The sequence below is a fragment of the Cenococcum geophilum genome, assembly GCF_001692895.1.
Source record: "Cenococcum geophilum 1.58 unplaced genomic scaffold K441scaffold_64, whole genome shotgun sequence".
Taxonomy (NCBI): Eukaryota; Fungi; Ascomycota; class Dothideomycetes; order Gloniales; family Gloniaceae; genus Cenococcum; species Cenococcum geophilum.
The window spans coordinates 74484-134108 of record NW_027137622.1 but is presented as its reverse complement, the minus strand read 5'-3'; the positions used below and the strand labels follow the sequence as shown (position 1 = coordinate 134108).

At 44.0% G+C, this 59625-nt stretch overlaps 14 protein-coding genes across 14 annotated transcripts; 8 read left to right on the top strand and 6 right to left on the bottom strand.

Moving 5' to 3' along the window:
- Positions 1-8296: 8296 nt before the first annotated feature.
- K441DRAFT_587091 (uncharacterized protein) lies at positions 8297-9720 on the top strand (the record flags this gene model as incomplete). Its single annotated transcript, XM_067644660.1, has 3 exons — positions 8297-8458; positions 8713-9009; positions 9091-9720. 3 exons carry the CDS (start codon positions 8297-8299, stop codon positions 9718-9720), a joined length of 1089 nt encoding a protein of 362 aa, XP_067498240.1.
- Positions 9721-9756: 36 nt separating this feature from the next.
- On the bottom strand, positions 9757-12115 carry K441DRAFT_668557 (uncharacterized protein). The gene has a single exon (XM_067650016.1). The coding sequence runs from the start codon at positions 11758-11760 to the stop codon at positions 10006-10008; it is 1755 nt and encodes a 584-aa protein (XP_067498239.1). The 5' UTR covers positions 11761-12115; the 3' UTR covers positions 9757-10005.
- Positions 12116-12256: 141 nt separating this feature from the next.
- Positions 12257-14010, top strand: K441DRAFT_708630 (class II aaRS and biotin synthetase; the record flags this gene model as incomplete). Its single annotated transcript, XM_067653790.1, has 6 exons — positions 12257-12349; positions 12573-12760; positions 12811-12915; positions 12947-12998; positions 13080-13533; positions 13602-14010. 6 exons carry the CDS (start codon positions 12257-12259, stop codon positions 13859-13861), a joined length of 1152 nt encoding a protein of 383 aa, XP_067498238.1. The 3' UTR covers positions 13862-14010.
- Positions 14011-14244: 234 nt separating this feature from the next.
- On the bottom strand, positions 14245-17618 carry K441DRAFT_681568 (glycoside hydrolase family 31 protein; the record flags this gene model as incomplete). The annotated part of the gene is made up of 7 exons (XM_067651488.1): positions 14245-14962; positions 15020-15403; positions 15459-15893; positions 15940-16243; positions 16303-16363; positions 16414-17118; positions 17199-17618. The coding sequence occupies 7 exons, from the start codon at positions 17616-17618 to the stop codon at positions 14245-14247; spliced, it is 3027 nt and encodes a 1008-aa protein (XP_067498237.1).
- Positions 17619-18959: 1341 nt separating this feature from the next.
- K441DRAFT_302892 (uncharacterized protein) lies at positions 18960-20279 on the bottom strand. The gene is made up of 2 exons (XM_067641049.1): positions 20109-20279; positions 18960-20057 (listed from the first exon to the last, which is right to left on the bottom strand). Exon 2 carries the CDS (start codon positions 20004-20006, stop codon positions 19161-19163), a length of 846 nt encoding a protein of 281 aa, XP_067498236.1. The 5' UTR covers positions 20007-20057; positions 20109-20279; the 3' UTR covers positions 18960-19160.
- Positions 20280-22822: 2543 nt separating this feature from the next.
- On the bottom strand, positions 22823-23455 carry K441DRAFT_302877 (uncharacterized protein). Its single transcript, XM_067641048.1, has one exon. The coding sequence runs from the start codon at positions 23216-23218 to the stop codon at positions 22877-22879; it is 342 nt and encodes a 113-aa protein (XP_067498235.1). The 5' UTR covers positions 23219-23455; the 3' UTR covers positions 22823-22876.
- Positions 23456-25518: 2063 nt separating this feature from the next.
- K441DRAFT_668554 (uncharacterized protein) lies at positions 25519-27787 on the top strand. Its single transcript, XM_067650015.1, has 4 exons — positions 25519-25960; positions 26013-26202; positions 26264-26763; positions 26812-27787. The coding sequence occupies exons 1-4, from the start codon at positions 25741-25743 to the stop codon at positions 27546-27548; spliced, it is 1647 nt and encodes a 548-aa protein (XP_067498234.1). The 5' UTR covers positions 25519-25740; the 3' UTR covers positions 27549-27787.
- A 1744-nt stretch (positions 27788-29531) lies between these two features.
- Positions 29532-33210, top strand: K441DRAFT_681565 (Pkinase-domain-containing protein; the record flags this gene model as incomplete). Its single annotated transcript, XM_067651487.1, has 3 exons — positions 29532-31127; positions 31186-31480; positions 31556-33210. The coding sequence occupies 3 exons, from the start codon at positions 29532-29534 to the stop codon at positions 33208-33210; spliced, it is 3546 nt and encodes a 1181-aa protein (XP_067498233.1).
- Positions 33211-34448: 1238 nt separating this feature from the next.
- On the top strand, positions 34449-35895 carry K441DRAFT_302732 (uncharacterized protein). The gene is made up of 5 exons (XM_067641046.1): positions 34449-34601; positions 34655-34709; positions 34851-34956; positions 35083-35388; positions 35505-35895. The coding sequence occupies exons 1-5, from the start codon at positions 34558-34560 to the stop codon at positions 35579-35581; spliced, it is 588 nt and encodes a 195-aa protein (XP_067498232.1). The 5' UTR covers positions 34449-34557; the 3' UTR covers positions 35582-35895.
- A 506-nt stretch (positions 35896-36401) lies between these two features.
- K441DRAFT_302768 (uncharacterized protein) lies at positions 36402-38034 on the bottom strand. Its single transcript, XM_067641047.1, has 3 exons — positions 37509-38034; positions 36970-37408; positions 36402-36910 (listed from the first exon to the last, which is right to left on the bottom strand). Exons 1-3 carry the CDS (start codon positions 37589-37591, stop codon positions 36410-36412), a joined length of 1023 nt encoding a protein of 340 aa, XP_067498231.1. The 5' UTR covers positions 37592-38034; the 3' UTR covers positions 36402-36409.
- A 600-nt stretch (positions 38035-38634) lies between these two features.
- Positions 38635-40785, top strand: K441DRAFT_668545 (uncharacterized protein). The gene is made up of 4 exons (XM_067650014.1): positions 38635-38784; positions 38843-38888; positions 38974-39022; positions 39078-40785. Exons 1-4 carry the CDS (start codon positions 38775-38777, stop codon positions 40347-40349), a joined length of 1377 nt encoding a protein of 458 aa, XP_067498230.1. The 5' UTR covers positions 38635-38774; the 3' UTR covers positions 40350-40785.
- Positions 40786-41140: 355 nt separating this feature from the next.
- K441DRAFT_620583 (uncharacterized protein) lies at positions 41141-43103 on the bottom strand. Its single transcript, XM_067645936.1, has 2 exons — positions 42243-43103; positions 41141-42191 (listed from the first exon to the last, which is right to left on the bottom strand). The coding sequence occupies exons 1-2, from the start codon at positions 42671-42673 to the stop codon at positions 41453-41455; spliced, it is 1170 nt and encodes a 389-aa protein (XP_067498229.1). The 5' UTR covers positions 42674-43103; the 3' UTR covers positions 41141-41452.
- Positions 43104-44197: 1094 nt separating this feature from the next.
- K441DRAFT_302666 (uncharacterized protein) lies at positions 44198-46970 on the top strand. The gene is made up of 5 exons (XM_067641045.1): positions 44198-44272; positions 44326-44608; positions 44759-44835; positions 44900-45080; positions 45160-46970. Exons 2-5 carry the CDS (start codon positions 44449-44451, stop codon positions 46848-46850), a joined length of 2109 nt encoding a protein of 702 aa, XP_067498228.1. The 5' UTR covers positions 44198-44272; positions 44326-44448; the 3' UTR covers positions 46851-46970.
- Positions 46971-47174: 204 nt separating this feature from the next.
- On the top strand, positions 47175-49759 carry K441DRAFT_620578 (uncharacterized protein; the record flags this gene model as incomplete). The annotated part of the gene is made up of 3 exons (XM_067645935.1): positions 47175-47395; positions 47546-48783; positions 48820-49759. Exons 1-3 carry the CDS (start codon positions 47255-47257, stop codon positions 49757-49759), a joined length of 2319 nt encoding a protein of 772 aa, XP_067498227.1. The 5' UTR covers positions 47175-47254.
- Positions 49760-59625: the final 9866 nt, after the last annotated feature.

Genomic DNA, 59625 nt, shown 5'->3' with positions numbered 1-59625 from the left:
CTATAATGCGGCTTATAGCTAGTTCTTTACTAGTGTAGAACCTTACTTTATCCTTAGTTCCTCTGCTCTTTTCCTACTATAGTTCCCTATAATGCCTTTATAATAGAACTAAAATAATAATAATAAAAATTGGATGGGATTTACCTTTCTTATTATAAGAGTTTATTATAAGTTAATCTGGAGGTTGTCCTATGCAATATATCTACAAGCCACTATCCCCATTCACCTGAAATGGATTCTAATAATAACGTCTTTATTTTGATTTTCTTCTAGTTTATAAGCTGTCGCCTCTTACACGTCTTTTTATTAACAACACCATTTATCTCGTCTTTTAGTAAACTGTTTCCTCTATATCTCCACTTTTAGCTTCCGTATCTCTAGCTGTTCTTTTATAGCTACTTTATTCTCTTTTTATAACACGTCTATAAGCAACAGGATCCCCACCTTATCTTTTTATAACAATGCTGACTTTTTAGAGTATTCTCTTATAATGGCTTATGGTCCCTAAACCGGCGGCAGTGTTATTAATCTCCCGATAACGCCCTAGACAGCGTCTGTTGCTCCTACGGCAGTTTCCCTAAAATGCTATTATTACTACGTTTATGCTCTTATGTAGAATCCTTCCCACGTCTATAAGATACCTCACTCCGGCGAAAATAAATCTAAGTGCTCCTATTATTGCAGTAGGAGAAAGACCTGCGTCCTGGTATTTCCCATTCCGTCCTATTTTAGATTTCGCTAATTATACTAGATCCCCGCTATCTATACGCATAAGACTTATAGGCTCTAACGCGCTATCTAAGATTTCCGCCGATATCCTAATAGTAACAGGTAGGGACAAAAGGTGTCTTCCCTTGCTCGTAGACTCTTTAATTCTATAAGGGTTTCCACCGCTATAGAAACGCAATGTTCTCGGATATATAGTGTCTAGGAGCGCATATACGAACAGCTCGTCCTTATTAATAATAATATTTATACTCTTACGCGGGCTACTTTAGCCAGGTAAGTTTCTCTAGTGACTTACTTGGGAACTATGCTAACTTCTTTAGCCAATATCTCTCTAATCCCTGCTTGGACGCCAATTTAAAACCTAGGGATACTAAGGATAGCAACAAAGGTTAAGATAAACATTTTCCTCGCCAGTCTCCCGCCTATGCTAGTTCTTCCAGTACCCGTCGTTCTAAGAAGAATGTTAGTGGAAGTGCTAATACTTCTAGGGATAGAGGAGCTAATAATACCATTAATAATAACGTTAAGATAGAAGAGGAGGCTCCTGTTACTGCTATTAGTGTTTAAGTTATTACCTAGCTCTTTCCTTCTTATAAAATAGCTTTATATAGTGCCTCTTAGGTGCCTCTAGGATACCCTATTATTAGGAATTAACTTTATACTTTAGGGATGCCTTTATTTTAAGCTTTAGTAACAATCTATATAAACGCAGTACACTACTATAATCCCTATATGTGATAAACGGGTGGTATTCCTATAGGTGCCTTATAATTTCTTAAAATTTCTAATTTTTTATAGGCTGTCCTTTTACTCCTCTTCGTACTATTAACTCTATTGTGTATCTCCGGTGCTAGGCCAGATACTCTCCTTTTATCCCTAGGGGATCTTACTAAATCCCTAAGGCCACTTCTTATAGTGCTACTGCTCCTTCTTATATAGCGTCTTCTTTAAATAGTATCCCTGGTGGTTCTCCTATAGATCCCTATAGGCTTCCTCTTATAGGATTTTAGGATCCCTATTATAATGGCGAAACGTTTCCGTTTTTAATGCCTATACTTAATCCTATGGTTTTAATTTGCGGGGTTTTTCCTATTGCTTTACCTATGGCATATCCGGAACTATTTTTAAGTTTTTACCTTTAGTTCTTAAGAAGGTTTTAATTGTAGTATTGCATCCCGGCTAAAGGTACTCCTTAGGTTCCCAACTATTATACGCCTAAGAGTATTCTTCCTAACGAACTAAAAATTCGCGCTTCTTCTAGCGCTATCTTTGGTCTAGAATGTCTTCTACATTCCATTCTAGTTCCCCATTAATTTTGCTAGGTAGGGGCAGTTCCGTACTATCTCTTCTCTAGTATAGCTCTAGTAAGGAAATATAAAATATAGGATGTATTAGATAAGATTTCGGTAATTTTAATTCATAGGCTTGGTTTTCTTTAGTTTTCTTAACTATCTTAAAGGGTCTAAGCCACTAGTGATCCAGCTTCTTCTTAATACGTTTTATTCGGATATTTTTTATAAACAGTAAGACTTCGTCTCCTATCTTAAATTCTTTTAGTATATATTTTTTGTTATAGTACCTTTTTTACACGGCCTAGGCGTCTAGTAAGTGCTTTTTAAGTTCCTCTCTACGAATTCTTATTTGCTTAATTCTTTCGGATGCTACTGGTGCCTCTCTTTTAGAAATAATATCCTTAACGTTTTAGGGGTTATTTGCTTTTACCCTAAACAATGCTTTATAAGGGGTCATTTTTATACTACTATAGATGCTTGTGTTATACACATGCTGCGCTAAAGCTAACCACAATGTCTAATTATCCTGTTAATAATTAATATAGCAGCGGAGGTAGTGTTCTAATAACGCATTTAGACGCTCTATTTGCCCATCTGTTTATAGGTAAAAGGTAGTGCTTATCCTTCGCCGTATTTTTAACAAGAAACAGAATAAAGACTAAAATGCACTATTAAATACGGTGCCTCTATTAGACATAATTCCCCTTAGCGTGCTAAACAAGAGCTACCGTTCCAAAAATAGGTCTGCTAGTTCTGCTACTGTAATCGTTATTATAATAGTAAAGTATCCTAAAAACTTTGTATACCTATTAACGATTACTAGGATAGCATTAGTAACCTCTCCAGTTCTTATCTTAGTAGGGGGTAAGCCTATAATAAAATCTATTGTTAATTCTAATATAGGTCCCTACGGAATAGGAAGCACTAATAACTCGCTGTATAGGCGATGCCTAGATATCTATATCCTTTAGCACGTATTATACCTTAATACATAATCCTTAATCTCTTTAGATATTCCGTCCCAAAAGTATTTCCTTTAAACGGCCTTAAGGGTTCTATTAGCACCGTAGTAACCCCTAAGAGGGTTATTATAAAAGACCTTTAGAATTTCGTCTTAAATTGCTTAGTTCTTTGGGATATATACAGCACCCTTAAAGCGCAATAGACCCTTTTAGTCTTGCTGCTATAGCTTCTTAGTAACTCCGGCTAAGTTAGTCTCTACTATATCTTTCTACCTCTCCCTAGAGGCGAAGGCGTCCCTTTATTAAGCTTAAAGAAGAAGATCCAGAAAGGTTTTATACAGATTACTTGCTTCCGTTTTGCCTGCCGCTATTATAAACTTAAGGTATAGTACAAGACGTTTTAAACTATTAGTGCTAGTAGATTCTCCTGCCGTTATATAGTATGCTACGCTGCGAATAGGTATCTTGCCTATCCCCCTTAGATCTAAGAACTCGTAGCTGATACGCCATTAAGTCGAAGGTGCCGCGATACCTCTAGCATATCCTATAGAATTCTTGCTAATTCTAGGGTACGCCAACTTTATAACGTCTGCTTAGTTTATAACCTAGTTTATAACTATATCCTGCGGCTTTATAATTATGTCGCTTTGCAGCTATATCGCTAGGACCTCTACCCTACCACGAAATTCTATAGTTTTAGGGAAAGAGTCTTCTTTCTTCCTAAGTAAATTTTGCAATGTGGGGATTATTTCCCCTATACTGTTCTGGATCCTCCCTATCTTATAATCTGGACGTCTTAATAACCTATTAGTAGGATTTATCTTTCCTAGGCGGTACGTAATCTTAAAATTGTACTATAATAGTGCCTCTACCTACCTAGCTTATTAACCGCTTAATACCTTTATAGTTATAAAGTATTCTAGGTTATTATAGTCTGTAAGAACTTTAATAGGATAATTGCTTCCTATATAATAATGTCGCTAGTGCTTTATTGCTGTGATTATTATAAGCAGCTCCTAGTTGTGCGTTATATAACGCTGCTCTATAGGGGTTATTTTCCTTAACTAAAACGCTATAGGATGCCATTTTCCGTCTTTTAATTAAGATATAATTGCCCCTAGGGTAAAGCCGGATATATCCGTTTTAAGGTATATATATAGCTCCTAGCAGAAGTGTATTAGGATAGGCGCCGATATAAATAAATCCTTTAACTGGTCTATAGCCTACTTAGCAGCTTCCCTAAATATAAAGGGTCCTAACTTCCTGCTATTCTTAGATCCTTTTAGTAGATTAGTAATTAGGAGTATTATTTATAAGTAGTAAACAATAAACGTTTGGTAGAAGTTCGCCGTGCCTAAGAAAACCTATACTTCTCTAAATGTTGTGGGGTAGGGCTATTCCCTAATGGCGTCCACCCGACTTTTCTCTATTAATACTCCGTTAACGCTAACGATAAAGCCTAAAAAATTAATACTAGTAGTATAGAATATATACTTTTTTAGGTTTATATAGAGCTTGTATTCCCGCAGTCTTTCTAGTACTATTTATATGTGGTGCGTATATGCTTTGTAGTTATTAGAGTAGACTATAATGTTATTAAGGTAGACTATATATATCGTGTTTAATAGGCCTAATAATGCCTTATTAATATAGGCCTGAAATATTGCTGGTGCGTTAGTAAGCCCAAATAGCATTACTAGGTACTTAAAGTGGCCGTACCATATTTAGAACGCCGTTTTTTACTTATCGCCGGCTTTAATCCGGATTTAATAATATATATCTTTTAGATCTAATTTCGTAAATATTTTTACGCCCAATAGCCTGTTAATAAGCTCCCCTATTAAGGGTAACGGGTAGCAATTCTTTATAGTAATCTTATTTAGCGCCTAATAGTTAATATAGAGGCGAAGGGTCCCGTCCTTCTTAGGTATAAATATAATTAGTGCCCCTGCCGGGCTTATAGAGGGCCAAATCTATCCTTTTTAAAGATTGTCCACTATATATTAACGCAGTACCGCCAGCTTATTTTCTAATAGGTTATATAGCGGTCTAAAAGGAGGTTGTTTGTCCCCTATGTTTATCTTATGCTTAACTAATATAGAGTTGGGTAAAGTTTATGCAGCCTCTTTACTGGAAATATTCTTTAAGTCTGTATATTCCTATGAAATCTCTAGTTTCTTAACTACGTATAGCCGGATATCTAAAAATAAACATCCTGTGTCCCCGTTCTTGGTATTAAGAGTAGTATATATAGTATATGCCTACCCTTCTTTTTGTATATGGTTTAAGAAAGTCTCTTAATCTTCGACTATAATGCGCGGTTAAGACTTCCGATGTTAATACGAGGCTAAAGGCCAATTAATGTCCGGATTAACTTAGCGAAGCTATAGGTATCCTAAAATAAGGTTATACCCCTTGATTTTTGCGGCATAGAAGCGCATCTCCTATATGTCTTATAGACCATCGCGGTCCTAGCTGGCCACGGAAAAAGCCTATTCCCTGTAGTATGGAATCCGGTAGCCTCTAATGCTTTAAATGGTGCGCACCTACGAGCCGCTAAGGTCCAAATCTAATTCTTTTACTAGTAATTAAGAAATGAACCTTATACTCGCGCCGCTATCTATAAGGCAGTCTCGCGTTACCTATTTGTTATTAACTTAAATGGAGACAGGAATAACTATGTGGTAGTTTACTCCCTCCTTCTCTTACTGGCCTAGTGTAAGGGAGTAAAGATCTACTAGGCTGTCTCTTTTCCCAATTAGGCCGACTCTTACTTCTTTTGCCGGTAGAAGCGGCTTATATAGCCCTTCTTGCCGCAGTTATAACAGGTATGTATCTCCCAGTTCCCCTCCTACAGATTAGGTCTCTGCCTATTATTATTTTAGGGTTAACTAGCGTTGCTTTAGGGCTGCGAGGCCTACTTGCGTTGTCCTTTTATAGAGCGGTTAGGTCGGAATCTGCCCCTATTATTAAAGCTAGGTCTAGTCCTACGCTCTTTATTATTGGCGTCTCGTTCCTTTCGCTTACCTAAATAGTCTCTTTTAGTACTCTTAATCCAAGTAGCTTTAGAGATAAGCTTTTCTTAAGAGGTAGGAATTTCGCCCTTCTCTTATATGGCCTGTCGAATTTTAGGTCGTAGCTTAGTGAGTAGCTAGTAAAGTTATATAGCGTTATCCCATAGATCTAAGTAGGGTATATTATCTTCTAGTTTTTTTAAGTAGTTTACGAACTAGACCACAGTCTAACTATCCCGCTGTTTGGCGTTATGGTATCGCTGGTTGTAGTCCATCCCTTAATTAGTAGGGTCTTAGACCTAATCGACCAACTAGGTCCTAAGTTCGCTAAATTTAAGGGGTGTAGTAAGTTTTTTTTTATAGCATGTCTATAAACTTTTAACGGTGCCACGCAGGAAGGTAGAAGTAATTAGTGTCTAATTATACTTATTAGAGTAACGTTTTAGATTTAGCCAAAACTTAGTTTTGTATTATTGGATAAAACGATTACAGTTCCGAAGACTATTACTATAGTACTTATTAGGTTCCTTTATGCGGAATTTAGGTTTTTCTAACGTTATAGTATAGTGTGGCGTTACCCCTTTAAGTCCGCTTCGTGTCTAGGGTGTCTATACTTCCCCTAATTGTTCTTATAATTGTTCTTAGTAGTTTTAATATACTTATCTTAATTATATCTCTAACTCCTTTGTTTTTTATAGGGTCTTATATAGCGACCGCTCTAATAACTTTTTAGCGGTAATCGTTTCTAAGGGTCTTGTAAGGTTAGACGGACCAACCGTGGCTTCTTTGTAGGAAGAGGGAATGCGCTCCTCTAGGGAGACTCTTTAAGCCTCTTATAGTAAGGGCGTTACTTTATGGGGTATAGGAGTATGGTTCGTTATTATTAATTAATAGCCGTATATTCTTAACGGATTATAAACAATTAGAATTATAAGAGGCCAGCCTAACTAAAACGTATAATTATCTAATTAACAGTGTTACCGGTAAGTAAAAGGTAAGTTAAAGGTAAATAAAAGGTAAATTAAAGGTAGAATGAGTTTTATATATTAAAGAATAAATACTTCTAACTACTTCTATTTAGAGACTAATTGCTAGTTCTTCTCTAGAGGAGAACTAGCTCCCTATATGATCTTTCTAAGACGCTAGTAAAACCCTTTGCCCCTTATCTGTCTAACCGTGTCTTCTAGGACGTAGATGGAATATAGGTAAGACCTCCTTTTAGAACATAGATGAGACCTCCTTCTGGAATATAGATGAGACCTCCTTCTGGAACATAGATAAGACCTCCTTCTGTCTTATCTAATATATACCTTCTGGGGAATTCCATTACATAACTACTATAAATACTAAAGTATTAATATACCTTATTTTGAAATCTATTATTTTAATTGTTCTAATTGTCTTAATTGTCCTAATTGTCCTAATTGTCCTAGTTATCCTAATTGTCCTAATTGTCCTAATCGCCCTAATCGTCCTAATTGTCTAGGGAGCCTCCTAATAGGTTTTTAATAGGAAGCCGAGTATAAGTGTCTTTTAGAGCTCCTGGCAGCCCTAATAGGAGCCTATTAGTATTACTAGGAGGTATAAATAAATTGCTAATATAGGCGTATATATATAAGGTAATTAAATAAAAGTAAGGGTAGGATAATATTAATTTTATATTATTCTTAATTTAAATAAAAGTATAGTATAAGCAGTAAATAGGGTAAGATAGGTAATTAGGATACTCCTATATAGGAGTCTTAGAGCAGCAACCTAATAGTATTTTTTCTCCCGTTAATATAATACGAGCGTACTACCTAGAGGGATATATACTGTATTACCTCTTACGTTTACCCTTAGAGGTTTTTTATATACAACTTAGTAGAATTTATCTATATAGACCATAATTAGAACCGTATTAGATATTAATTAAGATTAAATAATAATAATAAGCCTAAATTTCCCCTCTATAAAATATTAAGAATTTAAGGGGAATTTTAGTTTGAAATTTTAAAAATTTATTAAACGGTTAATTTTATTAGTGGATTATATATTTAAGACCCTAGTACTAAGTTCTATTATAATAATTTAATAAATTTTTTTTTTAAAAAGATTAAATATATATATATATATAAGTATTTACTAAGCTATATATAGAAATTTACAAAATTTTATTAAAAAGGGGACTTGTTTTTAGTAAAATTTAGCCTAAGCGCGCGTGGCGGAGGGGTCTTGACGCGCTACGTCGGGACTGTTACTTTTCGGGGTTGAAGATTCACTTCTTATAACGCCCACACTAACATCACAGATGCAAAATATGGCCCAGCCTTTCAGCTTTAGTTTCTCCGGCGATGACATAGAAGCTGATTCTAATGATGCGCAGAACGACCTTGAGCCGGGAACTTCAGCTGTTCCAGAGCATGCTTCCATTTCAGGCCCTCCCCTAGTCGAAGCCCAAACTCATGATATTGAAGAATTGGTAGGTAAGAAGCATGACTCGTGTGTGTATTCACGCGTACCGTTTGCTGTATCTTAATCAATTTTCAAGGAGTGAATGACCTTTCCTTAATTTTCTTCCGTATAGTAGTGGGGTCGATTTATGTCTCAACAATTCTCATTTATTGCTATTGTCATTACCTCAAATGGGGTTATTCTACGAATTCAAATGGTCAAGCGTCCTTAGCTTATAAATTTCAATCACGCATATGGTATGGATACTAAACATCTATGTAGCTCTCCACACTCCCCTCCAAGATATCCTATAGCCATCTAGATATCGAGTCCCCAAAAGGCTACAAGACCCGTCTTCCACGTCGTGAGCTCTTCGATATTCGCATGCAGTTGATGACAGAAGACGATGGCGCAGATATTGCTCCTGTAGCTGGCTTGGATAACTCCGACATCAAGACCAACGTCTACGAAGGGGGATTCAAGAGTTGGGAGTGCTCCATTGATCTGGTTAAATTTTTGCTCGATCGCGGCCCGAGAAAGGATCTTGATGATTTATGTAGAGTTGACCATGTTATTGAGGTATTCGTTCCCTCCTCATGCTTCATAACTTAATTCTCTAGGAAGTACTTTTTAGAGACCTGAAATCTAACCTTTCCCTAGCTTGGCTGTGGCACAGCTCTTCCCACCCTTCTACTATTTCATTATGCCATCACTCAGTCAATTCCACTCTACCTCACCTTAGCAGACTATAATGCCTCTGTCCTGCGCCTCGTCACGCTTCCCAACCTTCTTCTCACCTTCGCTTCCACCCTACCTGCTACGACGTCCCCATTCTCGACTGATCAGCCAAACCCTCTTCTCACCGAACAAAATGGTGATCTCAATATAACCCCAGAACTGGTAGCCTCCTTCCGCCAGGTTCTTGTCTCCCTTCCGATTACGCTCACACTCATTTCGGGGTCCTGGACGCCCACCTCTAAATTACTCCCGCTCATTGCCACGGCGCCGGAAATGAACACATTCGTCATCGCTTCGGAAACAATCTACTCACCTTCGAGCCTTTCTGCGTTCACTGAAGCAATGATAGGAATCTTGTCTCGCGTACGGTCTGGGAAAGCAGTCGTGGCAGCAAAGAGAGTGTATTTCGGGGTTGGAGGCAGCGTCGATACGTTCAGAATAGAATGCTCTAATCGGGGAGCAGTAGCATATGAGATTGAATTTGATGGGCTAGGAGGAGAAGGCAATGGTGGTGGAGTGAGGAGATGTTTAGTGGAGGTACAGATGCTATGATGAGATTATGCATTTCTCGGGCAAGACGCGATTTACTTAAATGTTCATATTTTATTTAATTAAGACTGCCCTGGCTTAAAGAACATCTGGGGTATCTTGAATATCTACTCTTTCCCAGAGAATGAATCCAGACGCCAGAAGGTCTCAGTAACCAATACTACCCGTTATCGCGACCCACAATATCAAAAATTGCTCCCAGAAACCCCAAACACCAAACGAGTGGCGGTTTTGGACCAGCGCATATATAACCGCCAATACACCTGAGCCAACCAGTCGCTCGTCTGCTCACCTAACTTTGACATCCACCGTTCTAACCCTTGCTCCATCTTCCGCAAGAAGCTTCTGTTCCTCTAGCATAGCTTTATCGAGGATCCTCCTGTAGTTTTCACCTTCCATTCTTCTCGTTTCGCCTCTGACACCTTCCAGCCTTTCAACCCCCATCCGGATGTTCTCCAAGTGGAACGAAAGTGGAACCTCCTCTCTAGTGCCAACGATTTCTGGCTCCGCCACTCTCTCCCTCAGGTCCTCCAAGCCTACCGCAATTTCTTGCAATTTCAGCGCCGTGGCACTCACGTGCTTCCACGCCGTCTTTCGGTAAGTAGTGACTTCCCTAAGGAGTCTAAGCTGCTCGTTGAGCTTCGCGACAGAGGCCCGGTTACCACCGAGCTTTGTCCAGAGGTACTCAAAGAGCTCATCCCGGTTGCCCTTTGCTACGATGCCGTCGCGGGTTGCAATGCCAGCAATAACGTCGAGACGCACGTCGAGATTGTCCAGAACACCCAGAAGAGCTTGGGCCTCCATGATAAGGGAAGAGATTTGCTCCTCAATTGCTTTCGTATGGCGAAGGTACTGCTCGAACAAGATTTCGTGGACGGTGCGGGGTGCAGCCCTGAAACTGGAGAACGGGTCTATAGCAGATATAAGCCGAGAAATAACCCCAGTGCTTGCCTCCTTGTTGGAAATGCCATCAAGAATTTGGATAGTCCATCGGTTTATGTTAAGGATTTGGTCAACAGCACGCCCGATGCGTGAATTGAAGCGGGTGAGATCGGATGAAGCTTGGCGCGCTGTGTCGACGAAGCCTTGGAACTCAACACCCAGCTCGTTACGCGAAGGTAAGGTAGAGAAGCGAACCACGTGTTTGAGATCTCGGATTGAGGCTTCGCTGCGCTTCATATCCAAGGGAAGACTGGCACCGTCGATGGACGAGTGGAGGACATCTTCGAACACGCTCTGAACCTTCATGAGCTCTTTAAATTCAGCCTGTCCAGTCTGTTGAGGCAGCAAGAGACCGCAGAATGGAAGGTTGAGGTATGAGGAACCCGGAATGAGGCAGATTGGGGAGAGGACACCGTAGATGCTAGTAGTGAGAAAGTTCGCTTCCCTCGTGAATAAGGCGATGAGAAGGAGGGACAGAAGTACATAAGAAAACACTGGCTTCAAAAGCCGGAGGGTGAGGCCGATGATTGAGAGGAAGTAATCGAATATTGGTCGAATGAGATTCTCGATCAATAAATTAGGAGAGAGCCAAGCATATTCCTCTTTCTGAGGAGTAGGAGAAGAATGCTGCTTTTTGGGCTGCACGGGATGGCCATGTCTAGATATGCGAGGAGAAGGCCTGGGCGGGGAATCCATTGGGGTTGTGCTTCGCCGTGGCTGGCGTTTGGATAGCTGAGAGTTTCTGAGAGGGGATGCTTTAACCCACGATCCCTCTGAAGATGGCGTCATCGATGGCATTATAAACGATGGTTCCGGTGAATTGAATTGCGAATTTAAAAGCGGTGATTTCCTCGTAGGCGGTGTTGATACTCGGGATTCCCAGAGGGTTTGAGATGACAAGCCTGGTTGACTCTTTGACGGATGAGGCGATGCTTTTTCTTTCTTTGATGGTAGAGGTGTAGGGATGTCATTCCCCGAGCCATATTCAGAACCGGAAACACTTGCTGTGCCGCTACTGTAGTTATCATCAACATCCTCATATTCTACATTTCCCCATGAATCCTCAAGACTCGCTTGTGACCTCTCGCCATGAGACTTCATCTTGAACACGTCAATTGATGCGGTAGTGGCCAAGGCCTATTGCAGAAGGTCTAAATAATTCTTTCGTGTTTTAGCAAGCGTGACGAAGAAGGGTAAGGTAGAAATGGTGGGATTTAAAGACTCGAGGATCTTATAGGTACAATACTTTAGTTTCAGGAAAACAACTCAACGAGGTTGACGAGAGGCTGCAGCCTGTTCGATGGCTCTGAAGAGAAACTTCTGAAGGGTGTGCGCACGGTGAAATGGAGGTGGCTGGTGAATGTGCTCAGGTCGTGAAAAGGCGGTTCCATCATTGTCTTTTGCCTCCAGCGCATACCATGACGCTGGCCAGTTAAACGGCTTGTAGCGTGTTCAAGTGCTCGGCTCCAATAGGCTGGAAAAGTATGCATTTGTTGGACGAATTAATTTGCAGGGAATTTAAGCTGCCTTGCTGTCACCTGCCAAGCAATCTTCCCTCCCAAATCTTGAGTGTTGCAATGACTTTCAAACCTACTCGATGCTCTCTCTGCGCCCACCACTTCGTCTGTCGCATAATTCAGGATACGTGCGGTTAAGACCTTGTTATGTCTGCCAAAGTCCTTCAACTGTTGTCCGGAGCTGTTCTTGCTCGGCCCAAAAATCCTTAGGGTTTAGTGGATTGAAATCTGCTCCATCGATATCACCCAGTGCGACATTAAATTCTACTTCTAGAGATCCTCTAACACCTTCGACTGACCATCGAACCCTCGCCCAAAGCCATGAGCTCTTCATGACCTCGCAATATCCCTGGATCACCTCTTTTCCTCCCCAATGGCGCGGCCATTTTCAACAAGCTGCAATCATTCCTTCGCGCCCGGTATCCACAATTCGGCTTTACCGAAGTCATCACTCCGACTATCTGCAAGAAGTCACTTTGGGAGATGTTAGGCCACTGGGAGAATTATGCCGAAGACATGTTTGAAGTCAAGGGACGAGGCGCATCCGGTCAAACGGCCAATACTGAGATTGGACAGGATGAAGAGTTTGGGCAAAGCCTATGAACTTCTCTGGACACTGCCTAATCTTCGCAAGCAGGACTCGGAGTTATCGCGACCTACCTATACGATACGCCGACTTCAGCGCGCTACATAGGAATGAAATATCAGGCGCACTGAGTAGGTTGACACGGGTGAAGAGGTCACCAAGATGATGCGCACATCTTCTGCAGGCCGTCGCAGATTTTGGATGAGATTAGAAGCACGTTGGATTTTGTCGGGATGGTCTACGACACGTTTGGGTTGGGGCCATATAAGTTACTACTGTAAACCCGGCCGGCAGACCACTTCATTGGGGCTATTGAGGACTGGAATAAGGCCGAAGAGCAACTGAAGTCTGCTCTTGAGCATAGTGGACGAGAATGGAGCATCAAGGGAGGGGATGAAGCGTTCTACGGGCCTAAGATTGATATCATCGTCAAGGACTCTCACGGCGAGGGGCGTCAGACCGCCACGATCCAGCTAGACTTCCAGCTACCTCAACGTTTCAAGCTGCAATGCCAAGCTGCATCAGAAGATCTCGAGACGGCAGTCTCATCATATGAAGGCTCTAAAACGACTCTCGAGAACCGCCACGCAAGGCCTGTGATAATTCACCGTGCAATTCTAGGTTCGCTCGAGCAATTTATGGCATTGCTCATCGAGCATTGTGCCGGCATTTACCCTTTCTGGTTCTCGCCACGTCCCGCTATTATCCTCAGCCTCAACCAGGACCCAGAAGTTCTATCACACGTCCACAACATGCAACGCCAGCTTAGTGGTCATGCTCGCAGTCGCTTATCGAGTGGTCTCCCGGGCCCACAGCTACTTGAACGCATGTCGACACAGATACGTCGCCGCGGTCATTGGGGAAAAAGATCCATGACGCAGAGAAGCTGCGGTACAACCTCATCATCGTTGTAGGGCCAACGGAGGCTAATAATGGGAAAATGAGGCTTGAGATCGCTAACCAGCCGGAAGCGACAGAGGAATACGCTATGGAGGTATTAAAAGGGACGCTTGATGGTAAAGAGTACAATAGAGGCATAGAGACGAGTGGCGAGGATGGGAGAAAGTACTTCGAGGCTCTCATAGAACGGTATTTGTAGACCTGTAATAATATGTATATGTACAGTGTAAACAGCTGGCCACCACGTCCAATGTCTGACTCAGAACACTGGTACCGACTTAATATTCACTTTGATATAAGACTTCTTAAGTCCTTCGGCTTAATAGTAAGATGAAATTTCACGCCGGGGAAATGATGTCATGAAGCCTCTCAGCTAGTTGAGTAATCGCAAATGAGCTTTTCAGTAAGTCTCTTAGACATTCTCATGGTGATTTAAAACGCTATCAGAACAATTGTTCAACGCATCCCACTACTCTCGAAAGTGGCGTTCAAATTTAGCTTATCTACACTAAGATTCATGAAAGTCTATAAACTTCATCAAGGAAGTGCCCCAAACCACCTCCCTTAAAAGCTTAAAAGTATCTAGGTCCATGTCAATTCCCAATTCTGCTTCCACGCGCCAGAACTAGTCAGCTTGTCCAAACCAGTGATACTCAGCACACCGCTGGCCTTATTATAGTTGACTCCAGAACTAACTGGCTTTCCATTAAGCGACACCTTGCCAGAGCAGCTGCTCACACCCATAACCGTCACATTTGCCAATGGATTGGTATCTACATAGGTGCCGATAGCTTTGGAGGACAGATGACCATGAGAAGCCTCAAGCTCGACGGATAGTGTTGCGCTCGGGTTGAGGCTCTCACCATCGTCAATATATAACTGCCCTGTCGCGGCTCCCCCAGCGCTAAGAGCTACAAGGAGGCCCCACGGATTCTTTCGGCTTTCAGCCGTCGTGTAACCAGGTTCTTGCGTTGGCAATATGGAATTGCCTCGAATATAGACGGGGATATGGCCTAGGGGAGCATCGATAGTCATATTTTGCCAGGCACTTGCCTTAACCTTGGTTTGTGCGTACCAGTCGTACCAAACTTCGCCTTCAGAGATTCCAGGGAATACACCGTTGACACTAGTGGCGCCCTGGTCTAAGACAGGAATGACCATGAGAGATGGGCCAAGTAGGAATTGGCGGTCTGCGTTTGCTAGAGAGGGGTCCTTAGGGAATTCCCATGGTAGAGCTCGCATAACGGTGCTGCCTGTTGTATGTGAGAAGTGGAAGAGGGTGTACATGTACGGCAAGAGGCTTTTAGTTGATCAAGTTAGTTGTGGACTTTTTTGGATGAGACATTAAGGGAAATACCTATAACGGATATATATTGCCGCCTTTGTCGCAGCGATGACTGAATCCCATACATATGGCTCCTGAGAGTTTGCTGATAGTACATTATGGTTCCTGTAGAATGGAAAGAAGGCCGAAAGCTGCATCCAGCGATTACATAGCTCTTCGTCTGAGTTGCCGTTAAAGCCACAAGTATCAACACCAAACATTGGGATTCCAAACAAGCTGAACGATAGAGCTTGCGGAATCGAGAAATACATGTAGTACCATTTGGATGCGTTGTCACCACCCCAGTGACCAGCCCATTTGCCCGATCCTGCAAAAGTGGACCTCCCAATAATGAAGGGACGTTTCGTTGGGAATATGGCTAAAAGACCCTGGTATGTCGCGTTCAGGATTTGATGGCTAAGCACCTGTGAGAATACAGATTCTATGTGAGATGGAAAATATGCTAGTATACCCAAAAAGATTGTGAACATCGTATTCTTCAACTCCATCGCGATGGGTCGCGTTGGGAGATACAGCGTGCACCGCAAGATCACCCTGAACATTATTGATAACGTATGGGGGGTGGTTGACATCTCTCACATAAGGGGTAGGTGTTGTGCGAAGGTAAACTGTTGATGTTGAAGTAGTCGGGCCGGCTGAGGATGACGCCGCTGCTGCCTGGCTCGAAGAAGCGGCAGATGCAGAAGCTGCTTCAGTCGTATTGGTGATGTTGAAGCCTTCAGGGTAATCGTATATTATGCCGCCGGGTTCGCCTGGTAAACTGAATGGTGGATGTACATAATTCATCGTCACGTTGCCTGAACCGCATGAGCCAACGCAGAAGGAGGAGACTTCGGACATGTCAATCCAGATTCCGTCGAATGGAATTTCATGATGCCAGTTAACCCTAGGATGATGTTAGTAGCTGTCATGTCTGTTAATAGCTGACTTACATCTCGTTTCCCCACCACGGCACAGATTCTTCGGCATGCCAGTCTGGGAAGACCGTATACCCTGGCCACACCGCACCAATATATTGGCTTCCATCAGGATTCGTCATGAACACGCCGGAGCTATTACCTCTTGTATAAACACCGTAAGCATCGCTTGCGTTGTTCGGGTTCGGGATATATATCGCCGAGTCGACGATGGGAATGTAATGTTGCCCGTTGGCATGCAACTGCGATAAGAATGCCTGCCCCTCGGAGACGGGAAAGGTGTTCGAATCCACGGTGAAATCACGGTACTGGTCCATATCTTTGCATGTAATTAGCTAGCCAGTCTCCATGACAAGAAGCATAGTAGAACCGGCTTACAATCAATATCCGTCCAGATATTCTCGAGCGGAATATCGAACTTGCGAAATGTAGCCACAACCTTCAGCCACTCATTAGCATTACTATGAAAACTCCTTGCAGATAAATTACCTCGCTAAGTTGAGTCCAGTTCTTATATCCCCAACGACATTGATGATACCCGAAAGTAAAGTATTGTTGCATTGCGGGTAATCCAATGGCTCCCAACTTGTATTGCTTCGTAACCTCTGGTTGGCTTGGACCATCGAAGAAGTAAAGATCGATGCTCCCTCCCAGAGTTCTCCACGTGATATTCTCTGGCCTCAAGACTATTTCTTGGCCATGAGCATTCCGGAGGTAGACACCGTGAGAGTACGATTCATATTGGGTATTTGGTTTCGCACTGGTGTCAATGACAAGAGTCTTTTTGCCCGTTTTGGAGTTAACCTCAAAATATCTAGTGTCTAGATAGAAGGGGTGGCTTCCATAAATGTTGTAATCAATTGGGTCTCCTGCATCGGCGGCATATATCGTAGCCGTAAAGTTGTTCCCTAACCTTAAGCCATGAATTCTCTCACCAAGGCCATAGAGGTTGTAGTTTTCTGGGAGTGAAGATACGAACTCAATGAATTGGTTTTCGTACACGAGAACGCTGCCCTTGGAGCTGTAAAGAATATCACCAGTCGATTTCCGTATCACAGTGAAAGAGAAAGTCGGGTCATTACTCCACTCGAATTCAAGGTCGTTGGCTTGAGTATTCGGCTTGTAAGTGGTATCCAGCATCGGACGTGGTACAAGCTGCTCAGAGAGTATGTAATGGGAATAATTAGATGCATCCTACATAGATTAGCATGGAAGACCTACATCCACAACCTTGAAAATATGTTGTGGAAACATTCTTGATTGAGTTCACTTACAATACGCGCTGGGCTAATGTTGATAGAGAGGCGGTCCGTTGATTGATACTGGACCGTGAGATTCAGAGTATCGATATCAGTACCATAGACGTTGCAAGCCTTGCCAGCAAGAGTTAATACGGCAGAAAGGCCGTACGCGTTTTCCTGCACATTCAATGCTATGTATCCAGGGCACACTTTTTGAGCGTCTACGGCTTGTGGATCTTGAATGTTTGGGAGAATATTCGCACCAACGTCTGCTGATGCAGGAACAGTAAATATTGGGCGGAAGGTAGTCGGTGCGCCCTCAATAGTTGCAGTCTCGATGGTCGCCGCTGACGCGCTAAGGCCATCTGTGGAATTGGTGGTCGTCTGTCCAGCAACAAGAGTCAGAAAAGAGGATACCAAGAAAGCAGCCATCTTGAAGGATGAGAGCGCCATGCTGGATAAACTGCTTGGCAAAGGTGAAAGGTCCTGAGAAAACACAATTGGACGCGTCGATCAGCAACGATGGATGGCAGGTCTGAACAGGTGAATTGACGAAGCAAAGAATGCCTGCTAACAGTGAATGGAATAGAGGAGGGGCCACATCATATACTCAATTCCAGGTTGGTCATTACGAACGGCAAAAAATCCCAGATCCCCGCGGGTCAGCAGCCCTGGTATGACGCTTTCCCAGGTACAGCAATGAAGAACTCGCAGGGTGCATAAGCGACAAACTGGGGAAGAAGTGTTGGGAGATCAAGAACGAAGCTTCAATGGAGATGACTATTACAGGGAGGTCCATAGGCAGCCTTGCGATGCCATCTGTCTCTGCTCAGACCACCCTGGCGACCTTCCAGAGTTTCCGGAGATTGGACTCCACTTACCAGGAAGGAGAACTGCCATTTTGTCACGGTGGACCACAGCAGGAACAGGTACTGGTGCATTTGGTGCACACTGAAGACCATGTTACTAACAAAGGGAAGTCTAGTGACGATGTAGATCTTCTCACTGAGCCTCTTAGGTGGTTTCGTTGGGCTGCATGGTAAAATTGGAGGAGGGGATTGTTACTGAGGTAGCAGGATGAGCTATGCCTTCCGATAATGCAAATGACAGCCGTGAGCAGCCGCCTGCCGGTCTACTGTGGAACCATGACGATAGGCTGCAAGCGAAGGTCGAAAACCCCTCTCCGCGCTTAAGTCTTTTAGGGCCTTCCCCACAACGCCATGCTCGGCTCGCAGATCATCCGCCCAGCCATAAATCTAAGCACTAGGCTGTGAGGGGAAGGTTCATGGCACTCATTTGCTAAATCTACGGGAGAAGAATTCTAGAAAGACGAGTCAGAGCCCCGGACTCCGTTCCGCCCAATGATGCCCAAAACGGCAAGCACCGCTTGCGATCTATCGCGAGGCAACGTAGAGAAACTTAGTGAATCGATTTGACCTAATTGCCTGAATAGCTCCATCGTGACCGACCCAGCGCAGAGTGAAAGTGTGCTACCAATTTGTCCCACACAGAACACTTCACAGCTCCGACATGGTCTTCTCTTAGTTTCTTCCTATAGTCCGGAAGAATTGAGATAGCTGGGGAGGAGCACATGCGCTAGCGTTCCTCCTGTAAGGCCCTGTGTCTAAATGCATTCTACCGAGTTTCTTATTTTATAAATTTGCGGAATTTGTACGATTAGACATTAACTATGCCTCACATCTAGACCACTACGCTCGGGTTTGGCTGGGCTCAACAGGAAGATGGACCTCTAGACGATGTGGCTAATGCGTCTACCATCCTCATATGAGTATCGCTGTCCCTCTACAGACTTGACGAACTGTATAGCCTTAGCAGGGGATCGTCGAGGGTTAATCAGTAATAGCCTCGGAATTATGACTCGTGCTTGAACAGAGGACTGGACAGCATGTTTAAGCGTAAAGTCGTTACGCTGTCTCCCTGCCTGATTTGGAAGAGCGAAAAATTCTATGCTGTCGGAACGCGAATGACGCCACGTTAACGGTGGGCTCTACGTTCAGGATCCCTTTGGACGGAAGGCCACCGAAATAACCTGTAGCTCTGATCAGAGCCTTCACGGTTATTAAATATTGGCTCGTCTTCGATGTTGTCATCAAGTCTCTGGTAGACCGGCGCTGGCGAGTGAATTGGCTGGGTTGATATATCCGATACCGGAGATCTTCTGAATGGGACTGGGCTTTGTGACTCTAATGATACAAAGTACTCCTCGAAGCGCCGCCGCGAGACAGGCATTGGCTGATGCGCCGGTAAATCTTGAAACGTAGTAATAGTAATTGGGGGCTCATAAACCTCAGGGACTGGATCAGTTTTTCCTTTGCATTTAGCAGGATAATAATCACCCTCCAACTCTACAAGTTCGATTGTATCCGCTTCTACAGGATTCGATGAACCGGTCATTTCCGCACGGAGAGTGTTGTCTCCTGGCAGTTCAGTAGGTCGCATCCAAAGACTCCTTGCAGGCAATTCAGTCTTCCCAGAGGTTTCTGTAGATGTCTGCCGTGTAGGGTCCGACCGATTCTTTCGGCAAGCACGCCATACGAGATAAGCTATTCCTAACGTTATGGCTAGGAGTGCTGGAATGGCCACACCGATCCCAACAGCGCCTGCAGTATTGAGACCATGATGCGGAGTAGTAGTCCCGCAGCATGGACTGCACGTGTTGCTGGGACAGATCCAGTCATTATCGCAGTCGTTTTCTGTTTTACAAGAGTCCCCTAGACAATGACCTAGCCAGGTGCAGGCTGGTTGCGAAGTTGTAGAGAGTGCAGCATTGAAAATCGTCGGAACCCCTGAAAAGGTCGTGATACTAGCGGTTTTTGACATAACCCAGATACGGAGAGGACGTGGGTATATTGTGGTTCGATACGTTATATACTTGAAAGCTGTCAGTGAAGATCGAATGCATACATTCAAGATGGGCCATACGTGAAGCGTATATCCTTAAGCTATGTTATTAGCGTAGCTATTAATGCGGCTATGTGGACTTTACAATAGACGTCGTCTCCAAGCCTACAAGATTTTTAGGTGTGGTGGGTTGCGCGGTCATTTTCTATTACAACGCGGTCGATGTGTGTGCCGGCTGACAGCGAGGGAGGTGGTGAAAGATAACATGATGAGGTGCACAAGCCACGCAAATAGTCGGGTTACCCGTGCCGCTGTCGCGATCCACTTACCTCGTTACCGAGGTAAGTGCCGGCCAGCTCAACGAGTAGGGCCCAGATTTGCCAAGACACCCAAATACTATCAATATTCTTATTATATATTATCAACGCCATAACTACTGAGTATATTCGCGTCGAAAATAAGATCCAGGAGGCTCTCAAAGAACTCCGAGAGTCTACCAAGCCCAATGTTGCAGAAGCTGCGCGTCGACACGATGTTCCTAAATCACGCCTCCGCGCTCGGTGGAAAGGACATTAATCGCGTTGCAAGAGGCCTGTAGCAGGTAGAAGGCTTACTGACGATTAAGATCTTGCTCTTCGTAGCTATATTAATCGCTTGGATTCCTTATATACCGCCGCTTAACTGTTGGCCACGGAGGTAGCTTTACTGCTGAGGTGTCGGACACCGAACGACTACGGACACCGAACGACTACGGACACCGAAGGTCGAACTAGGGTTATTTTCCTTATGTATATTAGGGCTCTTAGAGCCACCTTGAATAAAACAGATCGCTCGTTCAATTCTGTGTCTCTACCCATCAGCTAGCTTATGTCATTCGTGATACCTGCTTGGCTGACATTAACTACTAATAATACGTTCTACAGTAAATCAGATCTTAGATTAAGCCAACGAAAATCCGGATTAGCTACCACCTCCCGTTAGCTCTTACTTTGTTAAACGCTGGCTTGGCCGCTACCTAGAGTACTATAAGCGTAGGCAGAAGACAATAGAGCTTAAACGCACAGCGGTATACGAGCCGAAGGATATTAAGGCGTGGTTTTATTAATACCGCGACGTCATAATTAAGTATATAGTTATGCCCACGGATATATACAACTTTAATAAGTTAGGATTCCGCGTTGGTATTAGTAAGGACCAGTGGATTATTATAAGGGAGCCTTATCGGAAATCTTACCTTTCTACAGATATAAATCGCGAGCTAGTTACTATAATGGAAACGATAAGTGGTAACGGAGTTAATCTACCACCTATAATTATACTTGCGGGCGCACAGTTCCTCCACTAGTAGTTTAAGAATTTAGCCCTTCCTAACCACTATTTATTGGGCCTATTAGAAATAGGCTATTCGAATAATAAATTAGCTTTTAATTGGCTTAAGCACTTTAACGCGTATAGCTCTCGGCGCCAGCTAGGTATATATAGGCTCCTAATTTTTAACGGCCACAGCTCTTACCTCACGAAGAAGTTTATTAAGTATTACAACAATTAAAAGATTATACTATTTACCTTACCTCCGCATACAAGCCACCTTTTATAGCCTCTTAATGTTGTTGTATTTCAGCCGTATAAACACCACTATAGTAAGGCAGTTAAGTAAGTAACATAAACGGGCTGCACCAACTTTAATAAAGTTAAATTCCTCCACGCGATTAAATTAATTCGTCGCTAAACGTTTAAATTGAGTACAATTAAGTTAGCCTTCCGGCAGGCAGGCCTTATTCCTTACAACCCTTAAATCGTCCTTAATTCTATGCGCAAGGCGCGTCCTACTACCCCCCCCCCCTCTACCACCTTATAAGCCACTATCTACACCATATACACCAAGATCTTTGCGTATAGTTTAGAAGAAAGTTTTACTGCTAGCTTAGGAGGTATATAAAGATAATAAGGAGGCCATAGATATCTTTATAAAATTCGCAAGAGGTAGTTTGGCAAATATGTATACATAACTACAAGCCAAACGCGAGCTTGTAAATACACAAGTAGTTACTAGAGCTCGTCGGCAACGCCAAAAAAGTAACAGAAAGGTTGTATAGAAGGGAGGGGTTATATATGCAGCAAATGCACGGTTAATTGTACAAAAGCGCGAGCAGGAGGAGGCTCTAAAAGCTGCACGTGCATTACTGAGGAAGGAACGGGCAACTGCGAAGCAGCTTCTTTAGGACGCCACAAGGCGGCCAGAGCCTTGATCTATTGTATATAGAGACTCCTTCCATTAAGAAACCAGTACTACACTATAAGATTCTAAATATTCGACTTTTTAGTAGAGCCCTGCGGCTTCAAAATCATGGTCTTGGCAAATCTGACGTTGAGGTGGGCTCTACTCGTTGAGCTGGCCGGCACTTACCTCGGTAACGAGGTAAGTGGATCGCGACAGCGGCACGGGTACGGTTGGCAGCTGAGCAATAGCGCGCAGGAGGCTTGGGGGTAAGGCCAATCCAGAGCCAACAGCGTTGAAAGGTGTCTCGGCGCTAAGCCTTCTAAACGAGAGACCTAGAGGAGGTGGGATTGAACGGTACATGTATTAGAGCTAGTTCTGACGCTGGCCCCTCGATAAAGCAGTTGTAGGGTGCATATCCGTTATTTGGCTCTTTCCGCTGCATTAAAGCTGTAAAATGACCCCAGAATGTTATAAAATTCTAGGAAATTTTATTTTGAAACATGCGCTATAAGTCAGCATAGTTTATCATGCGAACCGTAGTGGAATTTGAAGTACTCCGGAATTGTGTGATATGCCCCCGAATCATAATATCAACTCAACGACGGCGCTATACTGACGCCTCAACCTCTCATTCCCCAACTACTGAACCACTTTTTGCATTCTTATCCGGAGGGAAGACTGGATACCAGAATTTGATAACGTGCGCATTTTCTATTGCTAGAGTTAGTCTTTTAACGAGCTGGCGATTATCCCATTCAAATGTCGGCAAGTTTAGAGCTTCCACAAATTTCAATTTCTCATCAGAGAAGATTATATGGAAGGTGTAGCCGTTCTTTTGCTTCCTTTTGATATTCGGTATTCTATGTTGATATGCTGAACAAACTGTTGACGCCAGGTTTATAAAGCCTCTCAGTTGTGTCTCTAAACCCACATGCCTGTGGTGCGCATCCTCGCACACAAGGTGTCGCATTCCATGAATCAGGTATACCCTCTCCCGGTGCCCCAGTGCAAGGGTAGTAAAATAGAATTGTGAGTCCTGGAAGTGACTATAGATCGATGTGGTTGCCGGACGTTGTGGATATCTAGAGAGAGGGGATTCTGAAGTTACTTAAATGTGCACAAGCGCCGTCATCCTCTGGGACGGGAAGGTCCCTTGGGAATGTAGTATCTATCTCGGTGGTTAGTACATGAATAAATTTGTTCTGGGACTGACTGACGAACCATTCTACCTATTTCGAGTTGTGAATCGGTATACACGTACCCGGACGGTGGAGAAAAGCGTCTCTACTATACAAAGGTAGAATTGACGCAAAGCAATTAGCAACTAGTGCGGTCCTCAGGTGTTTTACAGTCCCTCGTCAAAAGTCTCCGTGCGAGCGCATTTTTTAGACAACCCACCTTGCTAAATTACTATATAACAACCACATAATTAATTCTAAAGCTATAAAAAATATTTTAAGTTTATATTATATAGTAAGTTCTTTAATTAACGTCTGATACGGATCCTATCTAGGCCCACGCAGACTACTCTGTACACAAGGGAAACTTATAAATTGACAAGAAGAAAACCCTTGTTGATGTAGGGAGACGGAAAAACCCTTATGAGCCACCCTTAGTAGGATGAAAACCCCTGTTTTGCCATGCCCGTCCGTAGAGCGGCCCCCTGCGGGCCTACGGCTACGTTCTGTCCTCCCTTGGATGATTCGAACCCCTTGGGAACACCACTGCTTCCTTCTTTGGCTTATCCAAAGCTAGTGGTTCACTACGTCCTAGCTAGGCCTTTGCCGTTCGAATGCTGTGCTTGTGCTTGTAGTTGTGTCCCGTATCTTGACAACCCCCTGTATGCTATCTCTTGTTGACCATTGGCCATATACGCCATGCCTTCCCCCCCCTAAGGCCTATTGAAGGCGTAAGGGGGATTATCCGTTCTACTATCCTAATACTAAAAGACGAAAGCGGGATGTGTGGTGGGATCTGGGTATCTTTTGTGCCTAGGCCCCAGTTACTAGGCCCTCTCCTAAGGGCACCACCTCCGTTGAGAGGAGACAAGGAAAACCGTACGGGGTTATCCAGCTGCCCGCTTTCAGTAGTATTACGGCAGTACGGCGAGTGACCCCGCATGCTCCGCGGGCGATCGCTCCCCTGGGGGTTGGGAGGGGCCCGTATATTTGCTCGTTTGTTCGTTTGTTCCGCGTTTACTTGTTCGTTGATGTGAGGTCGTCGATGCTTTCTACTGGGGGACGGGGGATGATATCGAATACCCGCGCATCTATGTTGGATCGTACAGGTGCCCTGGATAGGAGAACGTAGTAGTCGTCGTATTGTAGAGAGCCAACAGTAGTGGTTTTTTAAGATCTCACCATCCGAAAATTTTTCACCACCGCCTCTCAACGCCCACAACCACCACCGGTCCTCGTCCGCACGCTGTGCGACGTCTCTGGCGTTGGCTCTGGATCTGAACTTCGAAGACCAGGTTGTTCGTAGCCGTCCACCTCACCACGTACAGGGTGCAGAGTCCGATTTCGACGGGCCTTATATTATATATATAATCTTAGCTATTATACCCTTTTTTAAAATTTAAAATCTATAACTCCTTTAGAAATCCTATTAATTCTTTACTAAAATCTAAAATCTATAATAATATATTTTTCTACTACTAATATTAAAAAAAATATTTTTTTTTTAAAAATTTCATATCTTATAGATATTTAGGGTTACTATAACTTTTTTTATTTAAATTTTAATTTTAAAAGTGTGAAAGTTTATTATAACCCTTTGTACCCTTAAATTTTTCAAATTTGTATGGGAAATTGCATTTTTTTACTCTTTTTTAAGTTTATAACCTTATAACAAATTTTAATACTTTTTAATTAAAAATTTAAATAGAGAGAGTTTTAATAAAAGCAAATCCCTATAAGATATTAATTTTTTAAGTAATATTTTTAATATCTAGTAATAGAAAGTATATGCTCAATATAGCAAGTTTTAGTAGGAAGTTGGTAAAACCTAGAGACTTTTAATAAAGGGACTATGGATTTTAAATACTCAAAAAGTATCGCGATTACTAGATTATATATCTATAAGTAGCTTTAGATATTTTTTTAAGCTCTAGAATTAATTATGCGACTTTTATATAGTATTTTGGCAAAAAGTGTCATTTTTGGCGTGACCTCGGCACGGACACTTTTGACGAGGGACTGTAGTTATCGATAAAGCTAGCCGATCAGACTATGCCGTCATTCCCGTCCTCGAAAATTGGGTGCATCATGATGCGAACACTGATTTAACGAATCAACTGCCGTGAAATAAAGAGTAAGCACTGCAGTAAGCGCTGCAGTAAGCACCCCCACCATCTTGCGCTCCTCGCTGCATCTACCTCTACCTTTCATGCTTTCGCGACGACTTGTTCACTTCACCTCTCGGCACCTAAACAAACCTCTACAGGTCCACTCGGCTCTTCAGCAAGCAGCTCTCAGCACAAGTATAAGAACAATGGCCCAAGAATATAGACTTAAAGGCATCACATCTCTCGATCTAAAGAACGGCGAGAAGCAGGAAGCTGAAGTAGAAGGGATTGAGAAGGGCAAAGTGTTGCTCGTCAAAGTGAAAGATCAGGTCCATGCTACAAGTGCCAATTGCACACATTACGGAGCTCCCTTGAAACTTGGTGTTGTCACTGGAGAAGGAAGATTAACTTGTCCATGGCATGGAGGTAATGTTGTCTAAGAAAACGATTCTAGCTTTAATATTAACAGTACTACTAGCTTGCTTCAATATCGCAACCGGAGACGTCGAGGACGCACCTGCGCTAGACCCTCTATCGAAATACGAAATAGTGCAGAGGGATGGTGTAGTATATATTAAAGGCGAGGAAGCGACGATCAAAGCAAACAGGAGAGTCCTAAATGTTAGATGTTCGGCTAAGAGCTCTGAAAAGGTTCTTGTAATTGGAGGGTTAGGCTAAGTTAACCATAAGAGTTATGGTATTCTAAATATCTAACTCGGCATCAAACAGTGGAAGCGGGACAATCGGAACTATCGAAGGCCTTCGCGGTGGCGGATACACTGGTCATATTACTGTTCTATCCAAAGAAGGCTACAGACCAATCGATCGAACCAAGTTATCTAAGGCTCTGATGGCGGATGTATCCAAGGTTGCATGGAGATCCCAGGATTTCTACAAGGAGTCCTCCATTGATATCATAGAGGATGAAGTGTTTAAAGTAGACTTCGCGGCTAAAACGGTTTCAACTACCTCAGGAACGACATATGACTACACGAAACTCGTCCTAGCTACCGGAGGCACACCAAGGTGGCTACCTCTCCCAGGGCTGAAGGGTGATCTTGGGAATGTCTTCGTTCTACGTACGATCCCTGATACGCAAGGAATATTGAAGGCGGTTGGAGACAATGGTAAAAAGATCGTAATCGTTGGAAGCTCATTCATTGGTATGGAAGTTGCCAATTGCCTTGCGAGTATGAAGAACGATGTGACGGTGGTAGGCATGGAGAAAGGTGATAACCCTGCCCTAGTATGCATCTCAAAGTCTAAAAGCTTTATAGCACCTATGGAACGTGTCATGGGCGCTGAGGTTGGCGAAATCTTTAGAAGACTCCTCGAGAAAAATGGTGTGAAGTTCTACATGGAAGCATCCGTGGACAAGGCGACACCCTCTGACAGCGACTCTTCCAAAGTTGGTACTGTGCACCTGAAAGATGGCACGGCGCTGGAGGCCGACTTGGTTATTGAAGGTGTCGGGGTCGCGCCAGCCACTGAATACTTGAAGGATAATGAAGGAGTTCAGTTGGAGAAAGATGGTTCGTTGAGAGTGGACGAATTTTTCGCTGTGGAGGGCCTTACGGATGTCTATGCTATCGGAGATATAGCAACATACCCCTATTACGGCCCTGGAGGTGATGGTAAACCTATTCGTATCGAGCATTGGAATGTTGCACAAAATTCTGGTCGTGCCGTTGCCAACGCAATTACAAATCCAGGCGCCAAACCAAAACCTTTCATTCCGGTCTTCTGGTCTGCCTTAGGATCGCAGCTCAGGTACTGCGGCAACACAGTCCGCGGATACGATGACATTGTTATCACTGGCGAGCCCGAAAAACCATCCTTTGTGGCTTACTATACCCAAGGAGAAACAGTAGTAGCAGTCGCAAGTATGATGAAAGACCCTTATATGTCCCAGAGTGCCGAGTTGATGAGGCGGAATAAGATGCCAAGCAAGAGTGAAATCAAGAAGGGGGTGGACATCCTACAGATCAGTATTCCGTCAGAGATCAAGATGTGAAATGGTTTGGTCGATAGTGTGCGACGGATCCAAGCGGCAGTTACCATTTTGATAGCATCTTTTTGGTGCATCGGCAACAATCAAAGTACTGGTACGATTTCATAAGAGCGCGCCGATTGTCATTGGCGATGTTAATAACTGATAATATGCAAGCATTAAACATGTCACTTATGGATAGCCCGATAACATTTTGTAAAGTCAGTTGGGGGATTCTGGGGCACAAATGAGATAATATGGGTTTGGAAATATTTGAAATAGAGATACATAGTCTATAAAAATCATATAAATGCTATGGAATGATTTGGAGGAGATTGAGCAGCTATCGCATGAACTCTCGAAAATTGGAATTGCATGTCAGAACGTCTTCTGTTAGCTCTTACCGAATAGCTATTAGAGGCAAGCAGGGATTGAGAAATTCAATCCACTAGACCAACATCGTTGGGTGGGCATTAACGCAAGCCAGATTTGATTGTTCGTAGAAATGTGCTAAATGCTCAACTGGCAGGCATATGCCATTTCCTACAATAGCAGGCTGATCTGTATAATTTTTAGCCTCCGCGATGCTAAACAGCAATGAAAGTCCCGACTGGGATCCTCGGTCGATATAAATGCGACAACTCGAGGCGACCTGCGAGTCATCCTGTAATTGGTAAGTGATTGCCGATAGCAAGGTTCCTTGTTGTTTTGGGCGGTCCGCAGTATTCGGAGGCGCCTTTGTTATCGCGATGAGAACGCTCTGCAGCCGGTGTGGAGCTGATGATGCTAAAGTTGATGTTTTCCAATAGCTTTGCCAGGAAAACACTGCGAGACCTATCGTGATTTGACTCTTATCGAATCCTGACGAGAAGCAAACGCGTGCTAGCCTGCCCGTGAATACCTGGAGAACAAAAAAGAAGCTTCTGAAAAAGCAAAAGTATTTGGGCTCCCGTGTTATCATGCAGTCCTAAGATATTTGTAAAATTAAGAACGGACCACTTCTCATTAGTGCTGCAGATGTCGCAGAGAGCGAGTAGGTCAGTGGAAGAGGGCATATTCATAGCAACACAAGATGTGTGTCAAGGGTGAAGCAGTTTCCCATGCTCGCGGCATGAAGCTCATTTGCAGCATCCCTACGTACCAGGTTGCAGAGTCGTCCAGGCCGAGCAAGTTTTGAAACAGCTACGATCTCGGCTCACAGCTCCTTTCTGTTGTCGGCGAGGGTGGCTGGGCGGGCGTTGTTGACAACGAGACACCCTCCTCTCAGCTGCTGCGTGCCCCGGCTCCCTGCTCCTGTCCACAGTGTCGACCGGGACTCTTCAAATGGATCGTCCATAAGGCAAAGGCAGCAGAATACCTGTCTGCATGTCGATTGCTGTTGTAGATTGCTAATGTTAACCGAGCCTGGGTGCTTCCAAAGTGGCTTATGCCCGCCAAACCGTCAACCCCTATCCAAGCCTGAGGGCCGAAAAGCGAAATTGCAACTGCTTGTCCGCCGCAAGCTCTCTCGGCAGCCGCAACCTACCGTTCGAACTTCTCCCTCTCCCCTCCACTCACGTCAATCTTAAAGACGACCGCCGGTAGCTGCGCTCCAACGGTGCTGCCAGGTGCCATTCGCTGTTGTCAGTCTGCCAGCGCCAGCCGCTGCGCGCCTGAGGCTGATAATCCGGACCAACACGCTCGCTTCAACGCTATCAAACCGCGCTGCATGTGAAAGCTGCACATGTTGGTCTTGACGGAGCTCATCAACATTCACGGTCCCCATTAGTTCCCGCTCGACAGCGCCCGTCGCCGCACCCAATTCTCCGCAGACGCCTTTGCGACAAGAGTCTGCGTTGATACCGACTGCCGCTGCCGCCTGAGGCATTCATGCACCACCGATCCTACGCCGTCTGCCACAACAGAAGCAATTCGAGGCCCTGATATACTTGGAGAGTGCCGGCCTCAGCACGTGGGTAAAGCCTCTGTCGGCTGGCCATCATCTTCCGCCATCAGCGGTAGAGTAGGATGTCTTCTGCAGCAGTGCAGGCTAGTGGACCAGCAATATCAAATCGAGAGTACCAGCAACAATCTTCGCACGGTCGGGATCAATACTATAACCAACCATCACCGAATGTAGCAAATTCCCCAGGATCATCAAGAAAACCTTCAAGACGACCAAGTGGAAATGGCGCGTCTTCAAACACTCCCACAACGCCTCAAAATCACTATTCACCCGCAGGATCGACCACATCGAATCTAACTACTCCCCGTGGCCAACCACTTCCTCCCTCAACGCATGCATCTCCTGTAATGTCTACCCCAGTAACCTCCGCGTACAATTCAGCTGGCGGACCTCCCGTACCCCCACCGCGTACGTCTTCTCACCACCGAAACCATACTTCTACTACTGCTGCTTCTGGGTCCCAGTTGGCCACAAGATCTCCAGACGATCGTCCATCATCTTCGAGGGCGGTGCAACAGCATGCAGCCGGATACGGTAGTGGAAGTGATAGGGAGAATATTCGCGACGACTCAGCTACAGCTGCTGCAAACGCAGCTCAGCCACGACGGAAAGCACATCCCTCTCCAAAAGACGGTCCTCGTCACCAAGGCAGCGGATCAAACAGGGCAAAACATTCACCTGCACAACCTACACACAGCCGCTCCGCAAACGCAGTTGGACAACCACCAGTGGGAACAAGCTTACCAAGAGAAGAAAGCACAGTAATCAACCGGTTAGTGGTTGCAGATCCTCAAGAGGATATCGCACGCGAAGAAGCACGCCAGGCAGAGGCAAGACCTGTCCCTGTCGGTGCTGATATCACACCGATAACAGGTCTTGGCCTTGTAGGAAGTGAAGGTGTGGATGATGGCGGCCGAGGAGCTGGTAAAAGCCGGCAGGATCATTCAAAGTCGGAAGGCTCCAGGAAGCACACGAAATTTGGAGAGTATGTTCTTGGTCAGACCCTGGGAGAAGGGGAATTTGGCAAGGTCAAGATGGGCTGGAAGAAAGATGGCGGCGTTGAAGTTGCTATCAAATTAATCCGACGCGAGACCCTGGGATCGAATCAAAATCGAATAGCTAAGATTTATCGGGAAATTCAAATTCTCCGTGGTCTGGAGCATCCGAATATCGTCCGCCTACACGAGATGGTGGAAACCGAACGGCATATTGGGATCATCCTTGAGTATGCATCAGGGGGAGAGCTGTTCGACTACATCCTTAACCACCGATATCTCAAGGATAACGCAGCTCGTCGACTCTTCGCTCAACTAATATCTGGAGTTGGCTACTTGCATAAAAAAGGTATTGTGCATAGGGATCTTAAACTTGAAAACCTCCTGCTCGACAGAAACCGTAACATCATCATTACAGACTTTGGATTTGCAAACACGTTCGACCCGAATGACGAACTAGGGGACGAGATTGAATACAACCTGACCAATAGGGAATTTGTGAAGAAAATGAATCTGGAACAGGTCAATGATGAAGGACGCCGACGGGGAGATCTTATGCAAACGAGCTGTGGCAGTCCGTGCTATGCTGCGCCGGAACTTGTTGTCAGCGACTCGTTATACACAGGGCGAAAGGTGGACGTCTGGAGCTGTGGCGTAATCTTGGTAAGTTCGATACCCTGTCAATTGCAAGTCGCGGCTTGATTAATAGCGATCCTCGCAGTATGCCATGTTGGCTGGATATCTACCATTTGACGACGATCCTGCCAATCCTGAAGGAGACAACATCAACCTCTTATACAAATACATTGTATCAACACCTCTCACTTTCCCAGAATACGTCACTCCCCACGCAAGGGACTTACTGAAGCGCATCCTCGTACCTGATCCGCGAAAGCGGGCGGATCTATTTGAGGTCGCTCGGCACAGCTGGCTCAGCGACTATGCCCACGTGGTTGGATTTATTACTAGCAGCACAACCACGTCAAGCGATATTGCCAATACCACGGTCACTTCCCGTAAGCTAAGCCAATTTAATCCCCCCCTAATGAGTGCCTCAGTCCGTGGGAGAGGACATGCTAACTGCTCTATAGAAGATCCGTTTGAAACACCTATGCTTGCCCGCAGTGCATCTGTTAGAGAGCCAGGGAAGCCTCATACTGCTGTTTCCCCTGTTGGAGGCCTTACACCAAAGCATGGCAATGTCAACAGAGCAGAGCAAGCAGACAAAACCAAAGGCCAACGTGATACCAAGCGTCGAACAGTTCAAGTCGAGTATGTGGCTCCTCAGTCGCAAACTATACGCGGGGAGGCATCACCTCCAGCCGCCTCTTCCAGTGCTACCGCCTCTGGAACTCCAAGAACGCGTGTCAAGACGGAACAAGGGCCAATCGAAGTTCCTCCAGCGGACGAATACCAATCTTCCACTACTAACATACGGACACAAACGCGACCCTCACCAGCGTCTTCAAGTATGCCACCGCCTACGCGACCTGCTCGAGATGCCCCACGAGCAGTCTCTGATTCAACTGCCTTCGGCAATGCACCCGTTACGTCTAGTACTAGGCCTTCTACCGGAGGCACTATTGGTGGAGGCTCAAGGTTACCCTCACGCGGTAATTCCTATGGTCAGCCAGCCGCAGCAACAGTCGCTCCTACAAATGCTCAGGGTCGCTTTTCTCAGCCTAAGGGAAAGCAATACTCTATCTCTGCTCCTCTATCACAACCAGAGCCCATGATAGGAGACCCATCTATAGGACGACCAAGCACGCAACGACTTCCCGCAAGTTACCAGCAGAGCTCAGCTTCAGACGCCCAAAATGGCAATCAGAGAGGACATAAACGATCCAACACCGTCAGCGAGACGTTCGGAAGAGTTGCATCCATCTTCAGTAGCAGAACATCCCATGATCAGAACCAACAAAAAGCCCAGAAGTCCTATCCTCCGACAAGTATGGCTGTCCCTATTGCAGCTGACGACGCTCCTCGGCAGTCAACAGAATCCTCACGTCGGACCTCCTTTAGCTTCAGCCGGAAGAATCCTGATCAATCCGGGGCTACTAAGTCAACAAGAAGGTTTTCCTTGATACCCGCGTCATTATCGAAGAATTTTGTTGGACACAAGGAAAAGGAACCAGTTCCACCCTCAACGTCGTACTCAACGACAGATCCACGTCGATCAGCAGGGGCGGCCCCACGCAGCAGAGGCCAAACACGACCAACTATGGCGTTTGGGAGAGGTGAAAGTCGCTCACCAAGCCAAAGCACTACGGGAAGTACAATACCGGTCCTCTATGATGGGCAGCTTGACCGCTCTCGGGATAGCCCCTCACAGCGCGTACGGGAAACGAGGGGCGGTGCACCATCCTCGGCACCTGCACAGCAGACCCAATTTACCGGCCAAAACTATCTACCGCCGATTGGTGATGACAAATTCCCTGGCCCTAATGCGCCGCATCCTGCCTCTCAACCATATCGTGAAAGGCCCTACCATCATGCCAATGATTCTGAGGCTTCAGAGCCTGTGGTGCCTCAGTCTCATCGTCATCAGTACCCAGCTGGCTTCAACAGCTATGATTCTCCTCAGCAAGGCCGCGACCGGCCGGGTGTGTTGCAAAAGAGTCGCAAGTTTGCTGATGCATATGACGAGCGGCAACAAGGACACCACGGTGGAAGTTCAGGGTCAGCAAAGAGAGTCATGGATATTTTCCGAAGAATAGGCAAACAGAGAGGAAAAGAGGATCGATGACTCCGAAGCTCGTCCTAAGCAGCGGTTACATTTGATTGCTCTGTTATTTCCAAAGTTTGCATGATTAGACGGAATGCTGGTGGAGCTTCTTTGAACATCAGTGTGCTTTGCTATGTCTTGGTCTTTTGGCCTCGCATACTTTTGTCCAGTCGTGTTTCGGTGATAGTACGAAAGGTTGGGAAATCTGCATTAGGCGGCGCAGGGAGTTGATTTGTATTGATTTCCGGCATTTTCTCCCTCCTTTTTGGTCTTCATCTGTGTCTCCTCGAAAACTTCATTTTACTTCCAGCAAAGGTGTACGCGGAGCGGGCGAACAAAGGAGAATATCTTCGTGGGGCGTGCGATTGAGTACCTTCAATCAATAGGTGTTTTTGTCTTTATTTCCTTTGTCAAGTGTACAAGTCAGACGTTTTGGACTATTTCGTTGCCGTCCTTCGCTGCTCCAAAACAGGTAATCAAGCGGAGGAGGCATTCGTTAATCGGGCCATTGTGCTTATTGGCACCCCCGCGGTATGCTGTGGTGGGATTAGGTCCTTTGTTCTTTTCACTCACTAGCTCATAAAGGTCTCAGGGCGGGACCGTGGTGCGTCTCGCAGCTAATGCGAGATTTGCAGACTGCGGCTCTATTCTTTCATGCTTTTCACTAGGATGGGTCAATCTGAGATACCTAGATAGTGTGGAGAGAGGTTATGAAGCTGGAAATTGAATATGGTTATAGATTATACATCCTTTCACGTCTGGAAACTTTGAGAGAGTTTAAGGGACCCTGAAGGAGCATTAAACCGGGATAAACAAAGGACAGCAGTCCTAATTGATATGCGGACACCCCCTCCTGACTTAATTTAGGTTCTTTCTGATTAAGTTAAAAAACATACGTTTAACTCCTTTACATTTAAACCGCAAAAATTAAATTATTTAAAATACGACTTTTATACCCGTAACACTTTACAAGCTCTAGAAAATTGTACACCTGCGGTTGCGAGCTTAGAAGCACGTGATGTTTTAACTTGATCAGGAATGATTAAACTAAATCAGGAGGGATGTCCGCGTATTAATTGGGTGTCAATCTACCACTGCCCTAAACAAATAGCGTGGGGGGATGCAAAGGGGTTGGTTACCAAAAGGGGTATTCCATCCGCCTTCACCGCCCTTCTGGTTTAGTGCTGGGATTGGTCAGGTGCTATCGTGAAGTTTCATGCCCAGGGGATTGGCGGGTTCCCTGCAGAAAGCGACATCATTGTATTCCCTAACCTAGCAAGCACAACTTGCGTCTTTCCTTCACCAACTACCTCTCTCTTTTCCGTACACTGTCACTCCTTAAATTCCCTGCACATATTCCATTTTTACATGGTTAATCAATTCTTTACTAAATCAACCACAATGCTTCGCTGGTAAATTTCCCTTCGCAAAGTAGTTGTTTCCTCTCCCTCATTGGCAATTGCAGGTACAAAGCAAAGCTACGCACAGCGCCATTATTGACACAGGGTGTAACCACGGCGGTATGTCTCGCTCAATTTCTGCAAACCAACATACAGCATAGCATATATCCAGTCATGAACCATATCTGAAGTACCACAACTTGAACAATCTTGCCTCAACGCACACCTGAACACCGCTAATGTGTTTTCCGTAATCCGCAGGTCCTCTTTGCAACGGGCGATACCATGGCCCAGCAAGGTGTCGAGCGCTCCGGCATTAAGAATCATGATCTAGCGCGAACAGGCCGGATGGCGCTTTATGGTGGAGGTACGCGTTCCCAACTTACTCAATTCATCCTGTCTGTATTCAGTCTCGCCTCTATACTATAACCTAATCAAACGCCATTCTCTCTTTGCATTCATCTAGTCAAATGCTCCACTAACGCTTTGCCAGCTATTTTTGGCCCAGCCGCAACGGCCTGGTTCAAATTCTTGCAAACTCGAGTCAAGCTACCCAGCGCCAACGGCACCATCCTGGCACGTGTTGCCTGCGACCAGTGCATATTCGCGCCGACGAACCTGGCTGTCTTCCTAAGCACAATGGCGATGCTAGAGGGCTCGAAACCACAGAAGAAACTGGATGCGGCATACAAGCCTGCGCTGACCAAAAATTGGATGGTGTGGCCGTGGGTGCAGATGGCAAACTTCAAGTTTGTGCCGTTGGAGCATAGGGTTTTGGTCGTGAATGTGATTAGCTTGGGTGAGTTTTTGGACCAGAGTTTGAAAACTGGCAGCGAATACGTGGATCTAGATATGGCCCGGAATGGTGGAAGACAACCATTGAAGAGACACAAGCTAAAACGTCAATTATTCTAGGTTGGAACTGCTACCTCAGCTATCTGAACAGCCAGGGCGGCGGCAGCAGCGGTGACTCCGACCTCCCCCCTTCGTAGAAGGCCTCCACATTCTTCCCAGCACCTAGGCAATTTGGCATACCCAGTCTTATAGTCACCAGTATTCGAGCATATCTCAACCCGGACGACGTGTCGAACCCGCAACCATTCTGGTACAAAAAAAATACCTGACATAGGAGTTGGACTTCGTAGATAAATGCGCGGACAAAGGCTGAATTCAGTATTGGACGTTGAGCATCGGAGGCAGCTTAAGCTAGCTTTATAGGCAAACACTTCATTTCCAACGGACTCTAGCAAGAAGGGAGTTGCTAGAGATACGTCTATTGCACTTCATACACAGCACAATGCGTTCGGAGCATAGCGAATGCAAATTTCCTTCTCATTCTACAATATAATACTCCTCCTCGTAGCCTAGTCACGCAGCAATTTCAAACGAACAGCGTACCAAGTCCAACGAGTCCAACTATCCCTATATCACACATAATCGCTTCAATTCAACAACGGCATCTTCCAGTTGAGCAGCAGACAATTCCATGGCAGGCTGTTCAGGGGGGTATGAGAAAAACAACAAATAAAAGGTCCTAAAAGGAATGGAGGTGATACAGCGGCCGTGAGAGCAAGATGACAAAGAAAGCCAAAAATAAAATATAAATCCCGCTTCGCTGAATGAAGACCCCACTGTCTAACCACTCAAAATGGCGCAGTGCTTCCCTACCCAGCTTCAGAAAAGCAGAGCCCAAAAATTCGACATGGCCCAAGTATCGCCGTAACGCCTTTCTCTGCCCAAAAGAACACATGCAAGGTAGCACCAATCCTTCACATCTGCCCGTTTACTTTTCTTCTCGTACATGAAATCCAATCGATGAACTAATCAATGGTCATTCGGCTCGGGGCCGGCCCACTCAACGCTGGCATTTCTGTTGTATACATCTTATCCGAATGATTGCCAGCGCCTGGCTTCCTTCTGCTGATATGCGGCTTCAACCCCTTATTAAAATTGTGGGTGCACCAGCATGCGATGATGATTGTTACCATTAACAACATAATCGTGATAATGGCAAAACTTGTGAGCGAACGCCGGGCAGGCATATAGTCCTGGACGCGACTGCTGTTCGCGCTGTACATACGAACAAGCTTAAAGAGGAAGTAGGCTAAAGCCGCGAAGTAGATGATGATGATACAGATCATGCCGGCTACTGACTCCTTGCGTGTCCAGTATGCAGCTAGAAGCAGGAGAACCAAAGTAACAGGGAGAGCGACAATAGTAAGGTAGTATTCGGCGTCAGAAGTGTTGTGGATAATGACCAGAAACTGAACGGTGAAGCCGAGGAAGAAGAAAAAATCGAATTTGAGAAGGGCGATATAAATCTAGATGTGTCACGTTATTTTTCTATCAAACTTTTCAGAAGGAATTTTGGCATGTGTACCTGGTATGTCAAGTACCTCCTCTTGAGCCTCAAGTCGGCGCTGATATGCTTGTAGATTGTCCACGCAAATTCATCGTAAAGCTTCCATGCAATGAATGATAAAAGCGCTGTTCCCAACGCCATGAGGCAAGGAAGGGTAATAAGAATTGGCTTCACAATTTCCCAGAATCCATGCTCAATGTTCCCCTGCACATCCAACTGGTGCACAGCGTCCTTGATCTGATCCATTTGGATAGCGGCATATATAAGGATTCCAATATTGTACAAGCAAAGCCCGATGACTTGAATGGTATTTTTTAGCCGCAAAGCATCGTAGACGAGAACTAGCTGGTAAATGTAGCCAAACATGAAGACGGCGAGATAAGTAGGAATGGTTCGGGATTGTTGTGTGCTTTCCGCTTTGCCTTTTAGACTAGCTTGGAATTTTCCGAATATGTACCTTTAAACAGAATATATCAGTCAGGTATGTTCACCAAAATTAATCTCAGGTTCTGTGAAGGCCACTTCTCTATTTTGCTCACGTGAGGGATAATACATACCCTTCAAGAGCCAACGCTACAGCCGCCTGGGCCACAGCAACGATGGCGAATGACCATGTCCATTTGGAATTGGGTGTGTACATTTTGGGGGTGTTGTGCCCGAAGCCTGAGCTGGCCGATGGATATCCTTCGCGGTGGTGATAGCCTCCTTGATGGAAAGGATGATAATTTCGATCCAAAGGTGGACCTCCGAGGAGGGATGCTCTTGCCTCGTGTGGTGAAATTTTGACCGGTACGTCAGCCGCTATCTCGCGGCTGGGAAGAGAGGGTTATGAGGAATTGTGAGAGAAATACGGATCGCGGCGTGCTTGCGGGTTGGCGCAGCACGAACGAGACCCAACTGAAGCAGTTCGGCGGTGGTGTTAGACTGTTATTCTAGGGAGGAGTACAGCGAATGGCGAAGTGGCGAGTGTCGTCGTACGCTGGAACCAGGAAGGTTGTGTTGCGGGTGTCGGGATGCAAGGAATATCGGTCGCGATGTGAAACCCCGGGAAGGCTTGGCCAGAGCGACAAGTAGGAAGCGAGCGAGGAAGAGTGCTGGGGATTATAATGATTGGAGAAGTGAATGGGAAATAGAGGAACCGACGGCGTTGCTGTTAGAAAGAAGAATAAGACGAGATAGAGTGAGAGATTGAGGCGGAAGAAGCTTGGTTCGTCCTGACCTGAGCCTTGTTTGAGGCGCTGAGGCGTGGAGTCGGGTCCCTTGTAGCGCTGAAAAGGAACTTTCTGGTGGGTGAAAGCTCGTCGCTAGGTAGGTGCACTCGTGCTCTCAGATGGTGGATTAGCGGGTGCTGGGGTGCAACACAGCGGTTCAAGAACAACGACGTCAATGATTAATTAATTTCCAAGTGTCCGCGTTGGCAATATCCACCCATAAGAGGGAAAAAGAGTAGGCAGGGAGAAGCTCCTCCGGCAGACACTGCGCTTGAGGCACGCTAGCGACACTCAGCCTCAAAGCGCTCAGCCATCGAAATGGCCACTTCGGGATAAGGACGAGGCTATTTTTGCCTGACGGCTAAGAACCGTGGCGCAGGGACAAATGTATGCGACGTGCCGGCCTGGACGAATCGCTGGCGGCGTGAACGCGCTTGCTGCTCTTGAACGGCTGGATTTAACGGTTGCTTCACGGCTGCTCCACGCTTGCTCGCAAGCGTTCTTCACCCGACCAAGCGCGTCATGTCCACTTCGTCTGCTTCGCTGCAATCATCTTCACCGCACCCAACCGCGACACGCTGACCTCCACTGCCGACAATTTGCGCTACAGATATGATCTCGAGTAATGTCACCTCCTGGCGCTGTCGCATGCTTCGCTTTTGCTGACGAGAGAAATATAGCTGAACAAATCCTACGCGACGCCGCCAAAGATGGTTCCATAGATTCGTAAGTACTGTGTTGCTCGTACTGCTGTTACCGCCCTTACCGCCCGTACTACCCGTACTCACCGTCGCGCTCTAACAAGCCGCAGAAACGAATGGCCACGCGTGTTGGAAACCGTCTTGTCGCGCCTGGATCAGGTGTGTCTCAATCCCACTTGTGCCGTTTTACTTCCGCGACTCACCCTGCCTCAAGATAGTCCACAATGATTTCCCAAAGCCTACTATACTTGTCCCCGAACCTCCGCCACCACCGCCTCTAGGAGCTATACCCAGCCGGCCCCAAGAAACTTCGGTTTCAAGCCAAGAGTCTCAATCCATAGATAAGGAAAATGCGCCTCCTCCACCAGCAACACCTCCATCTCGACCACCGGTCCCTCCTTTCTCTAGAGCTTCTTCCGCCCAAGTCGATGGCACACCTCCCGCCTCAAAAGGATCCCAATCTCTCCCAGCAGACATCATATCCTTCTACGTCTCTATCCGCACCACCTTATCAAAGAATTTCTCCCACAAACCACCTCACACAATCCAGCGCCTGTCCGAGCTAATTCTAAATCCAAAATCCCACTATAAACATCTTCCGCCATTCCTCCGCGCCCTTGATCGTGTGGTCTCCGTCTCAAGCCCCACAACTATCTTCCCGCTACCTCAAGCCGTGCTCCCAAACAACAGTGGCGGCGGCCTTCTCAATGGCACCGCACCCGCAGCGCCCAGCGCTCTAGGAAGTGACGAGAGTCTTGGAGGAGCCCTGCTTACCCCCATTCCCTGGCTCCGAACTGACCGTGGGCCCTCGCAAAGCGAGCTTGTATCTGAAAGCACAGAGATGGTCGACGGGCCTCATGGGGCTGGCCGTATCGAAACTGTTTCGGTTGTTAATGGCATCACTACCCCTCCTGCATCACCCTCATCTACCACTACCGCATCTAGCACCACGCTCGCTCCGAATGGCAACGGCTCTACTTCAACATCGCCATCGACGAACGACTCTTCTCTTCGAGATGCTGGTGCCATCACCCAGGGTGAGCTCCTACGCCAAGAACAGGAAGCTGGTGTTGTACCACTCTCTCAGAGCAGTCCGCAGGCGCGGCGTAACGTTCATCCAAACCCCGACGCCAGTTCAAATGGGCAGGTCATGGAATCCGTCGAAGCAGAAGAAGAGCACCCCCATGCGCGAGGGCCAGAGGAGATCGGGATGGAAGACATGGGTCCGCAGAGCCATCGAAGTGAGAGGCAGGGTTTAGACATTGAGGCTGCGGTTGGAAGGCCAGCGGTACGGCATGATGAGCGTGATGGGTCGGGAGACGAGAAAAACGGTGACGAGATGGATGTCGAGGCTACAGCAGATGAGACAGAGAAAGCTGCAGATAGCACTGTTACTATAGATGCTAATGGAAGGACAGAGGAGGAAGCGAAGATAGGAGAAAGTGATGGCGAGATGCCCGATGCGGTGGATATCTCCACACGGTAAGGGGTAGTTTACATGTGTTCATCGAGTTTTATTAGCGGCGTTCATAGAAAGTGGCAGCTCAGCCCACGGGCTGAACTGGCCTGGATTGCGGCTTCCTGCGGAGAGGGTTGTCTCAGGCGCATTAGGATTCGGTATGAGTTCAGAACCCTCATGGTACTCAATCAAGACATGAAATTCTCTTGCTACCACCTTCCTAGCCTATATCCAATCGTTATCTCTATTTCGTAACGGTATCCATTCTGCTAAGATTCATGTCTTCATTCAATCATAGTCCTAGATCGGCTCAGCCCCTGGGCTACCTCGCATTTCAAAATCCAGCGATCAATTTAGGTGGCCTCGCGCTCTAAGAACGTTTCAGTATGTTAAATCATTCTACAACTCACTCTTGAATCAACCCCTTAAGGGAAATTTACCAAAATGACAACCCATTTTCGGTGTTTCCAATTTAGGAAACCCGACCACAGATGTATTCGGAGCACATTTCGCCCCAATCCGGCTCGAACACTACTGAATATTCTGGTAAACCCCGGAATGTATTTCTCAAGTAGCAGACTTTTCAATAAGCACGCTCTTCAAAGATATTATCAGCACCTAAACTATGGTTCCGCAATCTCAACCTGTGTACTACCCCCTTTGAGAGGAATAATAAGGTAGAGTGAAATGCCATAATCCCTGATGAACATCAAAGGTCGACTTTTGCTGTCATTCAAAGCTAGAGTAACTTACAACACTCACCGCTGGTTGGCATGCAGAACTACCAAGGCGTAGATATCCCAAAGATAGCCAAATGTAACATTAGACTTATAACCAAGCGTACGTAGGTGATATATATGCCGACCGTCATAACCCTATCGCTCACGTTATCACCTATGTTAGATACAATTTAAAAACTACATATTATATACACAAGGAATTCTAAATTTATCTACTTGGAGACCAAATCAAGCCTACGCCAGCCCAATGCCTTCTCGTGTGCACACACAACCATACTAGAACGGCCATAGTCAATAAATACGCAAGTAAAAATGCCCAAATTACAGTCTTACCCCGTCAAAAGAGTCCCCTTTTCCTTCCCTTCTTTTGAACTATCCCAATAAGCTCTATTACGTGTCTGGTGTTCTCCAGTTCTTGTACAAACAACTGCAGAGGCTCCCCTGATCCTGTGGGTCTAGCCCGTCCGTAATCCTCTCCCCAATCACTCCATTATTCAACTTATAACAATTTGGTACGTCCTGCCCGCCGCCAATGATCTGTTCGGCGCGCACCGCGAATGGCCAAACAGGGAAACTTGGGTTGCCGCTCTGCTCTCCTAGCGAAGTGTCTGGATATGATTTGGCCATCTTAGTATATAGATACGCCTGGAAAGTTGTGCCGTTGTAGAAGCATTCCGCAGCGCTATTGTCCGAAGTAAGAGCGGAAGATGGAGAGACGATTTTGGTCTGCGTGACTTGGAAGCGATAGCGTTCGGTATCGAGCCCACTGTCTAGGAGATCTAGGGGTGCGTTGGAGAAGGAAATAGAAAATGGGTTTGTGGTGCTAGAAATTTCGTAGGAACCGAATGAAGGTGAGGTGATGATCCAATTGAAGGTCGCCATGGCTTTATCAGCATCTGTATTGTAGATTGTATAGGGATAGCACGTCCAGGTCGATGGGTTAGCGGTGCAGTTTGTCTGTACTGTGTCCAGGAAGGTTATCATACTGTAAGAGCCGACAGGGAAGTCTGAGGGCGTGGCGGAAGGGGAAAGGGAAGCGGTGCTCGTCGGAGTTTTGCTAGGTGCTAAGAGGACAGAATTGGATGCTACAGCAGCAACGGTTTGCTCTGTTTGCGGTATTTGGCTGCTGCTTCGGACGGCTAATTAGTGTAATGCTAGGAGCACGGAGAAGGTTGCATACTTATTGCTTGAGCCTTTCTTCTTTAATCCAACAACCACGCCAATAATGATCGCGATCACGATCGTAAGCACGACCGCAATAATAAGTCCCAATCTTTTCCATCCTCCTCTCTTCGCAATCTGCTTCTTGTTCTTAAATGCTCCCAGCTTCTCTCCAGAAGCTTCAGACCATACGCTGATTGAATGGCCATAAGATGTTTGAGAACCATGCGAATAGTCCTCTAGACTCTCTCGCGGAACATCTCCTAAACCTGCAAGGGCGCTTTTTCGTAGCGATGCTCTATATGAATCTCTCGGTTTTGCTGTCGGGTTATCACCGTTCTCCAAAATGATAGACAGACGCTGACCTGCGGGCGTTGAGATCCGTTTCGCAGGTGGAAGCTCGGGCCCAGATGCCTGAGACTTGGATGATCGATTAAAGAAGCTGCTCATGGTGAAAGGTCGTGCTGGATCCTGTCTTGTAACAGTCGGATGGGTATCTCAGAGCTTGGGCATGCCCAATCGCGTGTGCAGTGCCGAGCCGCAGCGACGGGTGCCAAACAACTGCGGCTGCAAGCCCCTACTGAAGGACTAAATGACTCAAGAGTTCAGGTCTTGCTGATTGCAGTCAATCAGACATTTTCGACGGCGACGCTATAGTAGATGCGCTTTGTTAGCTGTCTGCTTTCGGAGGTTGAGAAGAAAAGCCAGCCCAGCCGTGCTGCAGCGCTATTCCAAACTCGCGCACAAAGTACACACGCGGGAGGGCTGCACACCATCCTCGAGATGATGTTGTCACCATCTCCTCCGAGGCTTTGGAGCCATCCTCGTGTTTGGGTAGCGCCGCATTAGCACCAATTGAAGTGAGAAGGCTAGAACTGGGGCGTTCCGAAGTGCAAACGTAGGTGATAGGGTTATGAAGGCGCCCCTGGTTATGAAGGGTTTGAACATCAAAATAAGCACATAGACAAAATTGGTTTGCAATACCTGCAAACCTTCATAACCAGGGACACCTTCATAACCCCATCAGTTAAAGGATGCCGCAGATCCCATTCTCTATGTTGCTTATCCCGAGCTGCAAGATTTAGGGAGAGCTTGCATAACATTCGCCAAAGTCCCTTTCTTGTGGCGCGATTAATTTGTGGTCTTCACACGGTCCAGGTCGCTTTGGGTTTCTGCAGGTACGGCCTGTACGAGCTCCAGTGTCCCCCTGCACAACACACACAGCAATTTCGCTTTGTACCACTAGAGACTTTCAAGTTTAACTCTTATAATTAAGCTTAAAAATTAAAGGCTTTGCCTTTCTTGCGGGTGCACGGCTCTTTTGGTTGACGAGTGATTACCTCAATTGCTGTGTGTGTTGCGCGCGCACAGAGGGGGGAGCTCATGCAGGCTGTGGTGCACCTTTATCCCTTCCCCTGGTAGCGCCCTACCATTTGGTGATCCGTGCACTGGCAAAATGATAATTTAGCATCTCAACTTGATGCGATTGGTTCTATTGGCTTTGCTCTTATCGATAACCGTAGGACGTATCTGAGAATAATAGGGTGTTTGCGGTGGACATTTGATGTCTAGGTTACCAGAGTGCCTAGCAAGTGACATCGCACTCCATTCTTGAACTTCTGGCTACGGTTCGCTTGACAATATACCCACCATTTCTTAGTAGCAGGTTATAACGATGCAGACAGTAAACTATTGCTGCCGGCGGCAGGCCTCACTTACAAAGGTGCTCCCTCGCTTGCGCCTAAGAGGATGACCTCCCAGTCTTTGCTCCTCTGAATCTCGTCCATTGCTTACCACTTTTGCACAATTTGTTGATGAAGAAGCCTGGACCAGCCTCTCTAATTTCAGTTCAAAATCATTCTGCCTTCGAACTCCTTCCTTTTTTCTGAGTTCGTGTTGATTCCCAAGGTCTAGTCGGAAGCAAATCGTGGGACGACCTCAACTTCCAGTAGTTTCTCTTTCAACACATCCGCCCCAGACCAGCACACACGCCAACCGTGGCCACAACTTTGTGGCCCATCCTGCAGTGGCAGTAAGAATTCAATTCCTGTTAGGAGCATCCACTTCTTTTGTTTTATGATTAAACTAATTGCATACCATAGTCCCGTTGTCCTCCTGCCCAGTGATATCTTAGAGTTGACAAGACTGTGCTGCAAGTCAGCGGTTCCTACATCACCTTGTCTTTGAGTGTAAAGAACAGCATTCTGCAGCTCTTCGCCGTCAAGATGTCTGCCGGAACTGTTGTAGTGCCTATCCGGCCTGGTTCGGATGGTGACGCAACTCATCAGCCAGACCACAGCACGCACACCTTGGTTGATCCACCAACATTGTATCTAGAGAAAATTGCTAGTCTATGGATGGAAAGCAGAGGCGAAGCACTGCCTGGTAAGTTTTATCACATTTACATTCCATTCTTCTTCTAGTACTACTTCCGACGCCAAACATGGTCAAACAAGGGAACATTCACTTCATGGTGGCCGACTTTATCTTTGATCCGCACATCCCACAATTTTTAGATCTTCTGACTACGTATAGGCGTAAGATATATGCTTGACAAACTGCCAGCTGGATATACGCTCTACCAAAAACCAAGGATTGGTACCCCGAAGCATGTAAGGGCATCTTCGATTGTTGAAATCAAAATGGTTGAGTTCTTACGAAAACACATAATATCAGATCGATAAGTGGCTCTTTGGTCATCCCACTCACAAATATTTTGACTCACCAAATCGGTTTTTTCCACACTTCAAGCACCTAATGGAAAATGGAGGCGATAATATTGGCTGTATCTGCACAGTATGTCAAACCAAAGGAGGTGGTCGAATTCCTAGTATAGCAACAGGATCTATCGCAAAACGTAAGTATCCGCAGGAATATCTCGTCTATTGCATTTCACTTCCAATACTCTCTAATTCTTAGTGCTAATTTTATTTCAGAAAAGGGCAGATCAAAACCCTTAAGACCTGATGCCGATGCTACGCGCGTCGACGATGAGGGAACCCCGGACGTGTACCGAAATCTTATCGACAAGCTCAAGCGTACGGGGTCTGTTGATGAACCGATTAAAGAGACAATGAGTTTGGACTGGCGAGCTGAGCGGAAGCTTTTGCCGGCGATGTTAGCTAAGATCTCCAATCAGCCTGCTTGGGTCCCGCGAATGGCTGAAATTGTTCTCTTTGTGAAAAAGATTGGTCCAGGCGAAGAGATCTGCCGAGACAACAAGTCGGGCGAGTACAAAATCTACAATCACAAAATGCAAAACTATACAGGATTCCCCCGCTGGGAAGCTGGTGTCATCGGGCAGCCGGCTGCTGAAGCTGTAAGTATCGAAGACCTTGTGGTTGAAACCGGAAAGGAATTTCAGGTCAATTATTCAGGTTTTCGGGTGGAGCCATTACCAAATCCCAACGACAGCAACAAGACTTTATCAAAGCAGTACAAATACGTTCCCTTGCATCATACTAGACCCTTCGTATTTTGGAGAGAATTCCTCAATCACATACCCGAAGACGAGTGGCATCCCACAATCAAGCACGCGTTCACAGTTATGTCCTCGTTCTCACTACTAGACAAGTACAAATTCAAGGGAACATGGCCATCAGCATCAATCTCATGCAGAGGGATATTCATTGGGTCAGAGCTGATCCTCATTGGGGATGTTGTTCGGTTGGTGCCAACATCAGAGAATTCGCCCTGCATTGATGTTCTGCAGATTTCCGCTATCAAGTTAATGCTCTCAAATATTGACAGAGCAAACGATAATGATTACGATGAAGGCCATCCCTACAACTCTGCAGTTCACATTAGTGGAAAGGGCTTTACCCTAGACCCATCTCATTCTGCTAGTGGGGGCCGGCTCACTGCCAATAACGGAACCGAAAGCCATTTCCCAAACTCGATGGATGGTTATGAGAAGTGGTACCCCCGGCATGACCTAACAAAGGAAATGGTAATACCTTTCAATCGTATCTTAGGTCGATGTTTCGAAGCGGAAGCAATGATCCTTTGGTTTCCTCAGACCCAGTCACATGAAAGTGGCAATAACCTAGCTCCTGACCTCAACGAAGGTCTCTCCGGGATCTACCAAGCCAGAAAATACTCGTCACAGCATGATAAGCGTATTAGCGATGGCAAACGCTGGTTCTGGGGTGACTCTCGAACCGATGCGCTAGATCTTGAGACTTTGAATGGGCAGGAAGTCGGACGCCATGACACAAACCGGGACCCCAACAAATGGAGAAAGTTAATCAAAATCATCGAGGGGTTTGCGAATGCCGAGGAAAAGATTGCACTAAAACGCTCAACCCTAGAGCAGAGGCCTTTACGCGGGTATCTTGCCTCAAATATTCTCGTGCAAAATGCATTCCAAAATATCGACAGTGAGATCGAGGATGTGGCCACTACGCGTGAATCGTCTGCAGTACCAAGAAAACGGAGCCATAGAGTCGCCACTAGTAACGAATCAGAGGGTGCGCAATTTGTCGGGGATGACGAGGCAGATGAGTTTGTAGATGGACTCATAGAAGAGAACAGCTTCCCTGGTGCAGCCCAAAGAGAAGATGATGGTGACGTGGGTATGGCAGATGGCGGGCAGAAACGGCCAAGGGCTGTGGTCGTAATTGATTGAGTATTGCTCTGCTTTATGATATGAACCTGAGTACCAGTCGGCTTGCTTTATCAACCAAGACTGTGCCATCAAATAGAGAAGGCTAGTAAACTGTACCGTTAAAAATGTTTGGCAGAATGGAGAGCTCCACGTGCAAGGCTTCCAAATGCGCGTTCATGTCCAAAGCAATAATGCGGTGACTGAACCTGGCCCTGATCGACGCAAGGTGTGTACATAAACCTGTTTGCCGAGAACAACTCATGTTGTCGCGCCTGCATGACCTTGACGCTTTTCCACACTTCCACGTTACCTGTCCCTCCACTCCAACCATTCCTAAGCTCCTCCGTGCCAGCACGACAAGATATGAGTATCGCCTCCTTGAAAGGCTTCTCTACCCCCAAATTTGCGACTGCCTACCGGTAGTCATGGAGGGGTCGTCTCGGCCACCGGAAAGCAGCATTCCGCAATGTTGCTGCGGTAGGACCGACTGTCCCTTCTTAGCTCATACCGGCACTCTTCTAGAAGGACTTGAGCGCGATGTACAGACTGCCGCTCGGCTTGGCCAGGTATGCCCTACCCCTTCTGCTCTATCTCTCTTCGTATTCCAGCGCACTTTTTTCCAGTCTCCCGATAAATTTTTGAAGAAATATATTGGATTCCATAAAAGCTACCTTCATCGTTAAATGTCCCAAATGCCACTGACATTCTCTCTTCAGGCCCTGTTGGTACGTCATGAAGCTTATATGGCAGATGCGGAGCAAGAGCGCCTTCTCATGACAGCTACCATCGAGACTTTGGAGCAGCAAAAACGTGAGCTGGAAGAGAGAAACGCACAAACCGTCGAGGAGAATCGTAGCCTTTTGGATCAGCTTGAGGGTCTGAATGATGCAGTCGCAGAATCAGATGCCCAAGTCAAAAGTCTAACTGCCACACTTCAATCCACCCAGGAAGAGCTCCAACGCCTAATCATCCTCGCCGCCCGAACCGAAAATCTGGAGAATCAACTAGCACAGCTTGAACGAGACCAAGCGCAACTCCAGGATACCCTTACAGCCTCAGTGGAAGATGAACGGACGGCAATACAACGATGGAAGAAGGCAGAAAGGACAATCGGGGATCTCCAGGACCAGATCGACAGAATCGAGCGCGAAGCTAGAGAGGAACGTGAGCGGCATGTTAAGGTTGTTGGGCGTATGGAAAGGAGAAGAGCTGTAGAGATCGAATTGGAGACCGCGGCAGGAAGACTCAAGGGGGCTGCAGCGGCTAGAACTGCTGGACGAGAAAAGAATGGCAGTAATGTGGTCTCACATTTTGTCAGAGACATCCTCCAAGACAACGCAAGCCTGCAGATGGGTATTGTAGAACTCAGGGAAATGCTGCTGAACTCGAACGAAGAAGTTGAGCGGTTGAGAGAGCAGGTACAGGCTCACCAGCCCATTCCCCTCGGCGAGGACCACGTCAAAACACCTACTCTTCAGAAAGAGTTGGGTTTTGAGCCGATTGTGAACCAAGAGCTCCATTTTCATCATCATTACCACGTGCCACCTGAACCTAAAGAAGACTTCACTAAAGCTAGGAGTCAAGCCAATCGTCGCGTACGGAAGAAACGCAACGTGGTTACTACGGGCCATTTCACCCCTCCTGCAAGTGTTCATACCCCTCGTCCATCAGTATCGAAAATTGGCGCGATCACCCCATCTCCTAAAGCTGCTGCAAGCAATTCCGCCTCAGCGGCAATACTGTCACAGACATTTGTTACAATCCCTCAATCCTCCCATCAGTGGTCGATCCAACCAAACCAGACAGGAACTTCCATTGCGGCTTCCTCGGCTCCAGGTTCCCCATACTCAAGTTCGCATCGTGCATCGTCAATTTTTGATCGGGTGTTCAATGATAATGCATTTGACTCTTCCCGCCCAACAACCCCGGAGAGCAATGACCCCGGTTCGCCAATGTTCTTACCTTCCAATGGATCCGAGGAGCTTTCCAGAAAGCTTGAAAATGACATACATAAGAAACCCCAGATGCCCGGCTCCCAGGGACTGAAACTGCCGTCGGGAACCCCAATTCGCAGCATTTCTATGCCTATCACTAAGTCGGCCCTTGCAACCGCAGCGATAACGGAGATCAGTTCCCGGAATGAACGAATTAATGACCATACCGACATAGAGGACCTATATCTCGCACCCTCGGGCCATCCGACGATACCAGAAGAGAACGAAGACACATCAGAGCGAGATTCTCTCTCTACACCTACACCACCATCGGACACCAGCACTGAAGACATATATTCTCATATGCAAACACAACCAGGCTTGCGACGAGTAGCATCTCACGAAAGCCTCTTATCCATATCCGGTATGGACATTCATACTCTCCGGTCCCGTCCCTCACAGCTTCTTTTACTGAATAACCAACGGTTTACATCTCCTTCTACATCTATTACATCAAGTAAGCCTGTGCTAAGCGCGATGACAGCAACAGCCACACGTGCTAGTATGTCTAGAAGGAACCTTGATAGTAGAACCTACAATCGCTCGTTGCTGTACGGCATGGCTGCAAACCAAAGAGGCGGACCAAAAACTAAGGAAATTAAGGAGACATTAGGCCAGAGAGTCGGTGGATGGGTATTCGGAAACTGGGGTTTTACGCCTGCGTCATCTTCGTCAACAACATCACGGGTATCTTCTGGGCCTACTTCGAATAGGACTACCAGTGTGAGCTCTCAGAAATATCATGGCACACCAAGTTCTGGCGAACCTTCCACCTTATCCTCTGAGGCTGCAGCGCTGGTTCAGTCGAGTTCACCACGCGGAACTCAATCGGAACCCACCCTGGGCCTTTTCGGATTAGAGCCTACCACGCAATATGAAGTAGTCGTGAACAATTTGGACAAACAGGCTCTGAAAGAATCGCTTGGAGAAACCTAGTGCTTTTAGAAAGTATATGACCAAGCTAGAGGAGTGATTCACATTCCCTTAACGATTATAGCTTTCCTTGTGTTCAACTCTGAAGTTTTACGTTTGAGCCCAATTTTGGAGGCGATCCAGGGTCTTTTGGGTTTTGTCTATGTCTCTTGATAATTTGGAAGGTATACTCTAACATGCAGAGCACGAGTCTCCCTGGCTCTTCTTTCATTCTAATGAGGAATTTTTAGCGGCATGATGTTGTAAGGCAATGAGGAAGCAGCAGCGTTCGTACGGTTGTTAAGTGCGTGGCTCTAAGGACCAGATGGTTCGAGACGTGGTAATTGGCTAGCACTGTCGCGAGTAGAGATGCTTTTAAATAGCATTACGATGCGGTTTCAACTTGACAGCACCAAGAGGGAGCTTCCAATCATCCTCCCAGTAATTTCTTATTTGTCTGCCTCGTCTTGTCCCACTCCAAGAGCGTCTCATAGTAGTTGCACATATGCTTAGCGTTGAAAAAGGGATTAAAGCCCACTGACAATCTCAACCTAGCGAAATGTCAGACGATTGCGCAAAACGTCTACGCACTGTTCAAAGTGCCATTCAGTTATATTAGGTTGTGTGCAGCTTCTCTCCCAGTCCATGAAACAGCACTAAATGTTAAATTATAAGCAATATATTAAGAGTTTGCTTTATAATCATTACATAAACAGTGTCTATGTCGAGAGGTAGATTCTATAAGGTTTCTAGAAATCTTATCCCTTAACCCCTTAGAGAATTCGCTACCGGATTTAATTGGGCACTTGGATTGAACCAGGTTCTCCGATTGGCTAGTCCCTTATCGATAACCGTATGACCTAAATCAACGGGTTAAGGGATAGAATTTCTAATTTGTAATTATATTTATAAATTAAAAGATTCTATAATTAGGATCTTCTAAATATAGCTAGTCAATCCCTTATAAATAGAAGGTATATAAATTTACTTTCTTTACTTTCTTTATATACTTTACTTTATAGCTAATAGTAGTAAGATCTTTTTTTAATACCTATTACATTATACCATATATAAAACTGCGTATATAGCCTCTAAGCTATAGCGCTATAGTTCTATATATATAAATCTCTCCTAAGCAGCTTAATATATGCTAATAGCTATCCCTTCGCACGTTAGAGTCCTTATAACGGCGCTATCGCAAGTTACCTACCAAATTCTGCCATATTCTGCCGACCTGCGATTGGCCCGCCTAAAGCTAGCGCCTTGGCGGCTCACCCTACATATTTGTTTACATCGGTCCTAGCGACCCCTTTTCCTTCTCTTTAGCTTAGTATCTTAGTAATACAGTATTCGTTTAAGCTTCGGTTTAGAGGCATTTATTCAAGCCGTAATATTATACTAAGCTCTCCCTACCTTACCTAGGAAGGCCTTAATAATATCCCACCCCAAAGAAACTTCGTCTGCAACGACACATTAACGCGCTATACTCAGATACTAAAACAACTCTACATTACCTGAGAAGGCCTGGATAATATCCCACCTTATAAGCTAGATAGGACTAGACCTATACCCCTAGAATTAAAACTAAAGCGTATAATACCAACGAACCTTAGGAAGCCAATAATGGCACCTAAAGCAAGCTTATTTAAGAGAGCTGCCTCTACCTAAGAGGAACCTAAGATCCAATTAGGATCAGAAATTAAAGATAATAATAATATCGTAGATATACGCAAGCAGATTCGCGCCCTCGCAGCCAGCTAGGAAGCTAATTATCTTAAAGCGAGAAATATATAAGAGACCCTATAAGAGATCCTAGAAAGCCTTACAGCCCTATAAAATAGCCTAGCTTTCTTTTCTTAAAGCCCTAGCCGACCTATTTACTCTACTAAATATAATACACTAGGGAGTATAGATACAATAACAAAGCAATTAAAGTCCGTTAAGCTTCTTAACCCCCTACTACTATCTAACGGGATAGACCCTACCTTTAAGAATTAGAGGATTTAAGTATAAGGAAAGCTCTGTGTTAACTATAACTATTTTCTTTTTAAAGAAGCTAAAATGCTCTACCTCTTTAGTTAAACCACTAGGGACGCCTAACGGCACCTTTAAGCCAAGTTTAAGGACAACTCCCCTATCCAATTTATATCTATTAACAAGATAATACGGCACCTAGCAGCTATCTATATTAACCCAAATAAAGTATAGGATGCCTATTATAACTATAATTACCTAATAATAAAACTAAACTAACCCTTTACTAAATTCTAGACTTAATTTTTATACCTTATAGGAGAAGGCCAGGTTCCCCTTAAGAACTACTAATTAGACCTATATAATAAGCTAACAATCTAGCTATAAGAAAAGATTGCTATAACCTTAAATAACCTACTAACCTATAAAAGACTTATAGCTTATTGCCTATTATTAGACTTAGAACTAAAGCGGATTAACGCCCGCCCTAATTAGTAGAAGCAACTCCATAATAATTAGAACTCGCTAGCTATACCTATAGAAGCTAGAGTAGAAAGATAAGTTACAACTGCTCTTATACTAAAGGCGGTTATAACTATATACTAGCAAGCCTCACCTAACTAGCTATATACTACGCCATTAACTAATATTCGCCGTAATACTCCAATTAACCCTGCCTTGGCTATATACTTTAACTGCAATAAGCAAGGTTACTTTACCTTATCTTGCCCGGAGCTAAAGGATATAGGTGATATTAAGGAAATAAAGGAAGGAGAAATATCTAATAAGTTGGGAAAAGAAGAACCCTAGGGAAAGACTCCCCCTTAGGGTACCCTATTAATCTTAAAGAGATTAATCTTAATTAGTTAATAGGTAGAAAGCATTTTACGGTTTTATATATAGTATCTTAAAATAGATATAGAGTTAATACAACCGCCCTTATTAACACTAGAGTAAATGGCTTCGCCTTTATAAATACTGCCTATGTAAATAATATTACTAAGTTTCTAAATACAGAAGCCATCTAACTAGAGAAGCCTATTTAGGTAAAGGGCTATAACGGCCAAGCCGGTTAGCCCATTACCCACATCTTAAAGTTATATATTACTCTTAACGGATAACGCCAATATAGTATCCCCTTTTATATCCTAAACCTAGGGTCCTATAATATAATCCTTAGACAAAAATAGATGTCCTATTTTAATATTTGGTTAAATATATAAAAAAGACGGTTTATCTAGCCGGAGGATAGACTAAGGTTATCCTCCTTTATTAGGGAGATCCGAACTAACCGTAAGATACTAGCCGTAAGGGCTAACCCTACCTACCAGCAAAATATCCGGGCCTATAACCTAGCCTTTACCTAAAAGAACGCCCGCTATAAAGCTAGAAAGAACTCTATACTAATAAAAATACTCTCCTAAAGCGCTACATTTAAAGAGGACTCTACGTATAAAAGCGGGACAGATAATAATATAGATAACGTCTAAATCGCATAGATCTAACCATTATAGAAAAGAACGTATTAATAGGATATAAGGGATAACCTCTAAAAGATATAATAGGAGCTAAAAGAAGTAATAATAATGCTAGTACCCTAAAAGTCCCTAAAGTTATATACGCCCCTATTATTAGTTAAACCCCCTACTATAGACATCGCCGCAATTAGCGCTATAGCGTTTTACTTTAATATATACTAGAAGGACAATAAGGTCTTTATAATAAGCCTATATAAAATTAACTAAATTATTAATAATAAAGAGAAAAGGCCAGATAAGGAAACTAACAAGAAATTAGTTAAACGCCTTCTTTTTACCATTTATATAGGCTACAAAAATACATTCTTAAAGGCGGCCTTAGATAAGTTACCCCCCTACTAGATATACAATTATAAGATTTAATTAAAGGCCTATAACTTACTAGGCTATAGCCCCCTTTACCATTAATTAACGGATAAGCTAAAAGCAATAAAGCAGTACTTAATTAACAACTTAGATAAAGGGTTTATTAAGCCAAGTTAAGCCCCTTTTACTTCCCCTATCCTATTTATAAAAAAGCCTAATAAAGGCCTTTATTTTTATATCAACTATTAAAAGCTAAACACTATTACTTAAAAGGACCGGTATCCTATTCCTTTAATTAATAAGACCCTTATACGTCTAAGCTAGGTAAAGATCTTTACCAAACTTAATATCCGCTAAACTTTTTACCAAATTAGGATAAACCCTATATCTAAAGATTTAACAACGTTTTATACCCGCTATAGTTCTTATAAATATAAAGTTCTTTCTTTTAAACTAATAAACGGACCGGCTACGTACTAAAGGTATATAAATAACGTTCTTTTTAATTACCTTAATGAATTCTATATGGTATACCTAAACGATATTCTTATATACTTGGACAATAAACTTAAGTATTAAGTTTATATTAAGAAGGTCCTAAAGAGACTACGGAACGCGGGCTTATAAGTTAATATTAAGAAATACGAGTTTAGGGTAAAACGTATAAAATACCTTAGGTTTATTATAACTACGGAAGGAATTAAGGTTAACCCTAAGAAGGTAAAGGCAATCTATAACTAAAAGCCCCCTTACACAGTAAAAGGAATCTAGTTCTTCCTTAGTTTTTATAATTTCTACCGCCGGTTTATCCATAACTATAGAATTATAGCAAAACCTCTTATATAACTAACCAGAAAGGATATGCCTTTTATCTTTAATAATAGCTATATAAAGGCCTTTAAAGAGGTAAAAAATTAGCTTATTTTTTCCCTAATCCTTTATTACTATAACCTAGACCTTAAATTAATGCTAAAAACAGACGCCTCTAATAGGGTTATAGCGGAAATCCTATTACAGTTATATCTAAATAGCGAATAGTACCCTATAGCTTTCTTCTTAAAGATAATAGACCCGGCTAAATATAACTATAAAGTACATAATAAAGAAATACTAGCTATTATTTAATTACTTTCCTAATAGCGCGCAGAGCTTAAAGGTATAAACTTTTAGATTAAGATATATACAGATTATAAAGCCCTAGAGTACTTTATAACTATAAAGCAGCTTATAGGGTAATAAGCCTAGTAGGCTAAAATACTCTCCTAATTCTTCTTTANAATTATATATTNTTCTAGNAAGTAAAACTCTAAGGCTAATACCTTAACCCAAAAAGAACAAGATATAGGACCCTAGGATAAGCTAAAGACCTAATATTAGACGCGCACCCTTCTTTATCCAGAACAGCTCAACCCACAAATCCTTAAGGAGCTAGACTCCTAGTAAAACGAGCTAGCACTAATAGAGGAGTCCTTAGATAAGCTAATAGGGCTAATTAACCGCCTCCTAACTGCAAACCGCACGGCTAACGCCTTAAGGGCCCTCCGCGAATAAGCCGTAAAAGGAGACCCCAATTTTAAAATAGAGGAAGGATTACTCCTATACCAGGAGCGGCTTATAGTCCCTAACATTAATAATCTATAGACTAAACTAATCCGCGAAGCTTATTACTAAGTCTCTATAGTATACCCTAGCAAAAACAAGACCCGTAAAATTATTAACTGCCGCTACTACTAGCTAAGAATAGTTATAGATATTAATTAATATATACGGAACTACAAAGACTACTAAAGAGCTATAATCCCATAGGATAAAACCCTAGGACTACTTAAGCTACTCCCAATACTAGAGCGCCCTTAGCAGTATATCTCTATAAACTTCTATAAACTACCTAGGGACCGTAACAGATACGATATAGTTATAGTTATAGTTAACCGCTTTAGTAAACGCCCGTTCTTAATTCTATATTACAAAAACATTAATGCCAAAGAGGCAGCCCGGCTATATATCTATTACGTCTACCAAATCTACGGACTACTAGATACTATTATATCCAATTATAGGCCACAGTTTATATTAGCCTTCTAAAATAAGTTTACCCGGATCCTAGGTATTAAGCTAAAGCTTTTTATGGCTTATTACCCCTAGACAAACAGTTAAACAGAAATTATAAATTAATACCTAGACCAGAGGCTTAGGCCCTTTATTAACTATTTCTAAGATAACTAGTCTAAACTACTACCCTTAATAGACTACGCGCAAGCAACCCTACCCTATAACTCCACAGGGTTTACCCTAATTTAGCTAGAAATAGGATACTTACCCCATATAAGCTTTAACTAGAAAAGGCTAGAAAAACCCTAAACTATATAAAAGAAGCTATCCTATACTAAGGCCCAATAGTACGCCAAACGATTAGAGAAGGCTTAGACGGTAGCCTATAAGAACCTAAAAAAAGCTTAGAGGTTAATAAAACAGTAGGCAAACAAACACCATTAAGAGCCTAATTTTACCCCTGGTGATATAGTCTAGGTTATAATAAGGAATTAGAGGACTAAATAACCTAGCCGTAAGCTGGACTACTAAATAGTAGGACCGTATAAGATTCTTAAAAAGATAGGCAACTTATACAAAATAAAGCTCCCAGACTTAATTAGGGTTTACCCTATTTTCTTACTAAATAAGTTACGGAAAGCTACAAACAACCTATTACCTAAACAAAAGAACGAGCCTCCCCTACTAGTTTAAGTAAACGGTAATAATAAATAGGAGGTTAATAAAATACTAGCCTATAAGATAGTATAAAAAGCGCTAAAATACCATATCTAATAGAAGGGCTACAATCCTAACCCAACCTAGTACCCTATATAGAACTTTATAGGCTACCCCTAGAAGCTTAAAGAATTCTATAACTAATACCCTAATACGCCTAGACCCCCAAAGTACCTAAACAAATAGATAGAATGCTAGCATAATAAAGATAATAAGTTACCAAAAGAATATAGGGACAAAAACGCCCCAAAGCCCTAATACAGCTATCTACCAAATTCTGCCATATTCTGCCGTTTTCTGCTAGTACCGTAAAATTTTAAATATCTAAGAACTTTAACCGCCGGTTAAAGTTATCTAATTAGTTAGATCCGTACTAAGACTTTTAGCGGCTACTCTTTCTAGCCTAGTGCTTCTACTTAGCCCATAATCGCCCTTTATACTTAGTTAGGACGGACTTGTGTCCCCTTTATCTCCTTATCTTATATTTTTATAATCCTACGTTTATAAGCCTAGTGCTACCCTATTTTTTCTAACTAAGCCTAAAGGCAGGCTTTCTTTTAAAAAGGGGGGTAATATAACAGCGCTATCGCACATTACCTGCCAAATTCTGCTATATTCTGCCAACCTATAATTGGCCCGCCTAAAGCTAGCGCCTTAGCGGCTCACCCTATATATTTGTTTACATCAGTCCTAGCAACCCCTTTTCCTTCTCTTTAGCTTAGTATCTTAGTAATATAGTATTCGTTCAAGCTTCGGTTCAGAGGCATTTATTTAAGCTATAACAGTCCTACACTTAGCGCTAAGCCTAGGAACACTGTGCTTAGCTATACTTACGGGGGCTAGGAACTTTTTACCGCTGCCTCTATACTAGATTGAGATCCTAAAAGAGGGCGGGGACCTAAAACTAGGGCACTAGGACGGGATTAGAACGGGTCTAAAGAAGCTAGACTAAGCCAGCACAAGCACTTTCCCTTAGGAAGATTTAATGCGTACTGACCTTAGAAGCACAAATCCAGATATATTCACTATAAGAAACTCTCTATAGAGAAAGCTAAAATGTGGTTGTCGCGAAAACTGGTCGCGGTTTAGCAACTGTTGCCCAGGGTAGCGGAAAATCCAAACGATCCTTATCGATACAATACGCGAGATCATATCATATCATATTATATCGATCGATTTTTTTTAATCCGCTACCAAATAAGCGAGTAATCTACCAACGTCCTTAGCTTCCCTACTAATTAGGTATCTCCTTTCTACCCTCTATTTATACTTCTCCTTGTACGAGATACTATATATAAGATACTATAAAATAAAATAAAGTGGTAAAAAAGAGAGGAGATTAAATTTAGTAACTTTTATCTATTTCTTGTTATTCTCTAGTTTCATAATCTAATCCTTACCCTCTAGTGCTCCCGCTGCCGCCGCTATAGGCTAAGAATTTTTATTATATAACGAACATCAAGCCCTATAATCCCGCTACTTGTAATTTCCATAACACCTACTATAAAACCCTAGGAGACTTCGACACTTAGTAAAGGGGTAAGGGCCTACTAGATAACGTGGAGTCGCCATATAAGCCTTATAGGGCTAGCGTTAATTAGCTCTCTACCTTATACGAGTAATATAGGTTACTTATAATTGTATTTAGAGATCTACGGCTCTAAATTAGAATTATATTTATATATAAGGGCCTCCCCATCTACACCTACTTCTTTAATACCTTCCCCCACCTAAGCCTCTACATTAATTGCTGGTAAAGCTTCTACCCTCTCCTACTTATTTTAAGAGTAGTTAGTTATATAGGTATATTATACGGAGAGGAGAATTTACTTATAGTATGGTAATGTTACTAAAGAATCTCTTATACGGTAGGACGAGAAGTATACTAAATAATTATATTTCCCAATTCCTAATAAAGGACGACATTGGTAGGATTTAAACTTATAATTTATTAAGTTTAAAGTTAGTATATATTTATATATACCACCTACACGCCTTTAGTGGTTATCTTTTATCTAAAATTATCTTATTTTATACCCTTATATACCTTTCCTTTCCTTATATAACTACTATACTTCTTTTATTCCTTCTTTAGCTAAAAAATTTTTAAATTTTACTTCTATACCAACTCTTTATACACTCTATTCTTTTAACATTTAATATTCTAAGCTTTATCTATTCCCATAATATTATATAACATCCTTCTAAAAATACTCTCTCTGGTTTATTGCTTATAGCTAGAATTAAAAGTACCTCTCTTATAAAGAGTGAAAGCCACAGCTAGCGCTTTATTTATTATTCTTAAGACCACTACTAAAGTGGAGAAACTTTAATTTCGTATAACACTTTAGAGCAGTAGTCCTTATACTCGTCCTGGCTTACTAGTTAAGTAACCTTTTTATTTAACTTATTTACAATTTAATTGTACTTATTAAGTTCCTTATACTTATCTTATAATAGCTTATTATATAATACTGTTTAAAGAGAGGTAATAGGCTTCTCTAATTATTAGTATGTTTTCTAGAGCCGTTAACCTTTAGAAGTACTATTTTCTGCTACTCCTTCTAAAATGTCTTAATATACTTTATATAACGATTTAGGTAAAGAATAAGTGCAGTAGCGTAAAGAGGCGAATTATCTATTCTCTGGTAGTACTCGTTAAACTTCGCCTATATATTCTTTACTTAAAGTAAAAGAGCTTTATTTAATTTAAAGAGTGCCTATTATATAATATTAGCTTTAGGTTAAATAAAGTAGCTAGAAGAAGAGTTATATAAGAGAGTTCTCTATATATTTAATAAGTATATCTATTATAAAGAGTACTTAATTAAGTATTGCATAATCCCTTTATGTCTCTAATATTACACGGTAAAATAGCTTTAGAAAAGTGCAAATTATATAAAGAAGCTTCTAGTTTTGCGGTAAGATATAATTCTCCTTAAGTATATTAAAGTTACTTTTAATATAGTTATTAATTCCTAACTTATGCTTAAGTAAGACGCTAAGTATTTAATATTAGCTATTCTATCTTATATAATTATTAAGTAGAACTTATCTTCTAACTAAAGTCTTAAACTCCTTTGTACGGCTTGCTAAGGCATAAAAGTGTACTATAATATTATAAAGCTTACTAAGTAGGCCTATTACTTAAAAGGCCTATTTTTACTTAATCTCTTCCTTATAGCTTTACTCCTTTCCACTTATATTATTTCTTTTATATAACTTAATAGCCTTAAGTTTAAGAGTATCTTTGAAGAGGAAGGCCTAGACGGTAAGATTAATAGTATACCCCTAGCAGCGGAT

Bases quoted from the DNA above. Each gene is read 5' to 3' on its own strand.
- K441DRAFT_668557 (XM_067650016.1), bottom strand. From the start codon at position 11,760: ATGAAGTCTCATGGCGAGAGGTCACAAGCGAGTCTTGAGGATTCATGG.
- K441DRAFT_302892 (XM_067641049.1), bottom strand. From the start codon at position 20,006: ATGTCAAAAACCGCTAGTATCACGACCTTTTCAGGGGTTCCGACGATT.
- K441DRAFT_302877 (XM_067641048.1), bottom strand. From the start codon at position 23,218: ATGCGACACCTTGTGTGCGAGGATGCGCACCACAGGCATGTGGGTTTA.
- K441DRAFT_668554 (XM_067650015.1), top strand. From the start codon at position 25,741: ATGGCCCAAGAATATAGACTTAAAGGCATCACATCTCTCGATCTAAAG. The intron at 25,961-26,012 runs GTAATGTTGTCT...CAGTACTACTAG, and splicing joins AACTTGTCCATGGCATGGAG to CTTGCTTCAATATCGCAACC. The intron at 26,764-26,811 runs GTGATAACCCTG...AAAGCTTTATAG, and splicing joins GGTGGTAGGCATGGAGAAAG to CACCTATGGAACGTGTCATG.
- K441DRAFT_302732 (XM_067641046.1), top strand. From the start codon at position 34,558: ATGGTTAATCAATTCTTTACTAAATCAACCACAATGCTTCGCTG. The intron at 34,602-34,654 runs GTAAATTTCCCT...TGGCAATTGCAG, and splicing joins TCAACCACAATGCTTCGCTG to GTACAAAGCAAAGCTACGCA. The intron at 34,710-34,850 runs GTATGTCTCGCT...CGTAATCCGCAG, and splicing joins CACAGGGTGTAACCACGGCG to GTCCTCTTTGCAACGGGCGA.
- K441DRAFT_302768 (XM_067641047.1), bottom strand. From the start codon at position 37,591: ATGTACACACCCAATTCCAAATGGACATGGTCATTCGCCATCGTTGCT. The intron at 37,409-37,508 runs GTATGTATTATC...TTCTGTTTAAAG, and splicing joins GTAGCGTTGGCTCTTGAAGG to GTACATATTCGGAAAATTCC. The intron at 36,911-36,969 runs GTACACATGCCA...TGACACATCTAG, and splicing joins GGAGGTACTTGACATACCAG to ATTTATATCGCCCTTCTCAA.
- K441DRAFT_668545 (XM_067650014.1), top strand. The intron at 38,889-38,973 runs GTAAGTACTGTG...AACAAGCCGCAG, and splicing joins AAAGATGGTTCCATAGATTC to AAACGAATGGCCACGCGTGT. The intron at 39,023-39,077 runs GTGTGTCTCAAT...CCCTGCCTCAAG, and splicing joins TCTTGTCGCGCCTGGATCAG to ATAGTCCACAATGATTTCCC.
- K441DRAFT_620583 (XM_067645936.1), bottom strand. From the start codon at position 42,673: ATGAGCAGCTTCTTTAATCGATCATCCAAGTCTCAGGCATCTGGGCCC. The intron at 42,192-42,242 runs GTATGCAACCTT...AGCCGTCCGAAG, and splicing joins AAGAAAGGCTCAAGCAATAA to CAGCAGCCAAATACCGCAAA.
- K441DRAFT_302666 (XM_067641045.1), top strand. From the start codon at position 44,449: ATGTCTGCCGGAACTGTTGTAGTGCCTATCCGGCCTGGTTCGGATGGT. The intron at 44,609-44,758 runs GTAAGTTTTATC...GACTACGTATAG, and splicing joins CAGAGGCGAAGCACTGCCTG to GCGTAAGATATATGCTTGAC. The intron at 44,836-44,899 runs GTAAGGGCATCT...ACATAATATCAG, and splicing joins GGATTGGTACCCCGAAGCAT to ATCGATAAGTGGCTCTTTGG.